General features: G+C 40.1%; 1 protein-coding gene across 4 annotated transcripts; it reads left to right on the top strand.

The window, feature by feature from the left end:
- Positions 1–18678: 18678 nt before the first annotated feature.
- RNASEH2B (ribonuclease H2 subunit B) lies at positions 18679–61611 on the top strand. Of its 4 annotated transcripts, none has more exons than XM_038137880.1 (11): positions 18690–19279; positions 30199–30270; positions 33230–33337; positions 35613–35689; positions 38232–38349; positions 44761–44825; positions 46032–46137; positions 49213–49291; positions 50085–50127; positions 55133–55213; positions 57147–57278. In XM_038137880.1, the coding sequence occupies exons 1-11, from the start codon at positions 18952–18954 to the stop codon at positions 57252–57254; spliced, it is 1185 nt and encodes a 394-aa protein (XP_037993808.1). In that variant the 5' UTR covers positions 18690–18951; the 3' UTR covers positions 57255–57278. The 4 variants fall into 4 exon arrangements, with proteins under 4 accessions (XP_037993815.1, XP_037993820.1, XP_037993808.1 ...); XM_038137871.1 differs by having other exon boundaries at positions 38229–38349; XM_038137887.1 differs by lacking the exons at positions 55133–55213; positions 57147–57278 and adding an exon at positions 55006–55126 and having other exon boundaries at positions 18679–19279; positions 38229–38349.
- The last annotated feature ends 10478 nt before the right edge of the window (positions 61612–72089 follow it).

Here is a 72089-nt window from a genome sequence, read left to right as displayed (position 1 = left end):
ACATAGGAAGGACATGGACCTGTTGGAGTGGGTGAGAGGAGGGCCATGATGATGATCAGAGAGCTGAAGCACCTCTCTTACAAGGACAGGCTGAGAAAGGTGGGAATGTTCAGCCTGGAGAAATCTCTGAGGGATCTTATACCTGCCTTCCAATACCTAAAAGGGGGCTCAGAAGACCTGGCAAAGGACTTTTTACAAGGGCATGTTGTGCTAGGACAAGGAAGAATGGCCTTAAATTGAAACAGGGTAGGTTTAGATTAGATATTAGGAAGAAACTCTTTACTGTAAAGGTGGTGTGGCCCTGGCACAGATTGCCCAGAGAAGCTGTGGATGCCCCATCGTGGGAAGTTTTCAAGGCCAGGCTTGACAGGGCTTCGAGCAACCTGATCTAATGGAAGGTGTCCTTACCCATGGCATGGGAGCTGGAAGTAGATGATAATTTCCAGCCAAACCATTCTATGACTCTATGATTCTTTATCCTGCTGGGAGAGAAGCTTGCAGGCTTACAAATGCCCTCCACAAGTATGCCTTGAAGGCCACCAGAGTCCTTTCCTTTAACACTCTCCAGCACTGTCATTGCCAATCAAGTTATAATCATATTTTAATGGGGTTTTTTTTTTGGGGGGGGGGTTGGTTTTTTTTTTTTGTTTTGTTTTGTTTGTTTGTTTGTTTAAACTAAGGTGAAATTACTAGAATTGACTTACTACAAACACTGCTTTCCAACCAGTCACTGAGCCCCCTCTTTTGCCAGTGTATGAAAACAGTTTCTAGGTGTTGAAAACATGTAAACCCCAGCAACTTAGGATCTCTTCAGAGAAGACAGATAGAAATGGAAGCCGATATACTTGCATAGGTGTCTGCGGGAATTCATGCCAGAGGAATAATTGGGTCTAGAATTTGATTTATTTTTAAAAAATCCTTAACAAAACAGACCTCAGTTTATGTTTCTAGGCATGAAAAAACATATACACTTAATTTTAAACATGCATTTAATTTATTATCATATCAGAAGTAATCAGGTAACATTTTTGGGGGGTGGGTATTTTTGTCACATTCATTCTGTTTATTCCAAAGAAACTGGGAGGTCATCTTTGTAGGAGACCTCTAGTGGAAAGCATAAATATGCCACAGCAGAAGTCATAAAGCTGAAATAGCCCATCCTCTGATTCTCCCCTATGAAATGACAGCTCAGTCATACCATCTACAGTACTCCCAGAGGGTCCAGGCATTTTGAAGCAAGACGCAACTCTGTCTCTTACTCAAATTTACTGCCCAAAGGTAAATCCCAGTGGCCAAATCCCCACCTTCCCATTCCACGAGGCAGCTGTCCTGTTGGGGAGACCAAAGAACTAGCTGGCTCTAAGAGCCTCCCTTGTAGCAACCATGAAGAGTCCCTGGAAGACACCTGACTGGTCCTAATCACCCCCACCCCAAAACCGTACTATGGGGACTGGAAGGGACCTCAGCCTTCTGCTGGGGAAGAGACTAGAGGAGGAAAGGGTTTCATGGCTGTCTTGCCCTCCCACGATCTGCTCACCCTGTGGTGACCTCCATGTCACCACAACACCTTACCAGCACAGGAATGACCCTCCCTGGAACCTCCCTCCTCCTGCCAGGGCTGCTCTGTGCAGTGATAAGAAGCCTCCCTGCTCTTTACTGACTTATAAACAGAGGATAATGCTTGGCTTTATGAATGTGACTTTGCCTGATTTTTGAGATACTGACACAATGCATATTTGCAAAGGCTGTTCCTTCCTCTGGCCATCTGAGTCCAGTGTTTGAGAGAGTATTTATGTTTGGATATGTGAGATCAAAGACTTAGGCAAACAAAAGTTTCAACAGAAAAATAACAAATAGAAGACACTTGTAAGAGCTGAACACAGTTGAAAGCACAATGAATATGAGGATAAATACAGGTTCCTGTCAGCTGTATGCTTGAAAAAAGAGATCAGCCACAGACTCAACAGTCAGGCACAAAGGCAGAGTGCTACAGTGTTTACAGAATCATGTTTGCCAGGGAGTGCCTGAAGTAGGATCTGAACAGGGTGCTAGGAAAATCTGTCCATAGGTGATCTCAGCCAGCACTAGAAAAGGCAATGAACATTTCTACTGAGGTCTGGAAGGACCTAGAACAAGCCCCAGAGATTGTGTTTTCCCAACCTGTCAGAGCACAGAGTTAGCAGCTGTGTTTTGCCAGTGGGCTGGCCAGCACAGCCTTTCCCCTCAGGTACCAGGGGACTGTTACTTTTCAACCTGTTTCTGGCTGACAGGCAAGGGATTTCAAAGGACCACTTTTCTGCAAGACAGAAGGGCACATGGAGTTACTGAGGGATGATGTCAGTGGATTTGCAGCTAATATTTGCATGTTGTCTTTTCCCCATGGTAGCTTACCTCTATCCCAGCAGAGTCTAGTTGCAAGGCAAAGCTGCAATACAATTAAATCACTTAGGGGAGAAATCTTCCCCAGACCCCTTACACAGGTTACACTGGCCCTCAGCTACCTCTCAACATAGACTCCATTGTTTCATTCACTCTTACATTTTGTTTCCTGCCAAACCAATTCATTTGCCCAGAAAGAAAAGAAAAAACAAACAAAAAACCCCCCAATAACCCCCCCCAAACAAACAAATAAAATAAAAAAGAAAAAAAATTCCTTTAGCTCTAAAAAAATATTTTGGAAGCACATGCACCCTAAACCTGTTCTCTGAGATCTCTACTGGCATAAGCACTGGTAATTTCTAGAGGATGGCATAATTTGGTAATAAATTAGAAAGACACATAGATAAATGTCTGACTTCAGGCACTTTTAAGCTCATAAAGATCGGAGATGGAGAACACTACCAGAACTCATGTTGCAAACAGCAGTAACTGTGTTCACAGAGCAAAATAGTGGAAATAGAGGGACAAGACACACACACATGCGGAGAAATCATTGCTGAAACTAATGCCCAAACACAGCAAATTAGGCATCTTGAAGTAAGACACACAGAAAAATTAAAATGTGCAGAAAACAGAGGGACTGACATAGTTCAGGAATTTTATCGTTTTTCCATGCAGGTCACATACCTAGGAGCTATGTACTTTACAGGAATGTGTCAGTTTAGTGCCTTGATGCTGATGGTTCTTATCTCCACACTGCCCAAATGTCTCGTGGTTCTGGTTTGCAGTTCATAACAATAGTTATTCTGAGAGCAACATTTTATTTGTGACCCACTGTGGTTCTAATTTCTATTGTTTTCCCACTGAAAACTTTTAAAAATACATTATGCCATTTTTTGAGGGTGAAACTGTAATAGCTCATCTTTTTTTATGTCTGTTTGCTATCTTTTCTTATTGTTTTTCTCAGGGATCTTCTGTTAAATGAAAAATAACAACATAATACAGTAGAACAGATACTATTAGATGCTTATTACTAAATACTGAAATTTAAAAATTATTGCACTGTTGAGTGTTAGACAGCAGAGAAACCCTGTAGAATATGTGAGAGAAGCAAGGCTGGTTTAGTGCATACATTTATACAGCATGGCCTCCTCAATATTTCATTTGGAACCACAGGGACATGGGATATGTACCTCCACAATAAAGATGGGTGATAAACCATATTGTTCTTCAAAACAGGGTTCAAAACTCTTCTTCCAGAAACCTCCTACTTTGCCACTCCAGGTAGGATCTGGATCCTAAAGGTGTCTGTATGCAGGTATTTATCTGGGGGTATCTTGTGTAAGCTCCCATTGCAGTCAGCTGAAATCTATTTACTGTCAATGGGGTTCCAAAAATAGGTGTCTAGTTGAGATTCCCTGGTTCCATAAAGAGGCATCTATACAGGCTGGCAGATGTGACAGAGAGTTAGGACAGGACTTATGGCAAGCCAGAACCCTGCAGCAGCAGCAGGATGCTACGAAGATGCCCTGACTTTTGTGTTCAACAACTCAGTGAAGCCCAGTGACTTCTGCTTTTGCCTTTATTGTGACCATAATAATTGCACTTTTTAAGATATTGTGATTTTATTGAGCGACCTGGTCCTGATCCTGACATGCAGGATAATTCTGAAGAAGCTGTATGTGACACACTCAAGGGATAATTGTACACTATGATGCACAGCAATGAAAAAAAAAATCACAGTGTTCTTTCAGACTAAGGGCTGCTCTAGCACTGCTTTGGGAAGGACAGGAAGCAGTGCTTCCTGCTTTGGGAAGGAGGTTACACTGCATGACCAGGAAATCTCTAGGCATCTCTTCCAACTGACATTTCTATGGTGCTACAGGCCTGGCTTACTCATTCCTATACAACAGAACACCTTCATAATCTTTTCACAAGGTCTGCTCCATACTTGAGTGGAACCTGAAGTCAGTATTTACATTTTTATGACTTTTTTTCAAGTCTGAGTTGGTTCAACAATTTCCCTGGCCACGGGCTGTGTCTCTACATTTGTAAATGGTCCAGCACACCCTCTGTGCCATGCAAATAACAGTGTGTCAAGATACTGCAACTATTCTTCAACTGGATCTAATTATATGGAAGCCTTACATGGAGAAATAGCTCACCAACTTTAAGAAAAGCTAAGTATGAACTTAAAGCTGGTCATATATTTAAGTGGTTTTCAGAACGCAGGTAATCAAGAAAATACCAAGTATTGATTTTAACCAGACCAAGATTCTTGTTCCATGAGCAGCAGATTCTTCCTGATCGTGACAATTCATTGTATTTATATGATCTCTTGACAAGTTTGAGCTCTTAGGAGGTGTTAAGGTGCGCTGCTACAAATGGAAGTAGATAAAGCTGAACTTTAGCACAAGGTCCAGGTACCCCCACTTAGCTCCTTTTCTGCCGTAGCTCGAAACAGTTCTCCCCAAAGCAAACATAAGAGAGAGGACCTGTAAGCAGGGTAAATGGGGGCGCTGATTGCCTCTAACCCTCTTCTATTTTGTAGTAGAAACAGCACTGGTGAGACAAGCCTAGAGCAGCTTGGGTTTAGCGATTCCACAGATTTACCCAGAAACTGCAGGCAGCAGGGGAAAGGGGGAAGGAAGGGTGTATAATATCAGTACAGTAGGTGTGTTAGTTAGAAAGCACCTCAGGGCTGTCCAGCTTTGGGGGGCTCTATTGCTTGGTGTTATGGTGAGTACTTGTACAGTCAGAATAGCTGCCTCAGCAATAATGCAACAAAAAGGCCCAGAACTGGACCTTTATATGTCATTTATCCTTTTCACCTAAGAAATTAATTTCAGAACAGAATGAAATAACTGGATGTAATTGAACAGACATCCAGCTTAATACTTGTGTTTGTAACATTTGATAACTGGTTTTTGTTTTTGGAGAACATGGTGTTGGATTCTCAGTTGACTCATTCATTGTGAAAGTATCCACTAGATTTCCAACCACTGAGATTTATTTCTTTTCATTAAAAGTCCACATTATTATTTATATGGTCAAGAACACAAGTAATGTTGGAAAAAAATAAGTATTAAAGTCTAAGAAAAAAATATTCAAATCAATAATAACAGAAGAAAAATATGTAGTACATATTAAAAAAGAAAACAATTGTTATAAATATAACGGCCTTAAATGTTTGCTTTTATGTGACAGATGTTTTTAACAAAATGTCTATGTTGGCAGTTTGAGCACACTTATGATTTTAATTTGTGTAATATTCCCTTTTAGTATTGATGTCTATTTACAACATCTGTGAAGGGTCTGTAACCTGAATGTGACAGGGAAAAACTAACAGACTGCTATTGGAATCTTTCCACTGGGTCCATGTAACAGACTATTAACAAAAATCTTAAATAGCTATTCTAATCATCAACAGCAATCTTACACAAATTATATCAGACCCAAAGGACCCGATTAACTTTAAAATGCCTTGCAGACCTGAAACATAAATTTTGCTCCTCCTACCTTCCTCTGTAGAGTCAAAATCAGATCACATCACAGGCACTGGTTTTAGCTAGGCACACACAAAATCAGTATGCAGGGCAAGCTGCAGACACGCAGGCAGGGTTCCACTTTCATGACAAGGAAAGCACAATTCTGAGTATTAAAATTAAATGTAATCCTCCTTTTTTTTTCCTGTTGCTGTTCTATAAATCTCCAACTGGAATTCCCATTCTGTAACAACTCCTTCAAACAGCTGGAACTTGGACAACATCCTGGCATGGGGAGGCATTAATATGTCATTGAAGTGATACCACTGATAGAGGCAGATACAGGATTTCTGCTGGAGGAAAGCCAAGCCTTACCAGGATGGTTGTACATAATAGGAAAGTGTAAATGAGAGAACATGAGTTGGGGTTTTTTGCTATTAATTGCTTAATATTTGCACCAAAATTTGAAATGCTAACTGTTATTGTTATGTCCCAGAGGTCTTTTCCACAGAGTTCTTGCTTGTTCACGCCTCCTAAGTCAGGAGCCAAGATTCCCCCACCTTTTGCCACTTAGGTCCTCTCTTTCCCTCCCCTCCCACACATACCCTTTGTTTGACCCCATCTATACTACAATAACTATTTAATTAACAACAGTTGTTAAATTTGTTTATGGCCTGACCTTGTAAGTTTGGCTGGCCAGTTAAGATGGAGCCAAACTGTTTTATATCTCGGTTACAAAAAAAAGCCTAGGTAGAGATCTCAGCTAAAGAGCTTTTTTTTTTTTTTTAAATAAAAACTGAAAACCAAAATGCAACGAAAGAAGGTCATTCCATGTGTATCCCCTGTTGGCCTCATCCACCGTGGCTGTTCAAGCTGCATTATAACCAAGTCCTTGACAACAGAGCCCAACCGCCATCGACTGCTAAAGTTTTCTGTTTCTCATGCAGCACAGGAGAAGTAGGACAATCCTTTGAAAGTTTTTTTATTTAAGGCAAAGCTTTTAATTTAAGGTAAAAAGATTTCTTCATCTCTAACCCTGTTTTGCTTGGCATTTGGAAGTTGGGTCTAGTTTCTGTCAAGACAGCCCTAGGGTCTCTGACAAATCTGGGTCTCTGCTGGCCACAGCTGCTTCTGTCTCAGCTGCTGATATTGTCCCATGGGTAGGAAATTTCTGGTGTTCCCTGCAGTTACTCCTTCTTTGTCTCCCACTAGACATATTTCACTTCTTTCTTTCTATCTTTTTATCCTCCTTTGCCAAAATCCTCCTTTTCTTGTGGGTTTATTTACAATTGCTCTTTCCTTTATCTGCTTTTTGCCCATCAGAATTTCCACATTAAATCACTTAAGAGTTGAGCACAGAAGTCTTAGTTTAACAACAACAAAAAAGGTGTTAGCTTTGGTTTACCTCTCTACTCCTAAGTGCATTAAATGTGGAAATCCTGCGAGGCAGAGCTAAGATAGCCTCCCCAAGGACTGATAGTGTCCCAGAGGTGTTCTGTGTAATTCACAAATTATATATTGCACAAATAAACCCGGCTGGTTTTTCCATATTTATTAGGTTTTTTTAGAAATATTCAGATAATAGTTTTAGCACTTTAGTATTTTTAATACCTCAGTGGAAATACCTCTCCCTGAGTCCAGGATGGTTCCCCAAACATTCTGCTGCATAAGCAAAACTGACTTGTAAAATTTTATTTCAACTCTGTGAAGAAAAATGTGATTGCAGATGGGTCTAGAGCCAGACCATAGAAGGCTTAGAGAGTATTTGTATGGTGGAAAAGAAAAGAAGCAAAGCCTGGCTGCAAGGAACTCCCCCCATTTGCCCTCTGAAGGCAGGTTGGTTGTTGGTGGAAAGGAGAACTGCTCTTCCTTGTGCCAATGTCACTGCTCACAGAAGAGGACACAGCACTCCTGTGGGAGCTGTCTATGAAACAAAGCCAGCCCATGGGATCAGAGATTTATTAGCACTTTTCATGAATGCATACCTTGGCCAAAGTGGCACTTAATTTGAAAAAGAAAAAAATGGAGCATGGGTGGACAAAAAGACAGGCATTTCATTCTGTGAATGTCAAGGTCTTATAGGAAAGTCTTCAGAGATTCACTGAAGAAAACTAGGTATTCTTACTCCTAAACAGCTCAATTTTTCTGTTGTGCAACTGAGCTCAAAACAGGTTTCCTGCAAGACCTCATCCACTTCCTAGTCACAATTGTGGTTGAGCTAGCCCAGTGGAACTGCCATCAGAGTATCCCTCACTCTGATTTCAGTCCAAGAGAATGAGAAGGCAGAAATCTTCATTTTATAGCATGTTCTTTGTTATCCAATTATGCAAAAATCAGTCCGATTTTTTGACTACAGGCTCTGCTGGTTTCTTCTTTTATTCAAACGGACTTATTTCAAATTCTGTTACTATCCCTTTAAACCAGCAGTTCTCCTGCTCCTTCTGTGTTATGAGCTGTACATGCTCCAAAACAGTCAAAGATAATTAAATCATGAAACAGTAGATCTCTGATCCACCTAAGTGTCAAGGAAAAATTAAAAACATATTTTGGAGAAAGATTAAGGAATCACATCAGCCACTGGTCTGGGTACTTTTAGAAGACAAATTAGAGAAGCTGAGTTCAACAGGTGATGCATGGCATTTCTACAGAAGTTTGTGTTCAAGAAATTTTTGTCTTCTGTTCAACTCACTACCAATGTAAGTAGCAGAATCACCTGCCTTACCTAAAATGAAATTTTGGACTGAACTCTTCTATATTTTTGAATTAAATTGTTCCAGATAGACACAAGATTTGGACTTGTGTTAAACTATTCAAAAGAAGTTTTAATGAAACTAAATGAAAATTTATTCTATTTTTGCAGTATTTTTCTATAATATCTAGAGCAATATTAAAGCACATATACCACTGTATCAAATACATGTGCCTCCTAATTGCTATTACTTTTAGCATAATTTTTCATGATTCCCACAATGGGGCAATCTGTCTGTCCTCCTCTCCTGACCTCCATGGCCAGTTTCAACCAAATTTGAAAGAACAAGGCTCAAATTGGAGTCTTAGTGTAGGTTTTTAACTTGACCAAACATTTCAGAAAACTGAAGAATAAGCTCTCCGAGAGCAAAGTTTCCCTCTACTGTCAGTGGAGACAGGTGAGTACCTTTGGATCACTCTGAAGGCAGACTTTGTCTGCAAAAATTACATGCCCAGTCTCAGGAAGGCAGCAATGATCTATTGTTGCTTTGGTAGGTCAGAAACACTGAAATAAGACTGGCTCTCTGGCTCTCTTGAATTTAAGCTCAAGTTAGGTCCCTCAGTTAGGCAGGCTTGAACCCTTCTCAGGCATCTATGAAACAATGAAATTTTTCCAGAGGACAGAGGTGCTCAGACAACTTGCCCTCACTGAGACAGAGGCACGATGAGCTCAGCTATGGCAGGGCCTGGGGGACAGCAGCACACCCCAGCTCTGAGTAAGCTGCAGCATATGATGAGTCTCAGCTGGCTCAAAAAGTGCAGAGGACCTGGGCAGGGGAGCTGAGGTTATGATGAAGGAGGCTGAAGAACAAAGACAGAATTCCATAAGGAACAATTTGTTCCTTTTAGAATTTGTTTGCATTCATTAGTTCTGCTGCACACAAAACAACTTAGTCAAGTGTGTCAGTTGCTTTTGTTTACTCTTCTAAATGCCAAATGCATTCCAAATTCAACTGTCGGAATAATGGGTAAGCCTGTCCTTACCGAACCGATTGCTTTTCCAGGACATCAAATGAAAATCCTCTGTTGTAGGAATATATCTTTTGTGGGTGGATTTGCTGATATTGCAGTCCAAATGCCTAAATCTTACAGCAACAACCATTGCACTGACTCTTGCTTACATTTTTAATCTTTCTTTGGCCCCTGGCCATAGTCTAAATAAATGAAACATGCCTGTATTGTTCCATCCAGCAGACAGATGATAAAAGGTCTGTTTCAGACTATGGGCAAGTCAGTCTTCAGCCAGTCACTTCTAAAGATATGGAACAAGTACAGCAGTCTTTAAGTTTAATACAACCCTTTCACATTTTAAATCAATTTACAATCTTTCTTTGTAATCAGTTTGGTTACATCCCAAATCCAGTACAGGGGATGTTTTATTGCCAATTCTTTATTTCTGGTATGATGTTCTTGATAAGGGTTATGTAAAAGACAACAATTCTTGATGTGTACAGAATCTTTGAAACAGCATCGCACACAGGTCCTTTGTTTCAATAAAGCCATGGATGGTACATAAACCTCAACAAGTTGTTATTGTAATTATCTGTCTTGAAGGTCACAAAATACTATTAATGATGTTCCAAGTAACAAGGAACATTTTTGTCCTAGAAATTCCCTTGAGAACATACTTGGCTGAAATAAAATTTTATATATATATTAACAATTTAATCTTTTTGCAGTGCTCACAAAATAAGACTTAATTGCATTAGTGAAGGTGCAACACTTCATAAGCCAATATATAATTCAACTGAGAATACTGATTTTCAGTCTGAATTAAAAGCAACCTGAGAATATAGCTAGTTTCAATATGATTAACACATCCAGCAAGCTAAAATTCACCAAATACTTTATTTCCAGTAAGATTTATTTTGTCCATGAATTCAGAAGACTTTTAAAAGATAAATGAAAAACTGTTGTGAAGTGAAAAGTTTTATATAGTATAGGAGCTGAAACCATTAACTCAGAAACAATTGAAAATTATAAATTCTTAAGTATATCTTCACATTCCACAGAAAAGACCATTTTTTTCCCCCTGAAAATTTCTACTGTCAGAATAAAAACATGGTCAAGGATTCCTGCATGACTGGCTGTCCGTTTGGAGCCATGGCAATCACTTTGCCTGGGCTGGTAGCTCTGGGTAAATGGACACTGTGCATGCACCAGTACCTGCGCACATCTGCAGTTGTTACACAGTCTATTTCACAGAGATGCAGATCTACAGTAAGTTTTCTTCGTGTGCAGTAAGTCTTACACTTCCAGAAATGTCAAGCTCACAGTGTATGAAATGGCCACGCCTATGAAATCTTCACCCACAAGTCCTAGAAATAGGTGAGCCTTGCAAGATTTATTAGACTACTGACCCGTTGTGCTTGCAGTCATCCTATTTAGCAAAAATTCTCAATGGGCATGTTATGAGCCATAACATGAAGCATGGCTGTGTCTAAACTAGCAAATAAATCAACTCAGAGTGCCTTCCATGGACCCAGGGGAAGAAGCATGATGCTGACACTGTACTCTTCCCCCAACACAGGGTGGCCCTCTGTGGTGGGTTGACCTGAGTGCCAGATGTCCACCAAAGCCACTTTGTCACTCTCCTCATCAGCTGGACAGGGGAAAGAAAATATAAGGAAAGGCTTTCAGATAGAGATATGGGCTGGAAAAAAATCACTCAACAATTACCATCATGGGCAAAACAGATTCAGCTTGGGGAAATTAATTTATTGCAAATCAAAACAAAGCAGGGTAATGAGAAATAAACCCAAATCTTAAAACGCACTCCCCTCGCTCTCCCCTCCCTTCTTCCAGGCAGGGCTCAGCTTCACTCACAATTTCTCTACCTCTGCCCTGCCAGTGGAGCAGGGGGATGGTGAACGGGGGCTGCGGTCAGTTCATCACACATTGTCATCACACATCCTCAGCAGGATGACTCACTCTTTCCCTGCTCGAGCACAGTGTCCCTCCCACAGGAAACGGTCCCTCACAAACTTCTTCTACATGAATCCTTCCCACAGGCTGCAGTTCTTCACAAATTGCTCCTGGGTGGGTACTTTTCATGGGGTGCAGTCCTTCAGGAACGGGCTGGTCCAGTGTGAGTCCCCATGGAGATATAGATCCTGCCAAGATCCTGCTCCAGCACAAGCTTCCTGTGGGGTGACAGCCTCCTTTGGGGCATCCATCTGCTCTGGGTGGGGTCTTTCACATGCTGCAGGTGGATCTCTGCCCCACTGTGGACATCCATGGCTGAAGGGGCACAGCTGCCTCCCCATGGTCTGCACTAGGGGCTGCAAGGGAATCTCAGCTCTGGTGCCTGAAGCACCTCCTGCCCTGCCTTCTCCACTGACCTTGGTGTCTGCAGAACTGCTGTTCCCATGTAGTCTCACTCCTCATTCTGTCTGCAATGGTGCAGGTTTTTTCCCCTTTCTTAACTCTGCTATCCCAGAGGCACTACCACTGTCACTGCTGGGCTCAGCCCTGGCCAGTGGAGAGTCTGTCCTGCAGCTGGCTGGCATTGGATCTCTCAGACATGGGGAAAGCTTCTGGCAGATCCTCACAAAAGCAATCCCTGTAGCTCCACCTATTACCAAAACCAACCACCTATTACCATGCAAACCCAACTCACACTGCTCACACTACTTATTGGGCAAAATCTTGTTGTCCCTGGCATTGTGCTGGTGCAATGTCTGGGAAGTTTGCTACCTGGCACAGGATTAAGCCTGGAATTGCTACCAGTTAGACAATATAGATGGCTTCTGGACAGTGTTTGAGGCCATGTTCTAACCCTGTTTATTTTACTTCTCCTGATACCAGTTACAGTAAAGAAGCCACAATGAGGAATTATGCAAGAAGCAGGAGAAGACATCTGTGTTCTATGGGAATTGGCCACTCCAACTGTGGAAGAACCAATAACTTGTGTTAAATACGTTTCTTCATCTATAAGGACAGTATTTGTATTCTGTGTCAAATGAGGCTTCTTGGGCTTAAAACTCAGGTGTCTCAAACTGCTATAGACCTGCCTGTTCCTTCTAAACCCACTCATACCTGTGCCTTCTGCTTACAGCTCACCCTGCTTTCGCTAGTAGGCAAAGCTCGGTTCTCACTCAACCACTACACAACCCACACTTATGGTTCCATGGAGGGATTTCGATGCATGACCACAGATGGGCATAGGCAGATAATCCCTTCTAACATATCTGGGGTTTAGGATAACAACAACAAAACAATGTTCCGAATTCACCAGTGAAGCTCATTTTCTAATGAATTTGAGTTTCGTAGGTGATTGAATTTTCCTTTGAACTGTGGCATAAGCTCAAGTTCTTGTTAGACATCATATAATCCATGCACATGTTAGCCATTTTACAAATGCTATTATTCAAAGCTGGGAAGCCTTCAGGAATATTCACACCTACATGTGTTGTGGTTTAACCCCAGCTGGCAGCTGAGCACCATTGCAGCTGCTCACTCACTCCCACCCTTCCTGGTAAGGAGGAGAATCAGAAAGTCTTCAAAATCTTCAGCCCTCACAGGCTGAGGTAGGAACAGTTTAACAATTCAAACAAAATAAAATATATTAATTATACTAATAATATTAATTACAATAATAACAATAATCATAATGAAAAGGAGAAGGAGAGGAATAAACCCCCCAAAAAACAAGCAATGCTCAATACATTTGCTCACCACACACAGACTGATGCCCAGCCGGTTCCCAAGCAGTGATCTGCTTCTTCTGGCCAACTTCCCAGAGTTTAAATACTGGTCATGGTGTTCTGCAGTATGGAATACTCCTTTGGCCAGTTTGGGTCAGCTGTCCTGACCATGTTTCCTCCCAGGTTCTTGTGCACCTGCTGGCTGGCAGAGCAAGGGAAACTGAAAAGCCCTGGATTCAGAGTAAGCACTACTTACCAACAATGAAAACATCAGTGTGTTGTCAACATTAAGATATATCCTCATACCAACTTCAAAACACATCACTGTACCAGCTACTCAGAAGAAAATTAACTCTATCCCAGCAGAAAGCATGACAACAAGAAAGAATAATTAAGAGAGAAAAATCTTGGCTATGATGTTGATACTCCACTACCTTATGGCATTTGAACATCAAAAGACTCACAATTAAGGCATTTAGAATTTGTATTGCTTTATCTCACAATCCTCTTCTTCTCTAGAAAGGTCACTTCTTCCCTAGAAAGGTATTTCAGGGGCTTTTAGTTGGTTGGATTTGGGGTTTTTTTGGGGGTGGTTTTTTTTTTTTTTTCTTTTGCTGATGGTTGGTTGGTTTTGTAGGCTTTTTTTTTTTTTTTTTTTTGGTTTTTGGGGTTTTTGGGTGGTTTTTTTTTTGATTTTGCTGTTCGTTCGTTGGTTTGGGTTTTTTTGTGCATGTGTGTGTTTTGGGTTTTTTTTTTTTTTTTACCAGTGTCTGAGTCATAATGAGGACACTTTGCAGTAACTTACTGCTGTGGATAAATGTATCAAGCACATTAAACAAGTGTTGCTACTGTTCATTTCAAGCCAGCACACAATCTGTATACTCATTCAACTTTTTTCTCTAAACAGTATACATCATTCTGAGCAGCTTCTATAAACAGACCAAGGTCTGCTTGCTATAGCAACACACCTCCAATAAGTGAATTTTCTGTCTGATTAAACAGAGGAATGATAACATTTCTTAGATCTAGCATATTTGTGTCAATAAATATCTGCTTGTGCTAACCCCACAGTAAGGTCCTCATCCATTCTTAGGGTGCGATGGATGCACCAAAAACAGGGGGAAAGGGAGAATGATAACAATGATCACAACTGTATGTAAAAAGGGCCCTCTCCCAGTACAGGCAAAAAGAAGGAAAGAAACCAAACAAAACCAAACCACCAACAAGTACTGGAGAAATCTTCTTACCTTTCATCTGAGGTATCTTCAGTTTGGATATCTACCTCTAGATAGGTGGGCTAACTCTGATATAAACTTACAAAGTAGTCCAGATGGATGCTACTTTGTTTCTCTCCATTTAGTAGAAAAAGACACTATATAATCAGATTGGAACTACACATTTACAGCATAAAATTAGGCAATTTGAATCCCATGGTTTCTGTGGGTGTGCCTACATTTTCCCTTCTAATTCTCCTGTCTTTCCCTTCTAATTCTGCTCTCTTCTTTTCTGTCTCTTACTGCTATTTGACCTGATATACTGGCAAAATCTGGAACTCAGTAGGTTATTTCTATTAAGGCTAAAACCTGTAATTGTTACCTATAGCTGCACAAGGTGATGCAACCTTGTATAGGGCAAAGGACAAAGTGATTTCTGCTCAGAGCTGGTTAGAATATTTTTCACAATTGCTTGAGTGCTTTTAAATGAATACTGTTATTTTCCTAAAAATTTACTGTTTTCAATAAGAGAAGCACTTGCTTAGACAAATGCTGTCATGAACAACAATTTAAAATAATTATTTTTCAGCTTGACAGATTGACTTGAAATTTCAGTTAGAAATTCAAATGGTGTTTTAAAGGTTTGCAATGCCAGTATGTGTTCTTTCAGGTCAATGCTATCTCTGTGTCTAGCCTCCAAACCATATTTCAATTTGTTTCAATGCCACATATGCTTTGTTTTGGATGAAACCAAACAAAGCAATAATTTGGCCTGTGATTAACTTAAAACAGTATTTTAAACTAGATCATTTAAAATGTGTCATAATTATCATGGTACATCAGCTAGTTACATGTATCACTAGGCCTTTTACTGGCATTAAATGTAACCCTTGCATCCCTACGTGCCAGTGACCATTAAATGTGCAGAGAAATGGATTTAAAGCCATGCGTGCAAATGCTTGAACCACTGAAGCATGAAGCAGATAAACTTGGCCCATATTTGTTGAATGATGAACTTGGCCCATATTTGTGTAAAATGAAACATAATTATGTGGAAATAATTTTGTCTCTTAAACAACAGTGTCTACCTAACAATGAATCACACTTCTTTCTATACAGTCTTTTGTTTCTTGCTCTGAGCAAAATTTAAAACTGCCTTCACTTAAAACTAGTGTAGAAGGGTAGAAGGAAGGAGTAAATTCTACAGCTGAAGGTAGACAAGAGGCTAAAGGTAGACAAGAGCATTTCTTTGGCACCAAAAGTAAGTAATTTTTGTTTGGCAAAAAGGGATGCTAGCATTTGCACAGATATTTGCATTATAAGAAGCAGGCCTAGCAGAAATGAATGAACAGACAGCACGTAGGTGAAGTCTGAGTGCAAATCAAATGGCTCTGAAATGTGGAAAACAATTGTCCTCTGATTGGGTTAGGGTTAGTCCCATATTGGATGCATTTAACTTTCTGGACTTAATGAGTCATATGGACCCAAATGAGAATACCCATGTGCATGAAATTAGGATTTGAGTATTTAAAAAGGATATCACCGCAGCAGCTCAGATCAGTCTAGTGTTTTAAACATCAGCATTTTCTTTCATGGAGACACCACTACAGTTTAAAAGTGTTGGCAAGCCTGAAGGTAAAGTATTTAATTCTTAAGCAAATAAGATTTTAGTATCATCAGCTCTTGACAGAAATCCCTAATTAGTTTATCTTTTGCTTATAATGATATAGTATATCCTCTGTTTATAAAGGGGAACAGTATATATCAAGTGTGGATGAGTAAACGCAGAAAGTTTTAAATATTTAATACGTATAAATTACTGCATAATTTTTATTCCAAAACTGATGTCATTCTAGAGCCTTGTCCAGGCCTATTTGAGAATTTCCGTTTGGGGCATTTCAAAGTATCTGAGAAAAACATTTCTATCTGAAAGTTCCTGGAAAAGGATATTATAGATCCCAGGGCCAATATACATCTAGAGATTGTGGGAGATGCTCATAAATCAAAAGAAATGAACAGCTGAAATGTCCATTCAGCTCATTTGATGGTAGGAGTACTCAGCACCTCTGAAAATTAGCTTGCTTACCAGGTGCCTAAATAAGGATGGATTGGTGCTTTGAAAAATGTGAGCTTAATAAGTCAGTTTTGTAAACATACAGCAATGCTTGCTACAACATTTCCATCACAGACTACAGCCGCAGAGGAAATAGGAGCTCTGGAACAACTGCAGCTTATGCTTCTAGACTTGATCCTGACACATGCTGCATCTGGAGGCTGGCAGACTTGGATTTCTGGCTTTTCCAGAGCTTTGTTAAACTCAGTGGTGTGCAACATGCTGAGAGCCGCCATCTTCAGGACTAGAAGCCAAACCTTACGGAGAACCCTTTTTTCCATGTGGAAGGCTTTCCTTCCAGGAAGGTTTCAAACACAGCTATCAGCTCTGTTCTGCTCTTCCAGCAGTTTCGTACCAATTACTGGTATGAACTGGTGAGCTTCCTTCTTTCTTTGCTAAAACAAGAAGTGAGGAGAATTTTACAAGACCCATCAGTGAGTGTTGCAATGCAGGCATACGCCACGGCAAATTGCAATCACTCTGAGAGCAAGTGATTTCTCTGGGGACTTCAAAACACATGGTGCAGTGCGGTCTTTGGCACTTAAATCTTGCCTTACTTCAATCAGTGGGAAAAAAAAGGTCAGAAAAATTAAAATAAAACAAATTTAGATTAATGTAATCTCAGTGATGAAGGTATATGCTGAAACTTCAGGAAATTATTTTTTTTAGCCTTACATCAGCTCAGCTGTTTTGCATATGCTGGCCTGGTTAGTTCTGCTCTGCTAGTATGTTTTTAATTTGTTTCATATCTCTGAGATTTACAATTGATATGTATACTTTAATACTTTTTATAACATAATATTTATTCCTAAATCTCTGGGAAAGTGGCCATCAGTCCAGTCTTGTGTGGGTAAAGCAAAGTTTACGTACATATATGTACATGTGCATGAACATGTGCATTTTATGTTGTGGCTATGGCTTCTCAGTGAGATCTGGAGGTAAAGAACTATTTACTAGGATCATGTTGTACACATGACCCACACAGCTGGGCAGGATGACAGCTGTGAGAGAACTGTGGCTCTGCCCTACCTCGACCAGCCTTGTAGGACTGAGGTTCCATTGAATGGCCAAGGCTGGCAGGCACCTCTGGAGAGGGTCTAGTCCAGCCCCCTTCTCAGAACTACAGCGGCTGCTCAGAGCAACACCCAGCCTGGTTTTTGATACCTCCACTGATAGAGATGCCACAGTCATTCAGGACAACCTGCTGCAGTAAAGACACATTTTTTCTTTCTTATGTTTAAATGGAATTTCTTTCAGTCTGTGCCGTTTGTGTGAAGCCCTGTCACACTGTTAGAAAGAACTAACTACTACAGCACTGACATGTCATGAGATAGAACAAGATGTGGCTGGAGAAGGGGGCCATGCAGAGCTAGGGCAGCACTTTTCCTGGACAAACACCCTAGTTCTAGTTCCTGGAGACAAGCATAACAGTACAGTTTAAGCATGGGAATGATGAAGCCAGGAGGCGGGCATGGACTGTAGAGGGGGATCAAGACCACCCAAGCCCCCCAAAGCCCTCTGACCCATTTCCAGAAAGATCGGACTGCACTTGGAAGCCAATTTACACGGAAAGTGAGAAGCCTGTCTTCAGGGGGGAGAAAACCTATCCATAAAAAGATATCCTGTTGTGAGATTTGTAGGGGTCCCAGGACGAGGGAAGAGATGAGAATCTTGACTCCATGTTTCAGAAGGCTGATTTATTATATTATGATATATATAATATTAAAAATGCTATACTAAAACTATACTAAAAGAATAGAGAGAAAGGATTCATCAGAAGGCTGGACAGGATAGAAAGGAATGAATAACAAAGGCTTGTGACTGACCAGAGAGTCTGACCCGCTGCATCCTTGATCGGTTATTAAGTAAAAACACCTCACATGGACCAATCAAGGAAGCACCTGTTGCATTTCACAGCAGCAGATAGTCATTGTTTACATTTCTTTCCTGAAGCTGCTCAGCTTCTCAGCAGAAGAAAATCCTGGCAAAAGGATTTTCATAAAGTATGTCTAAGTCAGTATCCCTCCCAAGCCTGGGCAGCGACTCCTACGACCGTAAGCTGGATCAATGCTGGAATCGGGACTGGTGATCTCTTTTTCCTCTCTTTTTCTCTTTCTTCCTCTCTCTATTTCTCTCTGCCCTTCTTTAACTCATCTCTTCCTTTCTCTCTTCCCTTTCAACCTACCCCTATATCCAAAACCCACTGCCGTGTGCTTACACAGTAGTCAGGGACTAACAAAACTATTTCCACGTCAAGTGCGCGATTCACTAATAAAACCTTCTGGTTGTTTGCGGACACTGTGACTTCTGCCGCTCCTTTGGACCAAAAGCCTTTAGGAACCTGGGGGGGTTCCTTTCCCTTGCGGATGGGACATCCCGCAAGCCCAGCAGAGCAGGGGAGACCAAAGGCACGGCCGCCGCCGCTCACGCCCGCCACGGCCACGCCGCCCGCTCCCGGCGTGTGCCGGGAAGGGGAAGAGGCGGAGCGGCGGCGCATCCCGAGTCACGGCCGCGCCCCGCCGCCGCCCGGCCCCTTCCCGGCCCGCCCCGCCCGCCATGTTGCGGCGGCGGCGGCGGGAACAGGAGCGGCGGGATTGCGGGGCGCTCGGAGCATGCGGGGCGCACGGAGCGGGCAGGGCGCGGAGCGGCGTCCCGCGGGCGCGCCCCCCGCGCAGTGGGTGCTCATTGCCCCAGGTAACCCGGCGGGGTCGCTCCGCGGAGGGGCGGCTCTGCCGCAGCGCCGAGCTCTCCCGCCCCGCCGGCCGGCTCGGGCGGGAGGCGGCCGCTCGTCCCCGGAGCCTGGGGCAGGGGCCGAGGCTGCTGCGAGCGGCCGGTCCCCGCCCGGGTGTGCTAAGGCCGCTTTCAGACGCGGCCTCCACACGAGGCCCCGCACGGTACCCGCCCTCCCCTCTCCAGGGACTCGTTTCCCTCGCTGGATCAGTGCGTTCAATTTGTGTCTGTCATTAGGGTTTTGCCAAGGGCTCTTGCCACCGCTGGCTTCTCGCCTTGCCTCCATCCCCTCAGTCCATTCCTGCAGTTTTGGAAGGAAACGGTTTAGTGCCCTAAGCCACAGCTATCAAACAGAATTCAGTCCTAAGGCACAGGGAGATCTATCCTCAGCTCCTGGTGGTGAAGGAGCAGAGATTGTGAAGCAGCAGAGCTCCACACGGCAGCTGTGCAGGTGCAATAGCCACTCTGTTGTGGAGGCTCGCTCTCTGCCATGCCGCGCTGAATCAGTGGGAGGATGCCTTTGCTCCTTACATGTATTTCTGCCTCGTATCAGGTTTAAACAAACAGATCGCAGAATGTTTTGCTGTTAAAGAGGATGAGTGAAACCGGATGTGTTCCAATGCCAAGACGTTAAGAGGAAGGAGACATAACTGTCTTTTTCTAGTTTGGTTTTTAAGGAAGTGTGACTTCCATGATTATCTGTGGGCCAGCTTTGTAGTGTAGCTATTTCCTGACTCGCCCATAACTGGAGAGTGTTAATAACCAAACCTTATAAAAAGGATGAGTTCTTTGGAGTAATCTTCTGAGCTTTGCCTGTGATGATGTGAGAAATGCAGTAAATGACACCACTGAAGGAAAGGTATAGCAAGAGCTTCGTTCAGCAAAGGTTGAAAATAAGGCAGGAGCTCAGTCTTGAGACATGTGCCCGTAAGAAACCAGGCTTCTCTAGCTACGTGAGAAACAGAATCAACTGCTATGATTTCACTGATTCCTCTCTTCCTCTAGTTTTAACTCTTCAGTTCCACTCTTTGGTATCTGACACGTTTGATGCCTAAGAAAGGAATTTATAAAGTGAGGAATTCCTTTTTTTAATATTGACTCTATGCAGACTGGGATTTAAAGCTGAATCTTGTATCAGATGACTGGCTATGCCAACAGATGTCCATACTGTGCAAATATTTACAAATATGCTTAGCTTATGCATGAGTAGTCAGTTCTGTGCAGTAAGTTAAATTCTTCAGTAAGTGTTTGCAGGAGTGGAGCCAGAGCTTGTAACTTTCATGAAGCCAGACAGTTTATATTACCAATTATGCCAGCACAGCTCTGACAAAATTTATATAGTACTCCAGACCTGTAAGAAAGTTTATTAAGCCTTAGTTGAACTTCAAAGCACATAGTGATTTTTTTAAAAAGTCTGTGGCTGATAAATTCAGAACTCCACAGCTGATGAGAGCCAGCCAAACAAAATATTTCATGATTTTAATTTTGTTTTAACATTATTTTCAGAAAAGCTTTTTTATCTAATGTGTTACCACTTTTCAGAATTTTGGATTTCATAACTGCTCTGTTGAATGAATCTCAGAAATTTTTCATTGGCTGTTTAGCAGAATGTGTAGTAGGAAGACCTGATTACTTTCAGGAATGAAGATGGTTGCAGTTGGATTTAGAACAAAAATGTCCTTTGACGGTAAAATTCTATTCATTTGACAATCTCTATCTTCATAATACCTGTATGGCATTATGATACATACATACCTAAAACCAACTGGTGCAGATAAGTACAGGATCTGTTTCTGGGTGTGACTTCAATGCCATTTGTTGCTGAGTCTACCAAAAAAAAATGCTTGTCTGCTTTAATATTGAAGGTTATGCAATTACTTCTGATTTCCTTGTTTAAGTATACATTTATATGCTGTTATATTGCATGGACAATGAATTGCTGCTCTGCCATTCAGAGCATGTGTGATGAGTCACGAGACAAATTTCAGTTTTATTTTTGATTTTGTAGTTTTTATATTGGTTTCAGTGTTCTGGCAACAGTTCAGAAACAAGGCGTCTCTTCTGTCAGGTAGAACTGCGTATGTTCTTTGTTGAAGTCATGGTTCTGGCTAGAGGAATGCAGTCAGAGTGAATTTTTTACCAATGGTGTGAACTGTTTTTAGAGGGACAGACTGTCACTTTCTGTAGCAAGTGATTAATTCTGTCAAATTTCCAGCACCGTAAAAGTTTGGTAATTAATGGTCCTCCCATGCCTTCGTATCACAGGACAGAGCTACAAACCATATGCTCAGCAGTTACTTTGCATGGTTTGTAAAGGTGGGTGAAGGTGGGGAGGGGAAGCAGGGTTGACTGAGCCAGTCCTTGCCCACGCCAGCCCTTCTGCCGCACCAAGACACTTGGGCTGTTTGCCATGGGAGAATTGCACAAAGGGGAGTCCAGTTAGGAAGGGAAAAGGAGAGCCTCAGACAGTCATGTCTAAGCTGACTGCTAAGCAACTTCTGGGTGAGATTGCAGATTTTACCTTTGGAGGTGGTAGGCTGTCCTTGGTCTGGTTAGAGATGTTTTGATGGTGTTATGATGCTGATACTTTCTTTTTTTTCCATGAAGACAGGACAATTTGACATGCAAATACAACATTCATATTTTTGTTTTGTTTTTTAAGTGTAATGATTCCTTGGTTAGGGATTGAACTACCAAGGGCAGGACAAAGAGGGAAGCCAGAAGTCGTGGGAGAGGAGTTAGGAAATGCTGCTCAGGCAGGCTGAGAAGAGGGTGGTAACATGTTCATCACTCCAGAAAGGCTGGAAGCTGCTGATGTGCCTTGTGCAGCCTTATTTGGGATGTGTAGTGAAAGGTTGAGAAATGGATGTGAGTGGCCAGGAGAGAAAACAGTGAACGAGAAGAGGGTAGATGGAGGGATTGTTTGTTGTGGAGGAAGGTGGAAGGACAGAAAACTTGGAGGTGTTGGTAGTGCTAGAGCTGTGCATGCTGGCCTTGAAACAGAGTCAGCTCTTAGGGCCATTTCTGCAGTTGCAGATTAACTGTGCAGTGGATATACAGGCACCAGATTTAGCCTGGGGCAGGCTCGGCTCAGCACTAGCAGTTTATTAGTTCAAGTGCTGTGCCATGTTAACACATCTCTGCTGTTTCCAGAACCAGCTTTGCAGTGCAGCTGCTTTCAGACAGTGTCTGAACTAATAAGTCCTGATGGACCAAGCTGGCTCTGTGTAGACCCACTTGGGTGTTTCTGTGCTGTGCTCCATATTCCAGGGGATTTTATTAGCTTGGCTGGAAATCTGGATCTGAGCTTGCTTTGTGCAGAGCAGTTGACGTCGATGGTTAAGAAGACCTCCCGAATCTGGAGTTCTGGAAGAATCATGGTACAGAGACACCAAAGTGCTAACGAGTCCTGAAGGACCACACGGGCTTCGCTGGTGGATGGCTGAGTTTCCAGATAGTGCTTTCCTGCATTTCTGGTGGGAGTTGGGTAGTCTAGGCTGTTACATTACCCTTGTATCCAAACTGCTTTTCCGTGAGAATGTAGAAATGGCTGGACTGGCTTTCTGTTGTTGGTCTAGCTACTGAACAGGTACAAGAGAAAAGTAGTAGCTCCTGAGGATTAAACCTTGGCTCTCTCAGGGCTACAAAGTTACTAATGATGTGCTTTAATAGAGCAGATTCTGTCTGTATTTACTGAGTATCCATGTACTTAAAAAAAAATACTGCTACTTTTTAATGTGAATGTAGGAAATTTCTACCTGCCTTTTCAGCTGGGCCCATGGAACTACCATTTTTTATGTGTTCTCTGAAAATCATAAGACCTAGAAGTTATTTTCTAGACTGAGAAATATTGCTGAGACCCAGCAGTATTTTAGGGCTGTCTAAATCCAAAGATTTTTAATTTTAGGGCTATCTAAATCTAAAGGCAGAGCTTTGGAAAACTCTCAAACGCTGTGGTAAAGTCACTGTGTCCGACATAGATGTGATCTGAGCTCTGTATGACAAATAAACATTCTTACGCAATGGCTTCAAACCGGTCTTACCAAAATCACACTAGCTGCTTAACAGAAATGGTGTGAAGGACAGTCTCTTTTTCAGTATTCCTCAGGGATAGGTGTTATGTCAGAACTGAAACTATTTATATCCTTCACTGGTTTTAGCAAAGAGGTCAGGAATTGAAGGCAGTTTTCTAAGTGTTATCTTCCACTCTACACCTAATGTTAAGACTGATTTATTTAATATGTTCTGTCTTTGTCTGCACTAGGAAAATAAGTAGGGGTTAGCTGCATGCTGAAAATTATTCTCAGCCTTTATTTTTGTGAGCTAGACAAGTTTAGCTGGGCACATTTTTTCAGTCTGCTGTTTTCTTAAATGGATTAGCTCTTTTATTGTTTTATGGGAACTGCCATATGAATAGAACTGGAAGGGTTGGAATGGGGGAGGGAAATTTAACAATCCTATTATTTTTAGTAATTTCTTATTCAAAAATAAAAGGAGCAGTTTCACGTTATACTTGGCAAATTGTTTGAACAAATCTCATATATGCCAAAAGTCAAATGGAGGCAGAAATAAATGGACTGTGATGCCAAACCATGGGGCATCAGCACACATTAAATTAATCCTCCATCCTTTCAGTTGAGACTAAGGAACTTTTGTCTCCATGCAGTAACCGAGGAAGTATTTGACTTGAAAATTTTGGGTCATAGGGAGAGAAGGTGTCATAGCTAAAGAAGCTGTGGAATACTTAATTTGTGAAAGTAGTTTGCTTTAAAAATAGAAGTAGACAGGTTTTGCATTAATTTTTTTCCATCCTTGCACTTTGATACATGCTTTCACTTAGTGTTTTAAAAAAAATTCAGTTTATCTGCTATGAAATAGATTGCACTGCTGGGCTGTTAGGGTGCTTGAATAAAAAATTGTAATGAGCGTCAAAATTGAGCAGAATAATTGAACATTAATACTTTCCCAGAATAATCTAGGTAAAGAACTTGGAAATAATATTTGCAATAAACAAATAAGTATTTTTTAACAGCTGAGTCAAAACATCAGGAAACCTATATAAAATAATTGCACATGTTTATATACCTTTTAAGTAAGGTGAATGTGAATATGCTTATTTTAGAAGTTAGCACTCTGTGGGCATATTTTACTAAACCTCCCCCTAAACTGGCATTTGCATCTCCTGAACAAAGCCCTTTGCCTGCAGGTAATTTGCACTCTTTCTTACATGTCATCTCCTAAAAAGCATACTGAGCTCTGCTGTGAATAAAGCAGATATAACTGGCAAGCTAAGGAGCCAGAAGGAAGCATAGCAAATAAAATAACTGAAAAGAGATGTTTTAATGTGTAACACCATCTCCCACTTCTGCTTTCTGCCATCTGGCTTGGAAGAGACCAACTTATGCCAACTTAGGCCTCTCTGCATATGGAAATAGGGCTGATTCAGCCAGTAATACAGCTGCACCAGTGCTGACCCTATAAATATTGAGAAGGGAAGTCTGTAGTTTTTATCCTTTCAAGTGATAACCAGTTCTTGAACTTCTTAAGACTGACCTCCCCTTTATTCAGCTGAAACTCTGCGTGTTCTGCCAGGCATCTCGACTTCAGTAATGGATAAATTAGTACTGTCCGTTGCTACTAGTGAGTCCATGAACATGGGGTTTTTTTGGCTAAGAATTGAATTGTGCCAGCATAAAGGGAAGCCAAAAGATGCTCTCAGACTTAAGTCTTAAAATTTAGCTGTATTGCGTAGCTGTGTCCTGGAGCAAAAGACCATTCAAACTGTCGAGAAGCATTTCTTTCTGAAGTTGTGGTCAAGATAAAAAATAGTGCCTTTTTTAGATACTGTGTTTTATTGTAGAATGTTCTAAATTATGTCACATTGAACATTGTTTCCTTAGGGCACTAAATAATAAATGCCATGATTACCAAGCCGATTATCATTCTGTCTTTTACAATAAGCATGGCAAAACTCCCCTTACTGAAGCAAGTGCTATGTACAGTCATAGAAGGAGTAAGGTGGTGAGGTAACATCAAGTTTACATAACTGAATAACAATTAAGATTGTTTCCAAAAATCAAGTGTGGGCAAGTAAGCACCTGCAAAATATTGTCTGTTTTCAGAGGTGGATAGAGCTGTGTGCTGTTTAATGCTCTCCTGAGTATTGTGAGCCAAGGAAGCAACAATGTAGACCTGTGGCTCATCTCCTGCTTTCTCAACTCTGTCAATTCACATGTGATCTGATTTTCTAATTTGTGTGCATTGGTCAAAGACACCTGTGTCACATGTGGAGTAAGATATATTCTATACCATCTGCTCCTGCCGTGGGTTCTGTCTCATGTTCCAGTGAGCTTACTGATAGGATTGAAAGTTATTTACTTCTTCATTGTGGTTGGTTACTTCTCAGCTGGAGGAGTGAACTGAGCTGACTTGCTGTGCGGCCATGAGCTTGCTAGTTTTAGTGCAGCAGAGGTTCAAAACAAGAGGAGAGCAGAGTTGGGGACCCCAGGACTGCACTTTTCTATGGACTGTGGTCTTTGGTCATTTGAAACCATTTATGAAACTGTATTTTCAGTCTGTGCATACCTGAATTCATTTATTATGCTTGCAGTTAATTACCTTGTAACTTAAAAAAATTATAAAAAATTTGGGTGGTACAAAGTACTGGATTTATTAATTATTTTTCACTAGGCTTTTTTCAGGGCATGCTGCACAACAAAGGACATGGACAGTAAATTAAAGCCATTTTCTTGAGGGTTGAGATTCTAAAAAGAACACAAATAAAATGTTTAATAGATATAACCTATCTGTACCCTTAGGCTACATAGTTTAAAGTCTTCCATAAAATGTCTGTTTAATGGGCTCCATCATAATGTCTCCCTCTGACACACCTTTCATGCACAGTTAGAAGTTAAGAAGGGAATGGAAAAGACTTGTGTAGGTGACGTATGGTTTAATATCTGTTTTTAAATGAAATCTTAACTTTATATTTCCAGACTTAAATAGTCCTTTTTCTTTGCAGGGTGGTGGTGGTTGGGAAATTTGTGCTCTCAGAGGGTTTTTTCCTCTTACGCATTTGACAGATATTTACAGCCTTTTTGCTTGCTTGCCTGGCAGCTTTTTGCATGGGAACTCCATATAACTTGCTACTAGTCTGTTACATATAGTATTCTATAAGCATTTTTTAAAAAAGGTGAATAGACTTTGCACCATCCATAAGTTTCATAGCTCTTAGTGGGAGTTTTATGTTGTTTATCAATTTATTTATGTAGCTGTACCAGGTAACGCTTTTTTGTTTTAATGACCAGATTCATTAGTGCCTCATATCTATTCATTGTGGAAAAAATTATTGCCAGAAATCCTTTGAAAGCTGGCTAATTTTCACTTTGTTTTGTTTATGTATTTTATAGAATTTGCCTGGTTGTATGTCTGACCTCCATGAAACACAATAATATTTTCTCCTTTTCTTCGGCTGCTTCCTGGAAGTATCTGCCTTCTGTCTTCCTATGCAGTTTAAAGAGTGACTTGCTGGCTGAGATGCCTCCTTGAGACAGGATTAATGGAACCCCTCAGTACCCTTCTGTCAGTCTTTTATATCATTGTAGTGTGTGTTGTCCTAGGAGAAAATTGTGCCGTAATGTCACATTAGTGAGCTCTCCTGACTGTGGGCCACTGTTGGTAGAGAGTGTACTGTTCAAAAAGCTCTCACCTCTCTCCCCCCAAGTATTCTTGTAGATGACCAAGTTTGTCAGGGCTGAGCTATGGGAACTGTTATCATAAGCATAGTGGAAATCATCTGATGTCTTCCTTTAGAATTTAACTAAACAGCTCTTCCTGTAATGTTACTTTTCTACTGTTTATTTTCTGTAAGGTGATTTCTTATCTGGAGGTGAACCTTAAAATTGAAAAAAAGTTCCTAACCTAGTTTAACTCTCAGTTTTGCTAGAAAATGGCTACAGTACTGCTTTTTAAGAAGTCTGTGTTTACTTAGCTATAAGAGATCCTTGGTGAAGTAGAAGGATTGATAAATGTAATGGCATTAAAGAAATCCAGTTACCTTTCCTGGCTACAGTCCAGAACACAAATAAGTTAGGTTTGGACACCTAACATCAAAAATCCCTTGCTCAGCATTTTCCTAGTCATGAGGTATTTAAATTCAGATAAATAGGGCCTTCTTTGCCCTTAAGGCCATATTAATACTGCATCTAGTTTTCCAAGCAGGCATTCTCCCAACTGCCTCTTTTTTTTGTCTGCCAACTTGACATATAGTAAGCCAATCTATAACAAAAATATACTTGAGATGCCCCTGGAAGTGGAGTGGAATATTGCCTACGTTTTGAGGAAATTGAATGCTAAAGAAACTCAAAGAAACCGCTTTTGCCTTTGCCTGGTCCTTCCCTTCTCCTTGTGTGTGTGCATGTCCCTTCAGGCAAACTATTTTCCGTGGCAGCCATGTGGAGAGCGTGACATACGCTCTGATCCCATTGCTGTGAGATACTGGGACAGAAGCCTGCACCTCGGGCAGTTTGTTGGGCTTTGATCCCTGCTGCCCTCTGTGCCGTGCTGAGCCCCTTGGAGCCTGAGGAGCACCAAAGAACCCCGTGGGCAGAGCTGTTCTGTTCTTCACCACGTGGGGAAGAGCTCCTGGCTGGGCCAGATGGAGGATGCTGAGCCTGGGATAGCATGGGGCAGGCCTGGATGAAGGAGGGTGGTTATCTGGTTGGGAAGGTGGAGGATTGATGAGGAAGAGAATATTCCTTGGGTTTGTTACACTTAGTGCTCCCTACCTATAGGTGTTCCCCAGGCTTAGCAGAGATGGATAAATTCAGTGTGTTACTAGCAGGTTAGGAAGAGAACATCTCAACCCAGTAAAGATGCAAATGTCATTAAAACCAGCAAAAAATTAGGAAGGATTGTCGACTTAATTGCTGACAAGATGCAACTTTGGGCTCAGCTGGATTCATTCCCAGTGTTCATCAATCTATGCATGAAGAAAGCAGAGCAAGCGAGCGCTGAAAGTTCCTTTGGGGTTTTTTTGTTTTGCTTTTTGTTTTAAATTTTGAAACTCACATTTACTGTGTATATTTTAATGTGTTCATGTGAAACACATCAAAGTAAACACGTGCAGTGTGTTTCTTTCACTATCATTAATCACTTCAGTGTTTTAAAAAGTAACAAAAAATACACTAATGTTAAACTGTGGTCAAGAATTGAAATATACACAGCTTTAGAAATTGGAAAGTCGCTTTTTGCCAGGGCAAATGTAGCTTGACAACCATGTGTTTATGTATCAGCATATGAAGCAAGTCTGCTTAGCAAATACGGACTTTTTCCATTAAAAGCCCTCAACTTATATTGAAACTTTTTGGAGCACTTTTTCAAACCACCTGAAGACTCAGTTGAGTATTGAAGGGAAGAAAATTACTTTAAATTGTCTGAACAACTCTGAGAATTATTACCCTCTAACACTTTTATCACTAAACACAGTTGTTTTTTGTGTCCCGCTTATGTCTTTATCTGGGCAACTTCTGTTGGTGGCACAACTGAATAACAAGGGGTGGATATGAAGGTTGAGAGTTAATTTGGCCTTTATTTTTTTTTTGCCCATGAGGTGTTAGTGAAGAGCCAAGTGTGAGAAGTCCACTTGTCCTTTTCAGATATGTTGGGACTTTCAGCCAGGTTGGAGGACAGCTACTTTCAGTTATTCCTACTTCCCTGTTTGCCAGAGAATTGTGCCAGCTCCCTCTTCCCAAACCTGCTGAATGTTACTGGAAGGGGGAGGACAGTGTGGCACTTCTGTTCCTTTGAATAATCATGCAGTCTGTCTCTCCTGCTCCTCTCTGCTTTCCTCAGCAGCACTGTAACACAAACATCAGCCTGATCTCTGTCAGTCCATTCTCTGGGGTCTGGATACTCATTATGTATGTGAAATGTTTTAGTAATTTTCCTTGCTCTGATGAATGCCTGTATGAAAGGAATTGAGGCAGAACTGGCAGTGTGCAGGCTAAGAAAGATGATGCTGTCATGATGCTCTTTACTGAGATGTGGGAAGTTGTTTTCATAAATATAAGTTAGACTTTCCCTACAAAGAGAACTTGGCTAGAATATAATTAACTGGGGATACTTATAGATGTGTTTTTTGTACTTGAGTCAGCGTCCTTGTGGTAGCTGTTTCCTTCTTTTTTCAGTTTCTCAGAGAATAATATGCTTTTATGGCTCTGCTTTTTATCTTTTGTTTGTTCAAAGATACAGGAAAGAAAATATCTGTAAGGGGCTTCAGCCAGAGGTGCTGCATTCTCTCAGCTTCTTTTTCTTGTGGGGGGAATTAAATGCAGTCTTTATATTTCAAGTTTCTACATAACAGATAAATAAGTGTACTTGTTTTTCACAGACATAACAACTAGAATAGACTAATTCCTGCATAATCTGACTTCGTAAAAGCTTTAAAGGATAGTTTCTTCCCATGTGTATTTTACCTTTTGGACTTAATGTCCACGTTGTGCTTGGCCTGACTAACCAAAGCATTCTCATTGTCTTTGTGACTAATCAGGGCAGCATATCAGTTCATCTTACTTAACTGGGATGTCAAATTTAGGAGTTCTCTTGCCTGAAGGCTCTCTAGGGGGAAGTGGTTTTCAAAATCTAAATCATCCCCAGGTGCGTATCTTTCCTGTGACAGATAGAGAGTGCCAGGAAGTCTGGAATCATAATTTAAGTGCCTTGATCAGGTAGGATGAATTTGGGCTGAGGCACACAGTTTTTAGGCAGATGTGTGTGTGTGTTTTCAAAAAGTGTCAATCCAATTAATTCTGAATGTCTTGGTGAAGCAGATGTGAAATACTTCACAATTTACAAGTTCCTAACTTTTTCCTCTCCCCTTGCAGAAGCTGCTATTGACCCCCCTAAGACACCTGACAGCGAGCCCTTGTTTACAAAAATGCGCAACCCAAGCACAGGCAAGTTCTGGAACTGTGACATGAGCCTGTTAAAATTCTGGTTGATTTTCTCCACCAACAAAAGATTCATGTTTCTCAAAGCTGAAATAATGATGATAGGTACAAGTCTTAAGTGCCAAAGATACTGCTGGTTATGCCAGATGGTTAATGCTGTGCAAACATTTAGGATTTCTTTTATAATTTTAATTGGTTGAACTGTTTATTCATCAGAAGTATTGGCAGAACAAAAAAGGGGTGTAATTTAAGTTCTGTTTTCAAGTGCATTAGTTTTGGGGAGCTTACAGTGTTGGGTGTTGAGTCCAAGCTTTTTTTTAAAATCCAAATTTAGGATTCTTAGCATTCATCTTATGCTATAAAATAAATAGAGTTAGAAGAAGTAATTCAGTTGTACTTACCAAGCTTTTTGGGTCTTTTCATTTTTAAATCTAATTTTTTTCTTGTGGCCTGGACACTTTTCATGGTGTCTCTTTTCTCCTTAACAGAGGATGAGGCACTTTGAATTCAAAATACATTAGAAAGGCAAGCAAATGCAGGCCATTCAATGACACCACCATCCCACCATTACTTTCTTCTAGTCTTAGTGTTCTTTTCGTCAAGGATTTTTAATTATTCTATGATTAATTAATAATTGGAGTGTATGATGCTGCAACAGAAACTTAAAGTAAGCCTTTGTAAGGGTTAACTTTCTGTTTGAAAAATGTTTTTCATGCTGGTTTTTTTTTTTTTTTTTTTTTTTCCTGAGCTAGTTTCTTTTCCATAGGTTAAAGTTTTATGGTTTTGGTCTGAAATTGACTGCTTGTATTTATATGTATTTACATATATATGTGTAGCTGAGTCTTGAGATGAATTTTGTTGTCACAGTATAGGAACCATATTTGTTCTTGAATGACTAAAATTGTCAAAAATAATAATACAGAATGTAAAATCACTTATTCATCATGATACCTGTTTCTTGATTGCTCAGATTTTCAGTGGGAGTATAAAGCTGCATCTATTTTCCACCTGTTTTATTATTTCCTGCTGTAGCATACTGCCTTTGTATTTGTTATGTTTTTAAAAGTATAGATGTTAATTTGTTTTCCTCTGTGTAAAAAGATATCTGTTTCCCTTGTAGAATCAGAGATCTTGGGGAAGTTTTCTGGGGAAAACCTAAAGTGTAATGATTGTCTGGGTGTGTTCATTTAGAATTTACAGGACCTTATTTATAGGCCTGCATAGACTTTCAGTTATGTAGCCTGTTATAAATACAAAGTCTGAAAATGGAAGGACTGAGAACACACTATTAATGTATTTTCCTTACCTTTGGGTCTAACAGATGAATTGTTGATGCCAGATACTGTATAAACAGGCACTGAAGGACCCAGCACACTATAGAATGGATGCTAACCACTTTATTTAATAAAACATGCTTCGACCTTTATATAGACAGATGAACAAAATTTCTATCCCTTACAAAGACTAGAAAGTAGGATCAGACTGCAATTCAGAAGTACCAGGAGAACCATTGATGAAGTTGTGAGCAAAGCTGTCCAGGTTCTCTCTCCATCCCCTGCAGTTCTTGTCTAACAGTACTGTGGTGACTGTCCTTTTAGCATAATGACATAAATTAAGGAGCTGTACTTAGGTAATAAGAAGGGTTCTTTTCCCAAGATTTCGTAGCTCACCACTGGATTTGGCTAGCACACTTCCTGGTAGGAGTCTTAAGTTGTTCAGTCAGCACTTTTGTGAGTAGTTTGATATGGGGCTGATCAAACTGTGGTGTAGACCCTTGTTGAGGGTGCACATGGTAATGATTGAAACTTCTGCTCCCCCCTTATGACTGCTCATTGCTCCTCTCCTCCCCTACCCAAAAGAAAAATTATCAGAGTACTGAAATTATATCCTTAAGTGAGGTTAAACATCTGGTCAGCCTTTTGGATAAAGGGGAAAAAAATGCATTACCAGTCATTTTTGGGGATTCGTGTGTCTGCCCATTTTTGCTGACCTCCCTCCGCACCTGGGGGTGTCTGCAGACTGAGAAGAGCAGTGCTGATGTCAGCTTTCAGGGCTTACACTGAGGCTTCTCTGAGCCAGCCCATCATCTGCAAGTCACTGCAGCTTCGCAATGTATGCGCTCTGAGCAGGACAGCCCTGCTGTAGTTGCTCTTGTTTCTTGAAGATGGATTGATAACCAAGATGGAAGCAGTCCAGCCAACAGACTGAGCTGACCTCATTTCAGTGGCCCCTTCTGTAGTTGTGGCAACTTCCCATTTCAGATACGAAAAATGCCAGTCCTGTGCAATGCCATTCATGCCAATGAAAGATGCCATTCCAGTTTGCAATGTGTCTGTCACCCTTTCTTTGGAACCCAAAACTAATGTCAAATGGTGGAGCTGTGTTATGGGATGACCTAAAATAAAGCTTTCCTTTTCCTTTCTCAACTATTAAGGTTCTGATGGGCGCTTCAAAACAACTTCTTCTAGTTTCCTTGTTTACTTTATATGTCTATGCATACAGAGTCATCACAATCCATTTTGGTGCACAAAAAAAGGAGTATTTCAGATTTTCCATGAAAGGTTCGAGACTTTTGTTCCCCTAACCCAGAGTCTGATATCCTCAAGAAAATCATGATGGAAGGAGAGGGAATTCTCTTGTTTTCCACCTTCCCTCTTCACTGCAGAAAAAAGGCTGATTTCTTGAGTGATTTTGATTTGGGTTCGGATCAAAGGCTTTGTGCTGTAAGATGAACTATTCACACATCTTATTTATTGATTCAAATTCAGTTTCGTTTATAGAGCTGGTAAATGAACATCTGTATATAATAGTGTTTTTTGTCTGAGCTCTCTTTGTAGTGAGTTTATGTAGACTGTATGTATGTTTGTGTGTCTGTATGTATATAAGGCACATTCTTCAAACATATTGGGTATTCTTTTGATTTTTCTGAAAGCTTACAAACACAAACCAGATTTCTTTTCAACAGGGGAAGCAACCCTTTACTTATTCAATAGTGGTGCACAGCAGCTGTTTGAAGTAAAAGCTTTTCACGAGGAACGTCGTTCCTGGTTTATAGGTCAGACTGTTCAACAGGGTGAGTTGGATAATGTGTCTTTCCCCCATCTTTAACTAATGTTTGTACACAGACCTTCCCTCTTTCTTCTAGTAAATGTACAGGTGTTTTTCCTTGTTGTTTGAGACATGCTGCATCATATCCCCACCTTCTGACTCATTTGCCATATGGATTTAACCAGGGCTGGGGGCTTTGTCATTTCTCTTTAAAAGGTTGCCTTTGGCAGCCTCAATTAGACTGATGTTCATTTGTCATTTTTTAAAGGGGAAAGGAGGGGTAAGTAATTCAATTGTGTTTAAACTGAAGTGCCATAAAATAGTTAGCTTTCCTTGTCAATCACACCAGCAAGTCCTCTGTGTAAGTTAATATGTATTATCCCATGGGAAAGAAAAGAAAGGGCTGGAACGCCTTAGCTAGCCAAGCAAAGTGGTGTGTTAGAGCTCCAAGCACTGGAGTGTATGGTCTTGTGTTCTTTAAATTGCCTCTGTAGTCCCCAGCCTAAGTGCTGGGTTCTCAGGAGAGGTCTGAAGCTGCTATTTCAGTGTTCTCTCTGAAGGGAGCTGGTCTGTAATATCCTGGACACTCTCTGATCCTACACACCTTTGTGAAAATGAGGAGGAAGCTTGTGTAACTTGCTTGTGATGGCTTTCACAATGCATTTTCAGTAAAGATGTTATTGTAGCAATGTTTCTCTGCCAGCATGTCCACAGACCAGCATGTCCATAAGTATTAATTCAGAAGATTAAGGTATATTTGTTTTATTCCTTTTCATTAGAGAAAAGTCCATTTATAGTAATAAATAAAAGCAACCCTTCCAGACATATGCCTTCTTTAACAGTAATATCCCAAAGTGTGTGCTAACTTTTAAACATCCTCTGCAGGCACATAAAGCAGTGCAAGCAGTATGTCTCTGAGCTTTTCCTTGCTCTGTCTTGGGGGTGAGCCAACAGACTGGGTCTGCTCCCTGCTCCCAATTATGTCCACATTGTATTCTCTCTCTCCCTTTCTAACCTTTATTTTGGCCCTTGGGAATCAGTTGCCTTAAGAAATCATGCCCTCAGTTTTCTTTAAAAAATACAGTGGAAAAATTGTTCCTGAATGTTAGGGATGCTGTATCTCTGAAAGGGTCAGGAGAAGAATAATAAAAAAAAAAATCTGTGTGTTTGCAGTTACAGCAAATTATCTGGTTATCTGCAGAGAAGGGCAGAGGTCTTTATACACTTCTAGTGAGTCTGAATCTTTAGAACAAACAAAAATAACTTCCTGGAGGTTGGGTGGAAAGCATTTAAATGGAAGCTTTTAGAAAGTGGCTAGGTGGTCTTTTTCCTTCCAATTTCAATATCAAAGCTTTTGTGTTTGTAAGTAGTCCTGATGCTTGCTTTGCTCACACTGAGCATCATGTTGGTAATACACATGGTAAGTTGGATACCAGCTTTGCCGAAAACACATTCTTCCCACATGATCTTTTGTTAGTTTTAGGACCATCATAATAGGATTTCCTTTTCTTGAATTATCTTAATCATGTGATTTAAAACAACAAAAAAATTACATTTATTTGCTTTTGGTTTGCTAATTACTGTCAAATTGTCATCAATTATTTGGTCTCATTAGTGAATTTCCTTGATGTTACATTGTTTCCAATTATCTGCAGTTGTACAAAAGGCCTGACTAAGCCATTGTCCTGCAATGAACTCCAGATGGGCAGAGGTGTCTGTTTTAATGGGAGACCAAGTTCTTCCTTTGTGTGTAACCTTGAATGCAACACACTGAGCAGTGTTTTCTGATCTAAATTTATTTTGTTCCATTAGGAGACTGCATCAGATTCTTCCTTTACAGATGGAGGCAGCTCTCATTTAACTAGCCCTGGAAATTCTTTCTTGTCCTGCCTGTCTCTTTTGCCAGTGCAGTGTTACCTTGCCCGGTGTTAGAGGTGGAGTATTGCTGAATATCTCTGGTGTACCAATCCAATTTCTATTGCCCCCAAATATGCCAATAGAGGGCAGCTGCAATGTTGCTGGTTTTAATACAGTCCAGAAAAAAGGCAGAACTCAGAGTACATGAAGCAGAAGTCCTGGAATAGAGTTTGTGCTTTGGTTTGGTAGGGTAGAGAATTGAGTTATCTCTGTATTTTTAATATGAAATCACAAATACTATTTTCCTGTTTGTTTTATTAAAATATTGGGATACTTACAAAAAAAAAAAAAAAAAAAAAGTTCTTCACACTCATAAAAAACATCCTAAAGCCCCAAAAAGTCAATATATTGTGGAAGTTTACTTTTGCATGTCTGTCACCTAGATGGGCGCCTGCTGTTTGTTACACCAATGGACCCCTTATTTCTGATACTTTACTACCTCATAAAGGCAGACAAAGAGGTAAGCCTGCTTTTTTTTTTTCCCTCTGGAATTCTCAGGAGAAAACATTATTTCTGACTTCAGTTCTGCAGAAGTTATGCAAATTTTACAAGAAGTGGTTTCCATAATAATGGAAATTTAATTTGCTTTTAAAGCAGTATTATCTTAATACCTAGAAGTATTTTTGTTTCTTTCAAGTTTTTTGGTTGGTAAATTATGTTACAAGAGTCAGCTTTCAATCTCAACAAGCACTAATCACCTTCTTTTTTAAGAGAAGATAATCTCTTTTGTCTTTTTGTGAGAGCCTGTTCCAGAACTATTGAATTTAAAATGCTGACATGTCATAAGATCAAAACAAACTAGTGCCCTTTCTGAGGCATCAGTAAAATGGTTATTTTGGGAAAGAAGGGGAAAAAAAGAATAATTTGGATGCTATGGAGGAGGAAGGAGGAACATTTCTGTTTGAACTTGAAAGGAAACAACAACATTTGTAGAGATGCCATATCATGGAACAGCAATGGGACGATTGAGGATCCAAAAGTTGGATAATTAAAAAATGGCTTCATTGATTTATCGTGGGTGTAGCAAAACCTCACTTAAATTTCTGAAATATATCAAAAGTGGTAGACAAATTTTATTTTTTTTAATAAACAGCCTGTTTATGAAAAAAGGGGCACAAAATGAAACTGAAATGTTGATTTTTTGTTGTTGTTGGATTTTTGCTTGTTTGTTTTGTTTTGTGGAGACAATGCACTTATGCATCCTAAGAGTTTTTGCTCTAAAAGAATTTCTACAAGGTTGCTTGCTATTTTCTACTTTAGACTGCAAGTGGAGAGTGCAGGACAACAAATTATTTATGGTGAAGATATAAAGTCTTCCTATAGTTTTGTAATAGTAACTTACTGATCCATAATGATATTTTAATTATTTAAGGTATAGAGTGTGCAGAAGTTTTCTATATTTCAGTGGTCAGGCTCTGGTCCATCAGAGGAGGTCATTCCACAAGTAGTTCAGCTTGTTCCCTGGGCACTGCATTCTGAATTCATCATTCCTTTGAAAGCTTTATGCCAAACTTAAATTAGGGAAGTAGTAAAGCTCCTCTCTTAATGTGGGGTGGTGTTGAGGTAGCCTGAGTAAAGGACAGCTACTGCTGCTGTTTCTGTGCATGGGAGGAATCCTGTGCTGCCCTTCACTTTTTGTTTTCTAGGTTTTCTGATTTTGTAGGCCAGGCATGATGCCAGATAAATGCATAGAGCTGTTATGGATCCTAAAAATGGGCAAATGCTTTCCTGCAGCACCTTGCCTAGGTTAGTGTATTCTACAGTCTTGTGGCAAGGTTAGCCTGAATGCAGCACAGTCACTTCCAGCTTTAACTAATGGATGTTACAGAATCATCCTTTGCACTGTCCTTTTTGATTTTGATAGTGTGATGCAGGATTGCTTGGTGTGTCTCTGAGCAGAGCCATCTCCTGTAGAGCACCTTTCCTGGCTTAGGCTTTGTGCCCATGCATGATGTCAATGCAGCTGTCTTGCTTTGGGACACAAGCAGGTCAGTTATCTATAAGAAAGAGTTTATTGCAGTTTTATTTTTGTGTCTCCTAAATTCTTTTTGCCATGGTTATTGTGCCTTTTCTCTTTTAAGGAGAAGAAGCCCTCTAAATACTTAATTGGTTCTGCTTTTTGTGTGTTTGTTTGGGATTTTTTTCTTGTTTTTATTGTGATTTAACAATAAATGGTTACTTTTATTAAGCCTCTGAGTGTCTAGCAAGAGAATTAATTACTAATGAAAGCAGTGTACCCCAAGTGGGTTTTTTCATGCTGACCAGTATAATGAGTTCAGCCTTGGCTGCAGAGACCACGCACTCTCTAAGCATGAGAAGTTCACAGAGTCTTTGTACTGATGCACTAAAGGATCTTTCCAAAGGGAAGGTTGCCAGTTGTGCCAAACCGTGCTGAATGATTATGCATTGTTTGGCAATGGCAAAATTTGTTTGATGGTTCTGTCATGTGTGGGGCTATTTAAGTTGTGCCAAAATCACTTTATATCCCTACTCTGGCCAAACTGGAATTGACTTTGCAGAGGTGAAAGGTTAATACTGTGTTCCAGAAGCTGCCCTGCTCCTTTGAGATTTATCTTTGTGGAAGGAAAAGCAAAATTTGAATGGAAGTTATGACACTGGGTTTAATCCAACAGGTTTTGGTCTAAAACACTATTGGCACACACTGACTACTGTGTCTTATGTCATCTTCCAAAAAATCCTGCTGTACTTCACATTAGTTTCTCCCCATGTTGTTTTAAATTTGGCCTTTTAAGTGCAGTGTTTGAAGAGTTCAGCATTTTGCAGGTATTTACTGGTCTGAAATAAATATTTATAGCTTGCTTTGTAATCAGTTTCTGAATGTGTCATGTGTTACCATTCAAAATACGATCTTCTTTAAATCCTTTGTTTTAAAGCTATGGCCATTGCATGCATATATATTTATATTCATATGTGTAGTGTGTATATATGTGTCTTAACATTTTAGTAATGCTTTTGTAATCCCTTTGATGTATTTTCAGCAGCAAGGAAAGTTCCAGCCACTTGATCAAGTTGTGCTAGACTCAGAATACCCTAGCTGCCCATTGCTGCTGAAGTGTGCAGATGTTAAACAGTACATACAGCACGTAACAGAAGAAAAAGGTGAAAAAATGGGGTGGTGGGGGAGGGAGGACAAAAAAAAAAGACTCAATTTGTTAGTGTCACCTCATTACAAGACAGATTTAAATATTGCTTTTTGTTTTACCAAACAACCAAAGTGGTGGACACAGCTGTACTTTAAAAACAGAAGCTTAGGCTTAGAGCTTGTCATTGCAGTCTTGTGAATAGAAATATGTGGATCTCAGATTATCTGCTGCAACTCTGAAAATCTAATGCAGTCTTGTTGCTGGGTGTCATACAAATGATAAACCAATCAGAGCTGGCTTCTTGACATTATTATAAGTGTTGTGAAGTCTCTGACTTGGATCAGAATTTTACATCTCTCTAAATTCTTTATTTAATAGTGTAGAATGGTCTGGCTTGGAAGTGGTCCATTTTATTTTTTTTCATCCTTTGTCACAAAGCATTGAAACAACAAGTAGAAGAAAGCTGGAGAAGAATGAATATGCTGCTGAGAAAGAAGAACACAAATTTTATGGCTTTGCGTAATTTAGTGTTGTGGGTTTAAGCTTAAAGACTTAATTTTTTTAAAATGCAAAAATTGATTGGGATGCATAAATGTATGAGGGAGAAGACTCAAATGGAAAACGTTAGCGACCTGTCAATTCTGTACATAGTTTCCTCAACTTTTGCTCAGAATTCCCTTTGGTGTTGGGGCTTTCACTTTATTTGAGGACAATGTATGCTTTCTAGGGAATGGACAGGAGCGTGACATTATTTTTGCAGGTTAGCAGATACACAAAGCGTGCAAGACCTCGGTTTTTATTTTCAGTCCTTTGAATAGCATTCTACTTAGGTTTGCTAACTCCCTGATAGGGAATGGAGATTTCCCTACATGCACATGGAGATCTACAGGAGAACGTACAGGAATCTTTTGCACCACCAAGGGCAAAACTAGTAAGCTGTCTGTTTCTTATGCACTAGAGCTCCTCTGAGGAGTTGAGATTAAAGTTAAAAGATAGATTGAAAGCTACAAACATTAAGAATTTGCTTTCACAAAGCAAGCTGACCCTTATCATTGATATGTATATAAGAATAAATATTTTGATGATCTACAGATAATTGGGAAGTGACTAAGGAAAGGTAATGAGAAAATAAAGTCTGCTAAGTAAAAGACCAGACCTCCTTCTAGCTGTATAGAACATTAAGGTGTTTGTGGGGGGTGGAAGTTGTAAGTTAATTTAGATGAACAAGTTTAAGTATTTTGGGCTTGATAATGGTGCATGTGCAGTAGGGTAGGGAAGTTGCATTTGAACTTCAGGGCAGAACATGTTTCTGTTCAAAATGCTCACTTGCACAAGGGAGCAGAAAATCTAGGTAGCAAGGCTGTTGTCACATTCTCTTTGGGACTGGAGTAGTTGGAATTATGTGCTTCCATAAACACGTAATTGTGGAGTAATATTACTATTCCTCCAGCATTTCCAAAAGAGCCTACAGAAACATTTAGTTACATTTTGTATCATTTGGACCAAACAATCTTTGTCTTTGGGTGAGCTCTGGCTTTTGAGAAGGCTTCTTTAGGACAGGTGCATCTGAAAAGCAAAACCCTTTTTGCCTTCTCATGAAGTGGCAAGTATTTCCATTGAAAAGTATTTTTAAGCTTTCAGGCAATTGTTTGCCCTACAATTTGTGTAACATGGTAGCCAGGGTGAGAGAGGAGCTGTTAAACATCTGTGTACCGAATGACACAATCATCAAGGTTGGATGAGACCTTCAAGATGGTCTAGTCCAATTGTCAACCTAGCACTACCATAATCACTCCTAAACTATATTTCCATGTGCCACATCTGGACTCCTCTTGAACACTTCCATAGACTGTGATTCCACCACTGACCTGGGCACTTTATTCCAAGGCCTGATCACCCTTTCAGTGAACACATTCTTCTAATGTCTGATGCGAACGTCTCCTGGTGCAACTTAAGGCCGTTTCCTTTTGTCCTTTCACTTGAGACATGGCAAAGGAGACCAACCCTTACTTCAATGCAACTCCTTTCTGTTTCTGTTAGGTGTAGAGAGCAATAAGGTCCCTCCTGAGCCTCATTGAGAGTAAGCACCCCCAGCAACTTCAGCTGCTTCTCATCAGACTTGTGTTCCAGACCCTTTACCAGCTCCATTGCCCTTCTCTGGACACTCTACAGCACCCCAATGTCCTTCTTGTAGAGAAGAGCCCAGAACCTGAGGTGTGGCCTCATCAGCGCTGATGAGGACAGCCACTGTCCTGGTCCTGCTGGCCATGCTATACCTGATACAGGCCAGGGTGCATTGGCCTTCTTGACCATCTGGGCACACTGTGGCTCATGTTCAGCCACTGTTGACCAGCACCTCCAGATCCCTTTCTGCTGAGCAGCTTTTAGCCAGTCTGCCCCCAGCCTGTAGTGCTGCAGAGGTTTGTGGTTTGTTGACCCAAGTGCAGGACCTGGCATTTGACCATGTTGAGCCTCATGCAGTTGGGTCTCGGCTCATCAATCCAACCTTTCCAGATCCCTCTGCTGAGCATTACTGCCCTGCAGCAGATCAACACTCCTGCCCAACTTGCTGTCATCTGTGAACTGACTGAGGATGCACTCAATCCCCCCATACAGATCATTGATAAAGGTATTAGATTAAGAATTGGCCCTGGGGTCACTAGTTGCTGGCCGCCAGCTGGATGTAACACAGTTCTCTGGGCTTGGCTATCCAGAGTCGTTTTTACCCACTGTAGGGTGTACCTGTCCAAGCCATGAGCTGCCAGCTTCTGTAGGACAGTGCTGGGAGAGAGTGTCAAATGCTTTCCAGAAGTCAAGATAGACAACATCCACAGCCTTTCCCTCATCCACTAAGGAGATCATATTATCATAATGGAGGTCAGGTTGGTTGCCCATCTCAGAAGGGGAAAAATGGAGCCACATCCTTTTGGCTGACATACTTGAGTCTGCATAGGAACTTAGGACAAGGTCTGGATTATTTTTTTGAAGGGGCACTTCCTCCAAACAACAGTACAGCCTTTGGGCAGTGTTTATGTTCCCAAAACAAAACTTTTTTAAAAAGTGTTTGCTATAGACAAGATCTTGTGTCTTGGTCTAACTTCTGTATCTATTCTGATACTGTATTTGCAGTTATTATCCATCTAGGAGCATCCTCCCATGAACTGTATTCTGTTAGATAGTAATGAAGATGCTTCACTGCTTGGTTTTTTCCATTTTAGTAATATATTATGAACATCCATAAGTTTGTGTCATTTTGCCAAGAAATTGTATTAGCTGTTAAAGGTGTGTTCACTACCTGAGTTTTGTTTTGAAATGTGAGGTCAACAATGCTTTTGTCATAAAAGCTGTACACACATGCACACATCAGCTTTATGTGATGTTCTTGGATTTTCCCAAGTATGTGCCTGCATGTACATGCCACTTCTTTTCTTGTTCAGGTTTGGATTGGGTTACAGTGCGGCTTGTTCTTGTGATTTCTTTCTTTTTATAGAACACCAAGAGTACTGTTATGCAACAAACCCATTGGCACTTGCTTGCCTGTCATGCACACGTCACCTTTCTGTTTAATCCACTTCTATGTGTTTCATATTCTCATGTCTTTTATTGCTTGTAAAAAATACCAGCATTATGACTTCAGGTACTCACTCTTTTCTGGCTCTTAAGACTTGTTGTCCACTTTGTAGCCTTTCTCATTTTAGGAGTAGAGCATTAGGGCAAGAAATACCAGTTGCATTAAGGCTTCTGCAGCTCTGTTCTGCTTGACAGAACTTAACAACATAATTATTTCACTCTTCATTTAGTCTTAAGACTTTTAACATCTGTCTAAGAAATTCTTACCCCAGAGCACTCACAGTTTACACTTACTGAATTAGCAGAAAATCCACCTTCCCTGGCCTCATTCTTGAAGGGCACTGAAAATTCATTTAGTTGAATTAAATTCTGAATTACCTGCTTTAGTAGTTGTGGAAAGGGTGTGTTACAGCTCACTAAGTCTGGGTGAGGCAGGTTGTTTGCTAATAAATTCTGACATTGGATTGAATGTACAGTAGAGAGGGTTTAAGAAAGGGTTATGAATTCCAGTTCTAGAGTGTTACTCTTTGTTTCATTTTGCAAGGCAAAAGCTGCACTATGATCTTGTCTGATGTGATTAACATGAAGAGCCAAGAAAACTTACCTGATTAGAAGAACTAAATAATATTGCCAAGCTTGTGTTCCCAGGAGGTAGGAAAAAAGGGGCCCTATAAGTTTCAGAGTTATGGAAAACACTGAGAAAATGGATTTTAAAATGTGCTTTAGGCAGTTTGCTCAACAATACATCAGGGAAACTTCCAAGTCTACATTGCGATTACCCGATCACTGAACATATTATTTAATTGTAGAACCACTTATATTCCATCTATATTTCTCAAACCCAATCTTTCCAGATGTCTCAGACCAGTTTTATAGGCACCAGACACATTAGGGAACAAAAGGCTTTCCAATATATACTCATATTATCAAACATAGTCACTAACTCTCACCAATATCAAATGTGCATCACATGTTGAATGCACGTTCCAATATTGAATCCTTTTGTCAGCAGTTTGTGACTTTCATAACTCACTTTAATTCTTCAGAGGTCTCAATATTGTCAGTTTCTAGGGTTTAATAGTCAAAACTGTCAAGCACACAAAATATTTTCAAACAAAGTGATCTCTGAAGGGTTCAGTGTAATTATTTTTCACATGTTTTAATGAAAATGGCTTCACAGTTCTACATTTCCTTTCCCTGAGTCACTCTGAATCATGCTGTTGTGGGGGAGTCTGCCTGGGAATCCAGACTAGAATTACTTTTCAGCATGGGTTGGGGGATGGTGCCCAGAGGATGTCCCTTCCTCGAACTTTCTTAGATAAGAGAGGAATCCATGAATTGTACTCACTGTGCTCGAACCCAAACCGTGTTAGCCCTTTGAGAAGCAGGTTCAAGTATCCAGAGAGTTTCTCCATTTTCTGCTTTTTTTCTTTCAGAGCCATTTAGAAGCTTCTAAGTCCTAAAGCCTGCAACCAGCAATGTCACAGCTAATTGTTTTACCTGCAGCTCATCATTAAGCACGGTGTACATTAGTGTATTTTTTCATTTCTGCTCTGAAGAATTTTTGTATTTTGCTATTATACAACTATTGAGACAGATTTAAACTTTTATCCTGCAAACAGCTTTCCTTGACCTCTCCATACCCCCTGCCATGCGTACAGAAAGAGCACATAATAGTTCACTGTTTGTGTGCAATTTGGAAGAGCCAAGATAAACCCCAAAGAAGGAAATGCTGAAGGAATCGTAAATAATATGTTGTTGTTTGCCAGGGGAGAAGGAAAATGCATGAAATGAGTGTTGGAATATGACACTGTATCAGTAAATGACATGAAACAGATGTAGGTATTTATGGGAATGGTATACAGGAGATCAAAACTTATTGAAATACCTGTTAAAGAAAAGGACTGAAGCAGCAGGCTCCAAAATCTCCTGTGAAATCTTATTAGGCATCTGATTCCATTTCCCAAATGTAGCTTTCTGTGAGTTAATACTGAATTTTTATATTGAAATTTCCCTGAGCCTTTGTAATTTTCTCTTTTGCCTGGATGTTTTGAACTGATGTATCTCCAGACCACATGTAAATAGCAAGTGTTCATGATGCCCTTGTTATCGCAGGGGAAGCACTCTCCAGAATTCTTATATCATCAGGGTAATTTATGTTGCTCCATAAGTCATGAGTGAATCATGCTCTTCCTCCCACAAGGAGTGAGTTTCACTATTTTGGATTCTGTATTTTCTTTTAACATTATATTGAATTATGTAAAAGGGGGATAGAAATAAAAATTCTGCTTTAGGCACTCTGACATGAGAGGGGAGAACGGGGATAGGGAAAGGGTTTATTGAAGAGGTGGATAGTTTAGCTTCAGTAACCAGCTCTCTGTCCTGGTCCCTTACTAGGTACTGGAATTCAGTACATCAAGATTTAAGATAATCTGTTGTTTAAAAAAAAAAAAATTAAAAAATCGTGGAACCAACATTTTGTGTTATGAGATATGTAGTTAAAATCACCAGCCTGGTGACACAGGGTAGTGAAGGTGAAGTGAAACTACAAGGGCTTCAGAAGAGGCTTAGTGAATAAGAGAACCAAAGATTACACATAAATAAATAAAATCTGTGCTTTGCTGGATTAGTTTCTAATTAAAGAACTGTCAGATTGTCCAGACTTGTTCATATCAGCTCAGTCAGTTTATTTTTTTTTTTGCTTCCAATATTTTTTAAACTTATTGCCCTGATACCAAACATGTGCAAGATGCAAATTAACTTTTATAGTCTATCTGCAAGTTAAAAGATTTTAAAGGTATTGAAAATACAATCCAAACCAGACATGACTTTTTTCCTCTTGCTTGTTTTTTCTCAGAGATTGGCAGTCAGAAATTCCATAAATACAGCCAAGAGAAGACACTGAAGTGGTTAAAGAAAAAGGTATTGTGTTTCCCTTTTGCTTTAAAAATTGCTATATGTTTAAAATGGAAATGCTTATTAGCTTGTCCACATTTGCAGTGGAGCCATGTGCTGTGCCTCAGTTCAAGGTATGTGTCCTGTCCAAGAAGGACAGACATGACAGCAAAGTTGCTCCACTTGGGAATGTGATCAGGTGTTAGAGATATTAACAAGCTTGTTGCATTTCTCTGTTTGATGGGACTGGCCACGAAAGGGGCTTACATGGGGTGTGGGTAGGAAGAAGAAGCTGTCAGCTTATTGCTGTGGGCTTTGTGTAAGGTGAGGGGCTTGCTTTTGCTTTGTCCCTTTCATAGATGGGCTAGAGGAGAGTTTTAGTTTTTACAGTTTCTAAATTCTGCTGTGCTTTGAAGCTGGACAGAATTGCCTTGCTTTTTGCTACAAATGTGTTTCCTGAAGTTTTGGCAGTGTTCGCTCAGAACGGTCCTGATTGGGTTGCTATTATCCTGATCCAATCATGCTGTTCAAGAGGTCTGTAGTGTTTGCCAGAAATAAACTAGTGTTAAAACTAAGCTTGATGGGGTCTTTGTTTTGGTATAAAGAAGGTAAAGTTCATTTTACTCATGCACATGTGCCCTTAACATGATGCCACTTTATAGAAAAAGAGGGTGTGCATCACATGATGAGGAGGCCTTGTCATTTAATTTAATCAATACAAGCACAAAATCTGGTCCACTTTCTGCAGTGATGAGGCATGGGAATGAATACCTATTTTGCAATGATTACCTGAATATTTACATGTGAACAGGTACCTGCTTGTGTTGTTAAAAATACCTTCTGTTGGATCCAGCACATCAGTGCCTTGTAAAGTCTTTAATCTTTGATTTCCACCAGGACTGCCTTTGCCATCCTGCTGAGCTCAGGAGTGTTCTCTGGGCAGGTGTATTTCTCACCTGTATAATCATGGCTGCTGAGTCTGAGTAGCTCAGCTCATCTTAGGGTGTTGCAAAAGTGGTGCTGTGTTGCCAAGGCAACATGTTCAAAGACATGCTAGTTTCTTTGGGTTTTTTGAGCTCATCTGCTAGTCATTACAAATGTATATTAAATTTCACTACAGTCCATAACTTGAGTGTTTTATATGCTTGAAACAAAATTACGAGAGCTTTGTCACTGTATTAACATGTGCATAACAATATTGATACAGGCATTTCATTCTTTGGTTTTCTGTAGGTTAATCAAACAGTGAAAGCACTTAAAAGCAACAATATATCAGTAGGTGAAAGGGTGCTTGCAAGTACATTTATCAACAGTAAACAGATCACAGATGCTCAGGAAGGTAAGAAAACTAAACATCGTAATGAATTCCATTTTTGTGAAGTCACATAAGTAGAGATAGAACACATGATTGGAAATGGAAATATATTGAAATTGACCTTTGCAGTAAATTTATACCCTGTACAGAAAATTCCATATAAGTTGTGACTCTGTGCCTTGGCTTTTCCGAGTTCTTTGCTGTCTTCATCAGATGACATTGTAGTTAACAAGTACAGTGGTCTCAGCTGGGGTTCTCTGAGCTTCTCCACAGTTCAAGGAGGAAACATTTTTCTCAGTGAAGTATATGCTGAAGTGCTTTGCTGAACTGAGACTGTGTTAAAGAATAGGACACATATTTGTAATGTATATGAGTTGCCTCCTAGTAAGTGTGTCTGTATTAGACATGCTTCTTTTCATTATTATTTTTATTAGGATGCATGGAATATTAGCATTCATAGAATTCTTCAAAATGGCGAAGGGATCTTAGGAAGCCATGGTCAGGGAGAAAAGGCTCCTGGTCCAAGCATTACTTTATGCAACAAATGTATGAGTTGGATGATTTTTTTGGGTGCGCTGGCATTTTACCATCCTCAACCCACTACAAATGCACAAATGTGTAATTATTAAGAGCAAAATTTTGATAATATGTGTATTAAATTGAAACAGTCCTGTTACCAAAAAGTCTGATGGGATCCTGTTTGCTTCTATTCACCATTTTGCAATGTCCTGAATGTTACTGACACTAAATTCTGTAGAGAAACCTGAAAATGGACTCAGAATAAAATCTTCGAATGTTAATAAAAATTAAGAACAGTTTAGAGCAAGATGAACCAAAGCAAATTGTTTCTTACAACAAAGACATTGAGAAGTCTTCATGCTATTGAAAATTAAGGAGAAACAAAGCAGCTTGCTGACAAAGTGGAAAATTAACTACCAAGTCATGATATCAAAGGAAACAACATAAATGAGATTTACGAGGCAAATAGACAATTTTATAGAACAGAGATTGTAATGTATGGTTTTTAAAAAGAGACAAAGTTGCAAAAGTTGTGACTTTAACTTCACGGTAGTTTTTCATCTTTTTCCCAACCCCTATTTTTTTAAAGAAAGGGGAAAGTGTCCTGACAACAACCATCTTGACTATGCCTAAATACTTTTTCTCTGAAATTTATAATTAAGTATTTTGTCTACAGTGGGTTTTTTTCCCACCTTGCTCTTTATTTGTAGTGACATGTTTATAATAGTCTTTTTAAAAAGCTTGAGTTTTCTTATTTGTGAGAGCAGCATTGAAATTGGGAATACTGGGGTTTAAAGTAGGTGAGTTTTGGAGGTAGTCCCACTGTCTGTGGCAAGGTGAATGACAGGAAGTCAAATGGACATTACTCAACACTTATTTCTAGTAAGACTCATTTCCTTGTCTGATTTTCACTGCTGTGACAGTGCAATTTATTTCTGTACAGAATTGTTTTCATAGGGGTATTATGAAATTTCAGCACCTCAAAAATAGGTGGGTATATGTAGTTAGCATCTACAGATGTTGTAGGGCAAAAATAGGGGAGGATATAATGAGAGCAAATAGGGAAGTAGGGGAAGTTTATCATATGGGACTTGAATATTTCATTCAGAAGACAAAGGGAGGTTTGCAAGTATTCCTGATGTTTGATGAAAGATTAATTACAAAGATAGGGTGCCATAAGAACACCAGAGGAGGCAAATAGTGGTATTTTTAAATTGGTAAAGGAAGTCAGTGAAGATTGCTTCAAGTCAGAAATGCAAAGGGAATGGATTTTGTATTTAGTATGAAATAATAGCAGTAAATTTGGACTCACCATTCAGTGTCATAATGCAAAGAGTGAAAGGATTGGAATATTTTTCTTAAGCAATAAATTGGATGCATTAAGTGCTGAGGTGAAATTGTCTTGGGTTGGAATTATTTCTTGTTCTCTCCTGACCCCAAAGTGGGCTTAGAGAGTGAAAAATCTTTGATGAACCTATGCAGTGAAGAAAGGAGAATTGCAGATAGGTGATAGTAAGAATTTATTATCAGTACAGCTGAAATGCATATGCTGCTGTCAGTTTGTTAATGCTTTCTCTTTCAATACCAGTTCACATTGGGTTTTTCAGGTTAAAAAAAGAGAAAATGGGGTGAAAAAGAGATAAATTTATCTCTAAAGTAATAGATCTTTGCCACCTTAAGGTTGGTATACCATGTGCTTCTGAACTCTCTAAGTGTAGAGCAGATAAACTGGCCTGTTGGAGTTGGAATTCAGAGGGGAGATTTTAACTTAATATCTGTCTGGCAAATGCTTCTGTGCATGGGTGCAGTTACTCCCTAGCAGCCTCAACAACAGCAAGTTTAAAAAGTCCAGCCCACGATCAGTAAGTGTTTGTGTAGAACGTGACCGGAAAAGATCTGGTTTAGGACTTTGTGTTATAAAAGGCTTGCTTTTTTTTTTTCCCCCAGTCTCTCAGAAGAACATTTATAGCAGGAGTGCCCTGTACTGAAAACAGCTTCTAGTAGTTCATATTTCTACAGACAATTATCCTGTCTTGCCAGTGATGTTTAGATAGGCCTTGGCATTTTCTATAAAGTACTGAAAATTAAGTACAAGACTTTGAAATAGACTCATTGTCTCATCTAATTGTTTTCAGTTGAAGCCAGAAAATGTTCTTTAGTACTGAAGCCCCTGCCAAATAATTGTAAGATCCAGATGCTTTAAAATTAATGATTGCATGTTCTGTTGAGTCAGCTTTTTACTTTTGCAGGTTTTTAAAATTTAATTTCTTCGGAAAAATACACGATACCTAGTACTCTCAGAAAGTGAACAGCTTTTGTAAAGTACATGCAGCAGATATTAATAACATGTGCTGACAAAGTGAGTGTAGTAAGTCTTTACTTTTTAAATAAACCTACAAGTGTCATATAACATAAACTACTCGAGGCAGAGAAGCATCACAGTGTATCCATTAGGAGTCTGGTACTAGTGATTCAACCTTGTGCCTCATGGTAGCACATGCAACATGGCTAAAGCAACGTGACTATGTAACATGAATGTTCTTTTTCTCCTCCTTCCCACTCCCTGACCTCTTCCTGAAGACTATGTACGGTATGCCCATGGGTTAATATCAGAGTATATTCCTGAAGATCTGAGTAAGGAGTTGTTAAAATACTTGGGGTAAGTATTGTTCCAGCTGGCTTATAGCTTTACATGGCATGGATTAATGTCCATTTGGTCATTTCTGTTGAATACTGAGATTTGTTCATCAAGGTTGCAGTGAATGACACAATGGGATTATATTTGCCACACTTTAAACGTGATTTTTCAAATGTAGATTATGGGTTATTTTTTTGGCTTTCCTGTGGTGTTGAGGACTGTGAGCTGGGGGAGATGTAATATTAAAGTCGGATATGTCTGTTACCACCATTGCCTGATGAAACCCTGAGTAATGTATCCTGTTTCAAAGCAAGTGGGAGGAAAATCCAAAAGAACAGTTTGTCCAGAATTGTCAAGCACAAGCAGCAGAGCCAGGAATTGAGTCTTCATCATCAGTCTTCTTTCCTTTTCCCTATTCACTCAGTGCTGCTTGGGTTTGACTTATTTATCTCACCTGTGTTAGTTTGTATTTAAACCTGGAAGGTGAGCCAACATCCTCATCCTGGTGTTCCCTGCCAGCAGCAGACTTGGCTTGGATCATCACTGGGACTCTGCACCTACTCATCAGTTCAATTCTGTTCAAAGGCTTCTGTTATGATGGCCTTTGGAAAAGTGTGCAATTTGCAGCCTGAAGCCCCATAGCTGAACAGTTTCATAAGTCAGAAATATAGTCCATGAGCTGCTTTCTTTTGCAAGTGCTTTTCATGTGTGAGCAGCTGATAACCAAAGCAGTATTCATGAAGAAAGATTTCCAAACTTTAGGTTGTGCAATTCATCTCTCTTTATTTTTAATTTGAAATCTTTTGTTCTGCAGGCTCCCAGAACTTAAAAGCCCAGCACCAGAGCCACCAGTGAAGGTAGGAGAACATTAAGATATTGATAGATGTGTTGTAAGTTAATATTTCTGAGTTATTAAAACTGGGCCAGACCAAGCACTGGGTACAATACATTTAGTAAGGTGGCCTTGTGAAAAGCCAGTCTGAAACAAGCTCAAGAAATTTACCAGGTAACTCATATTTTTAATAAGGAATATTTTGGTTGGTTTTCCTGTTTAAAAAAGGGGAGGGAAAAGAGAGGCATATTTTATGGTTTTGGTCAACAGTCTTTTTCATACGTGTTTTGCTTATTTAGTTTTATTGAGGTTGATGGGACAATATGACCTCATAGGTTTTCTTTCATATATAATTTATGAGGACCCTGAAAGGTACCTCCTGGGTCATGGATTCCCAGACAACCATGCTGAATAATCTCTCATACACTGACCATTCCTCACTCTAAGTCTCATTAGGATTTTTTATTTCCATTACTTCTCTTGGAATAGTGTTCTATAACCTCATTCCTCTGATGCTCAGAAACCTTTCTGTAAATTCCACCTTGAATTTATTCATGGCCAATTTATTCCCCTGCCCTTTTGTGCTAACTTTATCATTGTTTTTTTGAAACTGAAATGGCTCCTTTCCCTCCCTAACATTAGTTCTTTCTACATGTAAAGGGAAAACATATATGCTTTGTGTTTTCATTTTGAGAAGCCACTTTGGTTGTGTGAGATGGGTTCTCCATTCCCTCATTGTGGAAACATTTCTTTACACCCATTCCAAGATGAATTCAATTGTTTCAAAGCAGGTGACCAGAAAAATGTGTAATTATTTCTGATAAAACTTTTACTCATACCATATGACAGCATTTTTCCCTCCTTGTCTTAACTAGAAATACTTTGTCCCATTACAGACTAGAATCCCATTTGCCTCTGTTGATGTGTGATCAGATAGCTCTCTGTTGTGCTGTGAATAGTTGACACACAGTTGTTGTTTTTTTCCCACTGCAGTTTTCACTTGATCAGTTCTCAGATTTACAAGAAATTCATGCAGTTAGTTTCTGTGTACGTGACCTTCTACTTCTTCTGTACATTTAATCTGGTTTTAATGTTTCCAGTCTTGAAGGTTCCTTGACTTTTTTACACAGTGTTAAAGGCTCTTTAGGTGTTTATAATGCTACTCAGTGGTGTACGTTCAGCAAATATTAGCATTCTATTATTATCTTTAATTAGTAATTAACTAGTAATCTCTATCTGATTCAATGACGTCCCTTTCTGCATTATTTGCCTTTTTTCCCAGTTTCTCACCACCTTAATCTTCTTATGCAGTATTTGTTTTCTGCAATTTCAGCTGCTTAAGTGGCACCATGTCAAATCCTCTGGCAATCCTTCACATTCTCTCGCCAGAAAATGTGTTATGTTTGAGAAAATAGAGGCGCATTAGTAGGCATTACCTTGTTTTGGTTTTAGGCTGAGACATACTGAGAGAGTTGGGGTTGTTCAGCCTGGAGAAGAGAAAGCTCCAGGGAGACTTTAGAGCACCTTCCAGTACCTTAAGGAGGCTACAGGAGAGCTGGCAAGAAATTTTTTACATGGTCATGTGGTGACAGGACAGGGGGCAACGGCCTTAAGTTGAGAGAGAGTGTATGTTTAAATTAGATGTGAAGGTGGTGAGGCTGTGGAACAGGCTGCCCAGAGATGTGAACTCGCATCCCTGGCAGTGTTGGATGGGGCTCTGAGCCACCTGGTGTAGTGGAAAGTGGAAGGTATTTCTGCCCATGGCAGGAGGGTTGGAATTAGATGATCTTTAAGGTCCCTTCAAACACAAACCTCTCTGATCCTCTGTTTCATTTACTCTTTAATTCTTCCTTCTTTCACTTTTTTTCCCCACTCTCTTCTCCTGAGTCCTACTATCGCTTTTTATTCCTTCTTATATATGAGATGGGTCCTTGGCTATTCTGCACTAATATGGTCCCTGCCTGATAGAATATGTGCTGGGTTCTGTCTCTCATCTTGTCGTTTCTGATGCTGTCTTCCAACTGGATCAGCATATTGAGCTTTGCTTCTATCTTGAATAGAGTGATTTCTATTTTCTCTTCTATCCCTGTGCTTAACCTCTTCATTTTTATTGAAAATTATTTACTAAGGTAAAAGAGTTCTTCCATTCTGGGTCCACACATAGGTTAACTTTAATATCTATCCAATCCCTACAGTACAGCAGCTTCACTTTCTCTTTTTTAATTCCCTTTTTGCCTCTGTGGCTAAACAACCTTGTACTGTTTGTTTTAATTTCCTTTCCAAGGTCTAACTCAGCTTGACGTTTTGGCAGTTCTCACTTAGTCCCAGGATTACCTGACCCCTAAACCGATCTTTTTTTTTTTTTAATATTTCCTTTCCCCCAGTCTTTTTTCCCCCATTCATTAGAGACTTCTGCTTACACCTAGTGTCAGTTGGATTTTTTGGGGGATGGATGGGGGGTGGTGGAATGTGCGTGCATCTGTGTGAGCAAGGAGCCGCATTTATAGTGTTTAGTCTGAAAAGCTTTTTCCTCCAAGATTTTCACCTTGTTTGAAGTAAAAGATCCAAAATCACTTCTTCAGTCTTTTACCTTCCAAATGTCTTCCTCACACATCAAATCCCTTTGCTTTGCCTCAGACAAGTAAGGCATATGGTTTGCAAAGTTTGCCCACTAGAACCAATAACCCCACTTTGGATAATCCTTTCCATTTAATTTAAACTGGGCAGCCTATGTCTGCTGAAATGAGATTACGTACCACGCTGGCCTTTCCTGCAATGTCCCTGCTACTTACTGAAACAAAGTCTAAAAAAACCCTCATTTCTGGCTCATTCAGTGACTGTTCTGTTTAGCAGCATGTCAGCTAGCACATAGAGGAATAATTGAGCCCTACTGTTATTAATAGCATTTGTTCTCCAGTGGATATCCAGAGATATGTTATTTCCATGTGGCTGGACAGTTGTTCTGGCTGCACAGTTACTTGGCCCTTTGATTCAGTTAAGAATTATCTTTATGCGTTGTAAGAAATATTAAGCACGCATCAGGAGCCAACTGATAGTCATTAGCTATATAAGCATGTTAAAACAACTGTATTAAACTGCATGTGATGTACATTCCATATTGTGTACGAATAGCTTTTATACCATTGGGATAGTTCTGAGAATCTATTTTTAAAAACAGTTTTATTTCAGCAGTTTGGTTGCAGAGGAAATGAGGCTTAGAACTGTTCAGTTGTTGGGCAGTGAGATCTTGCTGAGGATCTGATTAATTTCCAGAGCACTGACCAGGGTGTGTATGATGTTTCTGTGTTTAAGTCCTTGCAACTTCAGAGATTAAAACACTCCTTCATTTCACAATCTCAGAGGAGCAAGGTAGGCTTATATATGGAAACTTCGTCTCCTCCAGACCGTTTTTAATCACTTGTGTTGACATTTCTCTTCATGAGGGCAAGGTGTATTAACAGATGTAATATATGATTATTCCAAAATAAGGTTCTAACATGCATTTCCTGTTTTGGAAAAATAATTGCATGTTTGGACATTACATTAAACTCTGAAGAGAGGAAAGATGTAGAAACTTCAGTGATCAGCCGAAAAGCAGCAACTCATTCTCTTTTCTTGAACAAGAACAAACTGGGTGCAGCCTGGTCTTTGTGATTTAATGAATAAATCAAAATTGCATGTTCTTAGTATTAATTGTATGCCGTTGATCTTGTGTTGTAATCATCGCACTGTCCAGTTTGTCAGCACAGGGAATCTGGCTATTGGCAGATGATGAGAGACATTTACAAAGAATATGTAGGCTTTGCTACAGCTAAACAGCAAATGTTTTGCTGAAATGCAAACATTTCTGTAATAAGTTTTAAAAACTTGTTTATCAGATTCCAAAAAGAGGAGAAAAGTAATTCTTCATTAGATTGTCATTTGAAAATGTAATCACAGCACAGTAAACAGCCTCCTAAAGAGGCTGATCCAGATTCCATTGAAATCAAAAGAAAAGGCTTCAGTTGGATCTGGTTCTAAGAGCTGAGAAATCTAGGCTGCAGACCTGGCTTCTGTGCCAAACAGAGAGAGGGAGGGGGAGAGAGAGAGAGAGATATCAGAAGCACCATAAACAAAATGAATAAAACAGGATCTTAAAATGTATGGTACCATCCAAGTTGCTTACAAAATCACTCTCTTTGGCACAAAAGCTGGGAAGGCCATAATCTAGATTTCACAGGATATTAAGGACAGGGTAGTAATATCAGATATATAATAATAATAAAAATACAGTGTTGTAAAATACTACATACTTTTTTTTCCCCTTTTGGAAACATACCAGAAAGTTTTCACCTTTAAACTAAACACATGCTCACAGTTTATGGAAAGAAGTATTCATTTTTACAGCCTGATCATGTGGCGTGCTTAGAATCGTTCACATGCATTATTTCTGAAGTTAGAAGGCACACAGCACATGCAGAATCAATCTTCCATAATATACTGTTGGATTCAAGTGATGAAGCAGTCAGTGGAGCTATGGCAGTGTGCCACTGTTGCCAGCCTGTAGAAACTAATTAATTCTAAAGGTTGTGAACAGGCAGACAGCAGACTAGATGATGATCCACATGTGTTGGCAGATAGCTACAACACTGGAGGTGCTGCACAGGTCTCTGAGATCATGAGCACCACAGTTCCTTGACTGTGGTGTCAGGCACTAACTTCCAACAGCTGCTCCAGAAAGTTGTCTAAATAGACTGACACCAAAGTCACAATCATGGCTGATTTCTAACAGTCATTCTTCAGAAGGCTAGGAAGAAAATGCTTCCCCTGACACTGAATGCTCTCTTCTGAATGCTGTAAAGATGGTTTATATTCACATGTAGAGAAGACGATTGCAGACAGAAATCTTCCACTCTTGCTGCAGATTCTTCAGTTGATTGCCAGTCCTGTTTTGGTGCTATGGTTACGTTTTAAAGCCAAAGCTTTGAACTTCCATGTGTGTACATCATAAAAGTGGCTGACAGAGCAACTTCCTCACTCTAACATTTCAGAAAAGGAAATTGTCAGATGTCCCTGTGGAACCACAAGAAGACTATACTAAGTATAACAGCGACAATCTGAAAACCAAGAAGGTAAGCAAGCCTTGCATTCATACATGTTTTGCTGAAGTGTAGATGAATAGCAAATACTAGCACAGACTGCTTAACTTTCTCCTTCAAAACACAACACAAATACAAAACAAATACAAAATTGTCTGACATCTGTAATTATATCTCTTTCAGGTTTAATGTGACAGTTTTAATTTCCTATTCTGAACTGTTTGCTGCTGGGCTGTATTTCACCAGTGAACATTATAGTGAGCCTCACAGACTCAGACACATGTGTTAAGGTGTTCGGCTAATGTTTGCAAAGCTCCCTGAGATCTTTAGATGAGAAATCCTATGGCTTAGTGATGGCAACTGGTAAATTTCAGTAACTCAAAAAAGAAATGAAGATGGCAGCATTTACTTAAATTCCAAAGGATGCTAGGACAGGCTTTATTTTTACCTAGAAATATTGCTTGTGCACTTACTTATGTCAACTTAATGAAGTTAAGTCAACACAGAACTTACTGATTGCCAGCTCCAACGCATGTTTGGAGGCCAATCCAAATCTGAGTCCAGCGGTGCCTGCCACTGTACTATTCCTAGGAGAGCAACAGAGATGTGAAAAGAAATAGATCCTGTCTGTGTCTGCCAAAGTTGTGAGGCTTGTACTGGCTTATTTCTCTGAACATTGAAAGAAAATGAATCTTCTCCAGTCCGTGGGGAACCAAAAAGGCCCGCTGTGCTGGTCTTGTGACCTTCAGTCTAATGCTGACTACTTGTTATCCCTTTGCAAAGGGAAGCAGCTGGTGACAGATGCATTCCTTCCTCCCCCCAAAACCCCAGATTTTTTTTTTTTTTGTACTCATTGCACATTCTAGTTTGGAAGTAAGAGGATTGCCTCCTAAGTGAAGGTGATAAATAGTTTAAATATACATATATCCCCCCTCCCCACATTATATACCATAGCTTTTGAACTTAGCATAAGTATAGAAATAAACTGAGGAGAGATAATTCATTTTAACATTAAATCTGATTTACTTCTGAAATAATAATGCACATTGATGAGAGAATCTGGGAAAGAAAAGATAGCCCTTGGACTCTGTACAGTATACTACTCTTTTTAAAATACTTTGGCAGTGTTTTTGTTTGTAGAGTAACACAGACAATCATACAGTTGTTGCCTATCTCCATCATATCCAAAACCATCTAGCTGATCCCAAGTACTGTTATTGGGAAGTCCTGCAGACTGAGGAGTATCATAAAGAAAGGTCAATGCAAAGTTTTCTTAATAGGGAAAGCAGCTAGAGATTTAAAACATAACACTTAAAAATACAAGCAAGAAAAGAGGTCAGCTCTATAAAATGTGGTTCATAAAATGTGTTTTAGGTGTAGAAGTCTGGGAAATTGTCCCAGTGGCCTCAAAAGTGCTTTAGAAATGTTAGTTACCTTCTTCATTCCTAGTTCTTAATCTCTTTTTCCTTTATTTCACTGTGCATAGTCTTTGATAGTAAATCAGTGTGAATTATTCATCATCCGTAATGCAGGTCTGTAATTCAGCCTGCTGACAGCATAATCATGAGATTTAGTCTGAGGTACAGAATGCATCTGTTCTATTGCATGCATTATTCCTCTCTCTTAATGTACACTCAGGGATTATCTCAAAGTAAATGTTTGATTTGGGATACCTCATTCTGCAGAAAGGGGAGATGTTTCACCTCCTTCTCCTTGTAGTTGGTTTTCTGTCTTTGTTTGAAGTTAAGTAATTCATGACAAGTATTCTTCAGTTTGAATAATCTCAAATTTGTTTTTTAATGTTTTTCTCCTACAATTCGAAGCCCGCATAGCATTATCTTTACGGCCGTATACTAAAAAAGCAATTCAATTTACTGCTTGACTTCTGTATTTAGGAGTTTGTAGCATCTGTTTCCCCCCTATTGAGTTGCTGTTTAACTGTTTCTGTTTATCATTTCACTCACAGGCAAACACCAAGATGTCTGCAGCACAGAAGGCTCTGGCCAAAGTTGATAAGAGTGGAATGAAATCCATTTCTGCTTTCTTCAGCTCCAAACCTAAAACATCAAAATAAAGACTTGCTCTTGAAAGAATTTTATACAGTGGTTATTTTTATGTTAAGCTAAAGATGTCTCCTGGAGTTTTTTGTTAGTATACTGTATGCAGGGCATGTCTGGGTACGAGTGTGATGGAGAGGTCTGTGAGCTGGCAGGGCACAGAGCTGTTGGGCCTTAGTGAGGCAAGGCAATACCACGATGCCTGATTTTCCAGCCTGGATTGGGAAGATGGCTCAGCTGCATTAACGTGGTGCTGTGAGCTAGAAGCAAGGCTTAGCAGGGTACTATACTGTGCTGCTGTTCCTTCTAGAGCAAGCCCAGTCAAGCCCACCACAGAATTTTTTCCATTACACTTCATTCTAGGCTCAAAACTTGCCTACCTTTGATTTTTTTCTTAAGTTCATAAGGAGTGTTATTTTTTGAAACTTTTTGAAGTTTTTTAACCCATTTTTTTACCCAGTTTTTTACCCAATATTACATCAGAGCAGGATAGCATCATTGCATTTTTATTTTGACCCAAATATAAGCACTGATGTAAGCGTTCTCAGTGGTGGTATTTTATCGAGGCAAGGATACTCTCTGTATTGGGATTTGGGTTGTTTTCAATATGCTGGAAACAAATGGCAATGAATGTCAGTGTACATGTAATGTAATAAAGTGCTTTGTGTAACAAACTTGTGCTTGCTGTATTTGCTGTATGCTTCAAAAGCTAGGTTGGGTTTCAGCACATTTTTAAAGTGTTTTTGGTATTTTCCTGTATATAAATTTTAATCCTTAAAGAGTTCTGGCATCTCTTTGGCTTTACATGATAAATCTCTTAGCACATAGCAATATAGGGGTATTTTTATGTTTAGTTCCCAGGTCAAGAGGTCCTTACGAAAATAATCAGGGAAAAATTGATTTAAAGGCAAGAATGGGTGGAGTTTTTTTTAAGAAGCCTGCTTGGCATTGGTTTCAAAAGCTTAAGTATGAGTGTCTTAGATAAGGTTTAGTTTTACAAAGTTTTGCTCAAGGTAGGACTGTTACTTAAAATGCACTACCCACTCTTTTCTGTATTCTTTCATCATTACAGACTATTCCTGTGTATTTGGAGGGATAGCTGATGGTGTGGCTTCCCTCAATCACAGAATTGAAAAAGAGATGGAGTCACTGGGATAATTTGTACCGATCTAGCCAATTCTGCACAATAATTAATGTCATCCATCAGTTGTTGCATTGAGTCATTACTGTAGATCAACTACAATGTGTGTTTTTGAAAGACACTCTTAAAACACATCAGTCTTTGCTACTTCAGCTCAGCAGAGAATCTGATTGTATCCCTGGATTATGAGTTTCAGAGAAATTAGGAATTCCCCCTTTTTGAGTAACTGCTCTTTTTCTGCTTCAAACTTACTTGCTGTCATTTACAACCCTTGGATTACAATGGTGTCTGTTAGGTTAAAAAGCTCTGTGGCACTGTCTTCCAGCCAGAAATGAAAGAGAAGCCTTGTCACGTGTTCTGTGCAGTTCTGTAGTTCTTGTTGGGTTTTGTGTGCCTTTCAAACTGATGTTTTTTACAAAGTGTCAGATGTAGTTTGCAAATGTGCAGAGGGTCAGCATGGCTGGAATTCCAGATAGAGGAAAATACTTGGAAATCTACAGAATTATTATCTCTGATAATAAATAGTGTTTGATGAGCCCAGAACGAGCAATTGTGGTTTTGAACTGGAAGGGTTAAATTCCAGAAAAGATTCAACCTAAATTCATGTGAGGAGAAGAGATGCTGAGGTGATGTCAATTTTGAAAAACACCCATCAAAAATGCAGGATGATGCCATGGGAAAAAATGAAAGAAAAGGAACAGGCACATTCTGTCATGTAAATGGAGAAGTTCTGTGCAGTAAGCAACAAGTTAGGGAGTGTTTTGATAGAAAAAAGGAGTTTTGTATCTATTAATGAAAAGCCAGATCTAGAAAATGCTGAGAAAGCAGACAAGCATGGGATGGGTGCTTGTTGGAAAACCAAGAATGGAAGAGAATTATGTTAGAAACAGGAACTATGGGGCAGAACAGATACATGGTAGAAGCTCTTCTGGGTATTTAAATAGGCTAGTTTTAGGGGTTTGGGTTTTAACAGTTCAAAGGTTCTGTGAAATTAATTTCGCAAGCACGCCTTATTGTTGACAGAGCTGTTCAAGAACCTTCTATGAAAAAGTCCCAGTTTCTCTGGTCAGAATTTGAGACAGAGAGAGAACAAATCTGATACAGATAAGAGGCCTTTGTGCTGACTTCTGATCTGGGGTACCAGATTTTATTTTTTTCTTGCTCTATGTATGCCTTTCACATCTGCTGCTGTGCTGAAGGACTAAGTCTAGAGTTCTTCCTCTGTGCAGGGATGCATTTTGCTTCAGTGCCACATCTCGACTTCAGCTGTCAGCTATGCTGTAACTTACCACAATAGTAATTTTATTAGTGACTGTGCTTTTGGTTGAGCAGGGATTTGTGCATGACAAGAAAAATAAGCCATTTCCAAAAACCATTAGAGCTTTCGCATGAAAATAAAAAACTCTTTTCCCTTTAGGAAAGCAAGAAATGCATTTAGTAAGTTTGAAACTTCCTCAACATGTATCTGTAAGAAGTTATGAAGAGCATAAGGTGCCAAGTGCATAAAACAATATTTCCTACCACAATAAGGATTTAAATATAGTTACCCTGCCTGGCCAGCAGTAGCAGTAGATCATTATGAAGTGCTGCTTTGCTATTTCTTCCTTGGTTAGCATAGTATGGAGCAATATGCCAGGGCTATTATAGAAATGTGGTCTTACTTTATTTCTTTTTCTGGGTTAACATGACATCTCTACATGTTCATGTAAATATCTGATGAGCTGTGATGATTTTATAGTTGTTTATCTGGGATTAAACAGCTCTCACATTTTCACTTTTTTAGACTTTGCATAGCAAATGGGTTGACATCAGTGAGCATGGAAAACATGGAAATACAAGCACTGGCTTAGGGATATTTAAAGGTCGAACTGGCACATCATTTTCAGTCTTAAGTAATAAACTTAGTTCTGTTTGTAGAAGTGATTGGTGATTTGAATATTTTCGGTGGAAGAGGTGGCATAATTGGCAGAACTTGCATTCAGATCTGAAATCTGGAAGGGTTCAGTGTGCTTGTTTTCAGGTGTTCAATTGCATCTGACGTGATGTTTATTGGGGCAAAATTAAATGCGTGGATGGTTATTTGAATAAAGTAATGTTTTTGATTAGGGTTTTCTCTTTCCTTTGTAGATGCCTGAGAAAAGATGTGCAAAGAAGAAATGAAAGGAGCTTAAGGAGACTCGCTTGTATTATTGTAACTCGCCATAATCACAAAGCTGCTTTTGACGGCTTCTTTTACGCACTTTCTGAAAAATAAATGTTTGACATCGGACATGCCCTCTTCCAAGAAAGAGCAAATCTCAGCAGATCAGCATTGTTAAATATGCGGTGTGTTAAACATACTCCGCTTCAAATTTTATAGCTTGCACACGATTGGTCTATCGGGCCCTTCCAGGAAAGCACTTACGAGCATGCCTAATGTTAAGCACATGAGCAGTGATCCTAAAGTCGGCCGTGTTGTTCGTGTGGGTAAGTGCTTTGCTGGATCGGTGCCTGCAGCCCTGTTAGGTGCTGAGCATCCTGATCCATATCCAGCAAAGCACTTACGTCCATGCTTATCTTGAAGAGGAAGAGCCAGTCTAATATTTGTTCATTAGTGTTCACCATAAAATCTCTCCTGGCACAATGACTCATATGCTTAATATTAAGCACCTGCCCAAGTATTTTGCAAGATCAGACCAACTGCATCCTTGAGCAAGTCTTAAATACTTGATTTTCTATGTTTTGTACTCATTTTTTTTAATAGAATGTATGCTTTTAGTGACTGTAATTACAAGTTTTAGAAGCTGTATAGCAAAATATGTTTGTATAACATGTTTTATGCAATTTCTTCTTTCTTTCTTTTCCAAAATATATCCAAATTCAGAAAAGTGGCCTTTATGAATGCGAAGTCCAAGGTTCAGTCATAAAATCAACCAAAATGGGAAAAAAAGCCAATATTGACTCTTTATAGGACATTTATATTTTTAAAAGTAATTTCACTGAGTTTGAGTTACATGATTTTGTCCAGCCTGTTTTACAGGAGGTGTTACCTTGCTCAGGTTGTGGGGACACAAGTGACTTAATGCTTCAGGTAGGTTGTGCGTTCAGAAGGGCAGATGGAGAAGCTGTATTTTTTATTTTACTTCTTTTATTCTAAGGGATTGAATCCTTACAAGCATATATAAAATAACATGTACCTTTTGTGTTAAGAACTAAACCAAAACCTATGTAATTTTTCAGGTTAAAAAAAAAAAGACCTAATTATACTTTGTTTATTAATGAAAGTGGCACTTTCTGTGGATTGAGCTTCAACCAAAATGTCAGCCTGTGAGTCCACATAAAACATGCAGAAAGTGGATGCTAATGAGATCCTCAAGTGATTTGTGTCATCTGCAGTCTGATGTTCTTAACTTAAATACGGGTATATCAAACTGCTATTAATATATAACTCCTTGCTGGAGAACTTTTTAAAGTTAATAATTGACAGGATTTGGAACAGAATGAATGTTTACTTCTGTAAATTCCAACTGTGACCCCAGTTCACAGATGCCTACAGCAAGTAACCAGAATGGTTGGTAAAGCTCGATTGTCTTTTAAGTGTTCTAGGTAAAACGTGAAGAAATATTTTACATCAACTCTAGCAAATTTTGCCTAACTTTGAGTAAAGAAGAGCTCCAATGAGAGTTTATTATGACCTTGCTGGAAACTAAATTCCAGGACAGAGGCAGTAGCTTATTCAACTTTCTTTTCAACTGATTCTGTTCATCTCTGTTTCAGAATATGAAAAACCTGAACTATTAACTGTTTAGAAATCATATATGAAAGGAAATGTAATCTGAATGCCTGTTTTAGGAATTTGCACTGAATTATTTTTGTTAGTCTGGTGAAGCAATGTGCACTTCCCCTTTTTAAGGAAAAAATATTTATTTTAACATTGCTTTTAGGAATACAGCAAGATTATTATATGGGTCCAAAATAAAATTTCTATTTTTCTAGCTTACATTAAAAAACTCTTGATGTATGAATTAAGATGATCTATTTCTGTATGTGATTCCATATTTTGTAAGAGTTTATTTTTAATTTATGTGCAAGAAAGAAATAAATGCCTTTGGAATATTTTGCTGATTATTTCTTCATTAGTATTACAAAGGAATGCAAAGAAAAACGCGGTGCAGTCAGGCTACTGATGCTGTTACCCTCCACAGGGTAGTCAGTAATTCTTGAATTGAGCTGGAGGAAATAATGAATCCTGATGTAAATACAAATCCAAAAGTTCATTTCGACAGATTCAGTGATGCAATTAGGGTAATCCCTGAGGACCTTACTGTACAGGTGTTCTAAAGAGAACCCATCTCTGTCCACAGTTGCTGACTGACACACTCTGGACATTTTCATTTTCATGAACATGGTGAAGAATCTTCGAGCGTTGGTGGGATGAAGAGAGTGGAAGTGAAGAGAATGATGTGGTTATTTTTGTGACTTTTTACGTATTTTGCATTCTTCACCATGACGTATGTGGTATATAGGTGCTCCATCACAGACTGACACGGAACTGATAAATAATTTTTTTCCATGTTTTTTAAGAGCAGACAGTTAATAAAGCACAGAGGAAAAGCTGTTCCTCTGCCAAAACATTATCCTGGTATCACCCTGATATTGTAAGTGCTGACATGAGGCTTCAAGGCTGTTAGGATAGTTACAGTCATTGTATTTATAAAATCCAGACAAGGGGCAAAGCAAAGGTGATGGGTATTTTATTTGGCTGTCAAGTTGGTTTATTGATATTAATGAAACCAAAAAAGAAAAGAAGTAAGGCTTGTACCATTTCATATACCCATTGCTCACCAACACTTATCTGAAGAAAGAGAAGTACCCGTGCTAACAACAAAGCAATGGCACAGCATCTATTTAAATATGAAGTAGTATTTACGTTTCTTAGTTCAATGAAGTCATCTCGCAAGGCATTGCTAAGACTAAGGAAAACAGCACATTGCTTTACATTCTTGAAGAGCTTCAGTAGCTCAAGTGTCCAAGCTGAACTCTCTAGTATTCCCTCTGTGCACAACTGCTGTCTTTTAGGGTCTGTCACATTGCAAATTGCCCTAATTTTTCCAAAGCTCCCTTTTAAAATGCATTGCATACCCTGAGGTAGTTGCAAAGCAAGCAATGGTGTGTCAGGTAAAACAATGCCCCTGTGAGGTTCATCAGTTTCTAAAAGGGGAAGCTAATAGGCAGATGAAAAGTTCTGCTTTAAAATTTGGCTTCTGATTTAGGATTATGGTCATTGTTTTGTTCATTCTTTCTCTTTTCAATCTGAGGACCTGATTCTTTTTCAAAAGGTGCTATTTTTTTTATAGCCCCATCTCCCCTTGACTTCAGGCCAACTGAGCAAACTGTTTCAGAACAAGAATCCACATTCATGAGGACAGCCAAAATCAAAACTCTCTGCAGCCCTAGTCATGAATAGAATTATCACTACTTCCTCTTGAATTCCTTGTGCAAGCTGGCATTGCTACAGGTTCTTCCAAAACAGTTCAGAGTTGATTCAGTAGGGGTGAAAGTGAAAAAACTCCAACCTGACACATTTCTTCTCTTGTAGTCAGTCCTACACTGGAGAAACTGAGCAGAAAGGTTGGAGAGACAACAATGAGAATGAAAAGTAAGAAGGGAGCAAAACTGGCTCAAATATAAAAGGCAATGTTGAAAATGAAGGAAAAGTGGGCAGTGAGAAGGAAATAGAGGGAAACGAACTTGAATTAAATGTGGAAAAAGACCACAATAAGGCTGGACATGAAGAAAGTGACAGCAATGCTGACACAAATGAAAAAGACCATATTTAATTTCTACTGAATTTTTCTACCTTTACTGTCATCAGTCATGCTATGGTCTCTCCAGGGATCTGGTGCCACTTGAGTGGGCACACTGGATACAGAGATTGGGCTGCTGTTATCAGCAGTAGGATTTGCTACTGCACCTCTCCTCCAGATGAGATTGGAGCAGCACTGAGCTCAATCCTGCTGTTTCTTCCCTATGAGGTAGACCCCTAAGTGTCATGCCCTTTGCTGAGCTCACATCATCTCCAGACAGCAGCAGATGGCACTGGGTGGCTTGTGTGGTATCTGCAACTCCTGTCATGTGTTTCACCCTTCTTCTGACTTCAATTTCCTCCCCCAACATCATGTCCTGTCACATAATCTCTTGATGGTGCAGCCACTGGACCACGCCCTTTCTTGTGTTTCAAAATACTTTGATGCCACCAATGCCTGAAGGCTCCTAATGTGCGAGTACCACTTGCATCAGCTACTGGTGCTGCAGAGCCACATTCCCAAAAGAGAATTGTCTCTGTCTTCCTGTAGAGTTGCATGGAAAAGTGTCCTGGTTTAGGGCAAATTTTGGGAGGAAACCTCCCAATGGGGTCCCTCTAGAAAAGCAAATTCAAGCGGCCTCTCTCCCATCTGGTTTGGGAAAAGATTTCCTTGGAGAAAAATGGAAAAATCTGTTGATCTAACAAGCAAAGTATTCACAAGCATAAAAAAAAAAAAAAAGAATAATATTAAGCAGTATAACCTCCCACTGTTCTGAAGAGATGGCAAAATCAGAAAGTCCTTGTCATGGCTTGTAGTTCAGCTCACTCAGTCTGTTATCAGGAGGAACCTCCAGCACTGGAATGCAGCATCACAGGCCCCAGTGGGCCACAGGTGTGAGCTCCCAGTATTTTTCTGAGTTTTCTCTCCAGAGCAGGTTTGAACAGTTCCAAGAAAAAGAAAAAAACACAGTCTGGGGAACTTCTCTGCCTCAGCTTACTGAAAAAACTTACAGAAAAGCAAAGGACAGCTCTCTCCCGCTGTCTGTCCATGCTGCAGACAACACAGTCCAGGAGAAGGATGTGGGGGAGCAAGTGCAGTCCCTGATAACAAACTCCACGCTTCCTCTCTCCCTGCTTCACTCTCAGAACCAGTCTTAAAGGTGCAGAACTTCATATTCAGCATAAACAGAACAAACAATTGGGGATACAAGCACCATAAAGTCATCCCAGGGCATTAAGACAAGGGGCAACAAGTATAAATTGCACTGGGAGAGCTTTTGTCTTGACATAGAAAGAAATTGTTTACATTGGGAGCAATCATTCACTAGAACAACCTTTCATGACTTGCAGTGGAGTCCCCATCACTGGAGGTTTTCAAGATGCAGTTGGACAGGGTGCTAGATAATCTCATCTGGGCTCTTCTTCCGTGAATGGTTGGACCAGATGATGTTTTGAAGTCCCTTCCAACATGGGCTCTTCTATAATTCTGTGAAATCTGTAATGAATGTGCCGCCACAGAATTGCAGCAAGAGTGAGTGCTATGTACCTTTCTCCCAGCCCACTGTTTAGAGAGTGCAGCTTTGGCAGAGAGGAGAGCTTCAGGGAGGATTATTTGCTGTGTTTTTTATTTCCAAGGCAAGTTGTTCCTGTATGCATATGCCTGACTTGAGCATTCCCCTTCCAGGACTATTTGTTAGTGACAAGCAGCATGGGCCAAATGATCTACAGAGATCAGAGGGTTTTGTTGTTGGCTTGTTTGGAGGGGTTTTTTTTTCAGAAAAATATGGGGGGGAAAGTCTTGAAGGCTGCCCAGGAAGGTTGTAGAGTCTCCTGCTCTGGAGATATTCAAAACCCACCTGGATGCATGCCTGTGTAACCTGCTCCAAGTGACTCTGCCTGGGCAGGGAAGCTGGACTAAATGATCCCCAGAGGGCCCTTCCAACCCAAACAATTCTGTCACTCTGATAAGATTGGAAATAAAGGAGTGGAGGTAGGAAGGGCAGAGAGAAAAGAGAGCTTGAACAATATAGGGAGGCAAAGAGCACCATGGTTCAGCACTTTTCCATGCTCTCATTTTATCTGGAAGTCGTGCTTTAAAAGTTCTTCTTTACTTGTGCCAGTGGTATGTATAAACCACTAGGTAGCAGGCAACTACTAAAAACCAGTAACTCATTAGAATGAACATGCTACAAGAAGAAAATGTTACTGGACCCTTTTAAGAGAAAACCACTATAGAAATGAGTTTGCCAGTAGCACTTGCAAGGATCAGAAAGATTCTTGGTGCAGTTTGCCAGGGCCTTTTTCAGCAGTTCTTCATAGAAAACTGTTTATTTTTACAGTGTACAAAAGAGTCCTACTTGGCTTTGAAGCCACTGAGAGATGAGGTATCTGTCCCAGTGGGCTTACAGAATAACTACAAACAGTGACATTCTCAGATGTCCTCATTCTTGTGTCCATGTGTTTTGTTCCATGTGTGTGTGAGTATTTTCAACTCTGCCAAAGTGTAACCACACAAATTCTATTGGACAGAAAGGGAATTGTGTATCTGAATTCTGTCCGGGGGTTTGGAAGCACTGAGCTTAAACTAACAGTGTGTATAAACAGTGTGTTTTTTGGTTGACATGACCTAAGTTATTATGCTCACAATACCTGGTCTCCATGAGTGAAGGGAAGGGCTTGGGAAGGAAAAGAGCTTCAATGGGTAAACATCTGGCTGCACAACTGGTGCCAACAGGAATCAGGCATTGACAACCATGGAACCCACTTTGAGGACTGAGACTTGCTAGGAACAGGTGGGACCCATCTGACAAAGTGGGGAGTTTGCCCAAGTGGAGAGTTGTGACGGATTGATACAAGCTCAGGAATGAAGCAGGAAGATGCAGAGAGGGATTATTGTCTCTGTGAAGGAGCCTTTTGGATGTATGGAGCTCCTATATGGAAGAGATGGGCTTGTTTTCTTCCTCCTTTGTGAGGTGGAGAACATGACCACCATCTGTACTCCAAGTTGTTACTTTTCGGGAGGAAAGTTGAATAGATTAGAGTCTTTCATTCAAAATCTGGATCCTACACAGGATTTTGCAATTTAATAGCCAAGAATCACATTCTCCCTGCTGGCCACAGTATAGTGGATGGTGAGAGCGGTCCATCAGGAGTACACTGAGCCCACATCATGCCTTTTTCTCATATCCATTGCTTCCTGGGATGGCCTCTGCTCTCTACACCTGGGTTTGGCATCACTTCATGGTTTGCTTGTAGCCCACTGACACTGTCACTAACTTGTTTACCTCCTTCAGCACTCTATCAGCAGCAAGTATTCCTAGAAAACATTTTGGACATTTTGCCAAGTTGCTGTAAAAGATGTATTTCCAGAGGGACAAAGAAGGTCATGTGTCCCTCCACCCCAGCCTTGCTTGACAGAAACCCAGGTGATGCTGATAATGAGTCCCCTTCTGCACCTGCAGGGAACTCTATCATTTGTGTCTGTTGGTTCATTTTTCCCACCTGATCTGTGGGACACTGATTTTTCCCTCTTGTTGAGGAAGCTATGTGGTATTAATCTACTGATGTTAGAGCAGCGCTTGTTTGTCCAGTGATCTTCAATCTCTTCAAGGAGCACTTCCAGGTCTCCTATGGTTTATCTTCTGCACGAAATAGAGAAAGAAATAAATGAGACAGGAAGAAGAATGAGGAGTGGTATGTCTTAATGAACAAGAGATCTCTTCCCTGGGGAGGCAGGAAAATAATTAAAACTAGAGCTTGCCACCAGGGTTGGTGAGTGGGCAGGAAGAGGTGGAAGACAGGAAAATAAAGGTTCATGTCCTGAAGCAAATGACATCAGCACTGCTTCCCAGCCCGAGAGCTATGGCAGTTGGCACAGCTGCCCACTGAGCCTTCTTGGGCAGTGGAGATAGCCACATGTAGGGTCTCATGTTCAGCAGAAGTGTCCAGATGCCAACAACTGTTTCTGCTCTGCATCTCTAGGAGCAGCAGACACAGGATATCTGCAGCCAGCTGGACCCAAGCAAACATCTGTGGGCTTTGTTCTCCTCTCACATAGGTAAAGGTGACCTGAACAGCCAGAGGAGGAGCATAAAAGCCCTGACTGGCACCCAAAAATCTGGTTGCACTCCTTCCCTTGCTCCAAAACTCCACTGAGACCTGGGATGATAAACATACATTTTTTGCCTCATGGAGGGGAGGAAGGATAGAAATGTCTACTTTTCCCCCATCTCAATGGTTTTGTGGTGCCTTGTATTTTACTATGAGCTCCTTGAGGCAATAGCCATTTTCTCAGCCATTTTCATTCAGTTCTTACAGAAGTCTTGATCATTAGTTATTCCTCTCAATCTCCATTGTAAGAATTTTGTTTTATTCAAGGCTACAGGGTTTGCCCATCTAAAACATCCATGAAACAAATAAATTCTCCTTGAAGAGTCCGAAGTCCTTTTTGATCTTTTCTAGAAATCCATTTAAGTGAAGGCTTGGATGCACACTGCTGTGCTTCGTAACAGACCTTTTTGTAAATCGTGAGGATTTGATTGAAATATTTTTAAAATACTTCATTTTTTAAGGTATTCTCTTCCTTGGGTCCCAGAATTCTATTGCTTTCCACTGGGCATGAGTACAGCCCTTTGCCTGAGCTCACTGGCTCCTGGCTTTGGGCTGCTGTGGGTCTATTACACCCGAGGGAGTAGTATGAAGCTAATGACCAAGGGCAGAGAAGAGTTACACAAAAGGCTGCTGAATAAAGCCTGCAACAAACCAAAAATAGCTGGGGGGAGGTGGGAGGAGGAGGAGGAGGGATGGCGGGTTGTGCTGCATGAGGTTCCAGATGGGCTCTGCTGCGTTACAGCAACAGAGCCATGGGGGCTGACCAGAATGTTCCCATCCCTGGAGGATGTATGGCACCAACCTGCAGCACACATTCCTCCCCAGGTGAAGGATTGCCCAGCTCCCTGGCCCAGGGACACCACCTGACCAACTGGGCTAGAGGGCTGATGTTCGATAAACTGGGAACCAGTAGGGTTCTTTGCTCCTACAGCACTTAGCTTAGTAGCTAATTAGACCAATTCCTAAATAAGTGCTACAAATAATAAACATGCAGTAGCATCCTGGTTTAACTAGGAGTTGAAGATAGTGCTGAAAGCATTTATTTGTGTTTTAAAAGGCTACTGGAAACCTCCTTTTCAGGGATGAGTTAAGTAGCCTCATTGTCATGTCGCTTCTGCATTTTGAAGTTAAACAGCTCCATGATCTATGAACTCAAATCACACAGTTAATTACCCCACATTCCCCCTTCTTGCTCCCCTCCCTCTCCCGCTTTGCTCTTGAAATACATTATATTTCTTTGGCAGTCCACTGAGAACAATGTCTGCTTTTGTGACAGCAACATTGCTAGTGGTGTAAAAATCTATGCGTCTGTCAGGTTTCCCCATGTGAAACATAATTGCTTAATTTCCATTTGAAAGTACATCCCTGACATTAGAACAACGTAGACACACCAAGGATAACAATGATTTCCTGACACCTACAATGGGGCATAATGTGGTAATAAATATGTGTGCAAAATGAATGCTCTGCACACAGAGGGAGCAGGTCTGAATTTACAGCTGCAGATGAAGTGTTCCTCAGGAAAAAAAAAAATAATAAAAAGAAAGAAACCAACAGATTAGCATCAGTGTGAGTCTATGTCAACCAGATGGCTTGCTATGGAAAAAGAGCTTCCCTGCTTTATTCCAGTAACCCTGGCTAGCAGGCTGAATGTCTGAGATGAGAAAAATGATCTCATTCAGTTGGGGTTTTTTTTTGTCCTTGCATACATACAGTTTGAGCTGGAGCAGAGTAAAAGCTCTGAAAAGAACAGAGAAGTTGTCCCCTAATGGTGGCGTGTGATGGACCAGGAAAGCTCCTGGACTGGAGTTGAAGCATGTCAAAAGCACAGGGGAGAGCACTGCCAGCTGGGAGGAGGGGAGCCCTCAGGGGACAGCCACTGGGGCTAGCCAGGTATCTACTCTGCACCTTGAAATGATGATGTGCTTCTCCCAGGACTTCTCCCTGCTTCAGATGGTCCCTGAAATGGTTGGAGCAGAGGTCATCTCCCCAAAGTCTCAGTTGCTGGCATCCTTAGATGTTATTGTGATGGCAAGCGTGGTCCCGGCCTGCCAAGACTGGACTGGGACTGGAGAACATTTGCAGTTCATGTGGAGGCAGCTACACGGGGCTGCTGCCTGGTCCAGGCCACCTCATCTCATTTTAGGCATTTAACTGAGCACTTAGTTAGGAGCAGTTTCCTTCAGGGTCACTGGCGGCAAAAACACATCTTCATTTGAGTGTTGACAAGGGGTCTGGTGGTGCCTCTCTCTACAGACTGTGGGAAAAAGTGCTAGTGTAATAAGACTCTCAACTTGGCCTGAAGTGAAATGGGATGAGTCCAGGCTCAGATGTCTCCCTTCAGGGTGATGAGTGCTGTCCTTTGCCAGAGCAGGTCAGGACATCCTCAGTGTCAGACTATCTGAATCACACATGGCTTCTCCCCCGAGACACTGCAGTTTGATAGCTAAGGAAGGGACCTGTAGCTGACAGTTTGAAGAATTCCAAGTGCACTTATCTTTACAGGCATTTGAGACCCAATATGAGATTTACAGTGTTGGCTTGCTGCTAAAGTATCATTTCACAAAAGCTCTGGTACAGTGGTTCCTGGGACAGACATCATCTTTAGACAATTTGCTTCATGCAGCAGGCAATTTTGCTGGAAGTTTCTGGATTCCAGTTAGAACTAAGTGCATTTCTGTGACACTGTGGTGAGGGTTGTCCTACAGAGAGGTTGTAAAAATAATCAGGGTGATTTGACCTCTCTTATCTGCAACAAATGATGAGTTGTGACTGTGCACCAAGAAACAGGAGATGAGAATCTTCCCTCTCTTTGGAGAAGTTGTGACACCGTTTGTAAAGACCTCCTTCAAGACTAGGGCACGATTCACAGGGCAAAAATTGAATAGTTATTTTTCAGTTTTCTTTGTTTAAATTTTGTTCCCAATGGAAATTTTTCACAGTAAGAAATGAGGAGGACGTTTTGCTTTGATTTGGTCTATGGTAGAATTAATGTGCATGGAATATCCAGTCCTCGCTTCTTTACTTGTCTTTGGCACTGAATGAATGTCTGTCATTGTGAATATCTACAAAATTACTGTTTTAATGACCTGTTTGCTTCAATTAAGGCCTGGCTATTATCTTTCCAAGAGGCGGAGGGTCGGGGAGGGGGAGACAGAGCAGAAGAAAAAAGCTGATCACTAGGTTGTGTGAGTAGAACATTTAAGGGGCCAGCTGAAACTGAGAGTGGATTTGGAAAGGCTGTGTGATGAATCTGTGACATTGCAATATTTCAATCATCACATTTCAGATTCTGGTTCATGCATCATTTGCTATGAAAGTTTTGAGATTTTAATCAGTGTTTCAAGAGTAAATTGATACAGCCTAATCATTCAGAATCTCTGGCACAAGACCAAAGTGTATTATGTTAAGTGTATGTTATGTATTATAAAAGCTGCTTGCTGAAAATTAATTGAGTATTCCCGTGCTAGATAATGTTTCTCCATTCCCCAGAGCCCATCCCTTTGCGTGCGAGTGTTTTCCCAAGTGCAATGCAGATGCCAGAGAAAAGGTGAATATATAACATATGTAAAAGACTGGCTCAGTTTGACATAGCACAGTATCAGGCCTGCTAACCTCCCTGACTGGATTGTGGGGTTGTTTATTTGTCTGCATGATGTGTAGGAGGAAAACTTCCGGGTACAAAATGACAGAAAAATGTATTTTCCATTAAAGAAAAATATAAGAAGGCCTATAAAAAAGTGGAATATGATTGCATTTCTACTGATGACCTATGTGGACTTGGCAGAACAAGCAGTCCAAGTAAATGACACGGTT

The sequence above is a fragment of the Motacilla alba genome, chromosome 1 (assembly GCF_015832195.1).
Source record: "Motacilla alba alba isolate MOTALB_02 chromosome 1, Motacilla_alba_V1.0_pri, whole genome shotgun sequence".
Taxonomy (NCBI): Eukaryota; Metazoa; Chordata; class Aves; order Passeriformes; family Motacillidae; genus Motacilla; species Motacilla alba.
This window is presented reverse-complemented; position numbering and strand designations above follow the sequence as displayed.

Excerpts from the sequence above, each read along its gene's own strand:
- RNASEH2B (XM_038137871.1), top strand. The coding sequence starts at position 18,952 with ATGGGACATCCCGCAAGCCCAGCAGAGCAGGGGAGACCAAAGGCACGG. Across the intron at positions 19,280-30,198 it reads GTGGGTGCTCATTGCCCCAG|AAGCTGCTATTGACCCCCCT; the intron begins GTAACCCGGCGG and ends CTCCCCTTGCAG. Across the intron at positions 33,338-35,612 it reads AGGTCAGACTGTTCAACAGG|ATGGGCGCCTGCTGTTTGTT; the intron begins GTGAGTTGGATA and ends TCTGTCACCTAG.